Raw genomic sequence first — 72089 nt, 5'->3', positions numbered from 1 at the left:
CATGTGGCAATAGGGGAGCTATTCGTTACTCACTAAAGCGAAACTGCGGGGAAGCCGCCAGGACCGCGCGGCGCGGTCTCCGGGGCTACCTAACCTGTAGAGTACTCGTAGTGTTTAGGTAGTATCACTAGACCACATACTGTCATAGATGACATCTACACCAACGCTGCACACTGGCACTGGTCCGACGGTCCCTGACCAGGAAAAATTACTGTTGGACACTGACCAGTAACTTTTTCAGGAATGGACCAGTAAAAATTGGGGGGAAAATGGGTGGACTCTACCTACTATTACCACTAGTCTAGATGTAGATCTAGAGCTAGACTATGATAGACTATGTGTTATTTTGACTTGGTCTTACTCTTAGACTTTAGCTGATCTTAGTTTTAGTAACTGGTATTACAAGTAAAGTCTTAACTTAGACTTAATAGTTAGACTTGAAAGTTAAAGTCTAACATGTCTACCTGTATTCTTTACTCTTCCTTTGAGTTTTACTTTAAGACTTTTTTACTTTTTTTTTAGTTTAGTAGGCCTACTTTGTCAATCTCATGATTTCATTTTCAACTCAAGTCAAGGCTTAGCCATGAGTGTCTTCGAGACTTTGACATCTTGCATGTCTTGCACACAGACGTTACGACTAGGCCTACAGTACTCAACAGTCTCAGAACTAACGACATAAGTTGAAAAGAAACTATAAATAATATGATTTGGGATCTAATTTGAATTGGATGGCGTTTACAGACTAGGCTTCATAAGCATCACGCGATTGAATACATGGGACTACACTCTACCGCAATTAATGGTTATGGTAGTCCAACTAAAACCGTTATTTTGAGCATGATTTTAATAGGATTATAGCTTACCATTCACTTCACTTGTGGACAGTGGGCTGGCTTAGGCCGTCATTCATCTTTCAGAAGGTTTGGTTCTCACTCTGAGATCTGGATTAGGGCCAAAACCTAATTCTAGGCCAGTAAGTTGAACAAAGCTCAAAATAATGCAACCGCGACGGTTCGTAAAACCCGCATTGCTCTTCACCCTAGCAATTCGGGTTTCACGAACCGGCGTATCTTTCCTGCGTCGGTTCGTGAAACCCCCTTTTCTCAATTTCTCGATATTTCGGGTACCGTCTTTTTTTCTTTCTTTGATAAAATTAATAATAATCAACTTTGTGATCTAAAATTTGGGGATTTGATAGGGTTTTGAAAGCACTTTCATTTGGTACCAGAATCTCGATTTTGAAAATTTTGACCAAAATCGAAATAGCGTCGGTTCGTGAAAACACCGACGAAGTGGCAGATTTACAAATTAATTTGATTGTTATTGAAGTGGAATACTAAAATATGTAAGTTCATTTCAGGTTAAACAACTGGAATAATCTTGGCTAAGAAACGTACTATGACAAATTAATAGGCGTATACATACAACATGATTTTTAATTCTTGTGTGTGCTGTACCTGTCACAGTCTTTCACATTTATTTCATTGTACTTTGCAACTGTTGTTGATTTTGTTATATTAAAAGACTTGGGTCTAAAAAGTTATTTAGATTATGTTTAGATGTAACAAGTGCAATTATATGTTTAATGTCGTGGACGTATATTTTTTTTTTTTTACTGAGTGTTAACCCGTTGACTACGGGAACTGGGTGCCCCCTGTTTTGAAGCAATGGGAATTCGAGTTTTCTCGGAAGCAATGGGTGAAGTTATTTCTGTGTTTTATTTACATATGAATTAATGACATGCGTGTTGTTATCTGCTGTGTTTATTTTGAGTTGTGTGCTCTACGTATGTGCATTTATGCGTGCCGCTTGAATCACAAGGACTTTCCAATTTATGGATTATAAAATGAATGAAATGAAATAAAATGAATAAAATGAGTTTGTGCATGTATGTGTGTGTGTGTGTGTGTGTGTGTGCCTGTGTGTGTGTGTGTGTGTGTGTATGTGTGCCGGAATAAAGAGTCATTTTTTTTGTGTGTGTGTGTTTAGTTTGACCGTAATTTCTGTTGGTTTTGATATCGAATATGCATTTTTATTAAAAGCCCATGCAGCCTACAAATAACAAAATGTGATTCCAGTTGGAGATTGATTGTTGTCGTTTTTTATATCAATCATGAATTTTTCTTTAGAGAGTATATGTGCAAATAAATTTACAAATCGAATATCAAAGACTAATCATTTCTTTTCAACTTTCATGTTTCCATATGACATGCATTCTGCCTTTTTAGATACGTGTGTTTTGGTTGTAAAGACGTCTTTAAAACGTCATAAAGTCGTCAAAAGTCGACATACGTTTTGCTTCTATATCGATCGCAAATATTTATGAGAGATGATCAGATATGCAAAAGCTAGTTGCAATAAGAAAAAAACATTAATCTATAAGGTATTCATATTATGACTTCAATCTTAAAATATGTAAAAAAAATGGTATACTTATTGTGCTATTCATTATTCAAACTTCAACTTGTGTTTCAGGAAATAGTATATTAAGATCAATTGTGACTCTATGTCTATCGAAAATGATAAAGAAATGACATTACGTTATGAAGTTATGATAGATCATGTGAAGTCATGTGATGTCAAGTCACAGGTAATCAACCTGTGCTATGCTAATTAACCAGGTCATCATTACAGCCCTGATGAAAGTCTTATACCCCTGTCATACTTTGCCGGATAAAGCAAACGCATGGGAACCGAAGATCGATTTTTGGCATCCGTTAATATCCGTTAAAATGCGTTTCATGAATTATTTTTTTCCTTTGTATGGACGTTTGCCTTCCGGACCTCCTTTAAAACGGAAACTTAGCAATTTGGCCACTGGATTGACGGTTTGCACAACGGATGAGCAAATTATCGCCGGTTTTTGTACGATGGACCTTTCCGGCAGTGTTTATAATTATATTATAACAAGACCGAAGTTCGGGTAATAAACACATATAAAACTATAAACTTTTGAAATGGCTGCAGAATAAGAAATATATGAGTCTGGGGGAAAAGGTGTATATGTATGGGTAGCTTATGGGCTTAACTTTCATATGACACCAACAAGTTTACAAATAATTCATGCTTGAATGAGCACTGCTCACTTTTGTAAAGGTTATGGAAATTAGGCTGCGCAGGAATTAGCCTTATAAATTTGCCACAGGTAAGTCCGCTCAGCTTACAAAACTGAAGTTGATATGATAAAGTTATGATCGATTGCGATTAGTTTGGGTTTGCTGAGTGAATTTTATGGTTTCTTAAAAACGTCTATACATAAGTAAATCGCAGTTGCATTTATTTTATCTTAGCGTTGCAAATTTCCCTGGTAGACTCAGTGGTGTGTGCATGTGAGTAAGGTTGAGGTGATGGTACATGTTGCAATTACCATATTACACACTCTTATGTTTTACATCTGTGACTTAAATAAAAACCTTCGCCCCACATTGCAGCTGTTTTCAAATTAGTAGAATATCTCATTGATTTACTTCATAACAAGATGGGGATTATGTAAATTCGTTATTCAAGTACATTGTGTTGAAAAAGGAATGTCACAGCTACATGGCTACTTATCATTCAAGTTACCCATTGACCTGAAAAATAAATAGCCGACATGATCTTTGACATACTCTTTTTTTTTTTTTGATAATCCATGATTGAATATTCAATGTTACATAATCCCTACCTGGGTATTTAGTAAATCAATGAGATGTTCAATATTGGGTGGAGGTTTTGTACCATCACCTCATCCTGACTCACATGAACTGAGTCTACCAGGGAAATTTGCAATGCTACATTCAAATAAATGCTACTGCGGTTTACTCATGCATAACAATTTGGTTGAATCATAAAATTTACTTAACAAACCCAAACTGATCGCAAATGATCATAAATTTATCATATCATCTTCAGTTTTGTAGGCTCGAACGAACTCACCTGTCGCAAATTTAAAGGGCTAATTCCTGCGCAGCCTAATTGTCATACTCTTTACAAAAGTGAGCAGTGCTCATTAAAGCTGCAAGAAACAAGAGCACAGGCAAAGGTTGCAGTGATTTACTGCATTAAGAACTCCATGTGTGCAATTGACAGCTTGTCAGGACTGATAACTTTCATAAAACCGTGCCCGGATCCTATCAGAAACTATGGCTTTATATCGAAGGGTCCCTCGCTAATGTTAAGGGAATATGAATTGCGGTGAAATCAACTCCTTTTCTTATGTTTATCGTCTAATGTGTTATAATGGTAGAAAATGACAAGCCAAAAGAGTAGATGATGACAGTGTAAGAGAAAGGTGCATTAATGTAGGGCCTACATGAGCTTAGTCTTCTGATATGGTGTTATGAACTTATGGAAAAATTACAACGGGTGTATGGTAACTTTCGGTGGGGGGGGGGGGAAGGGTTGTCCAGTGGGTAAGTATCAGGACGGGGCGGGGGTATCTCGGGATGGTAATCCGGGTGGTAGTTATCCTGGGGGTAGTTATCCGGGGGGTAGTTATCCGAGGGGTAGTTATCCGGGTGGTAGTTATCCTGAAGGTAGTTATCCGGGGGGTAGTTACCGGGGGGGGGGGGGTAGTTCTCCGGGGGGTAGTTAGAACTCCATGATATCCGTCCCCGCAACAGTTCTGACCCCATCGTTACCTCTTTCAAACAGGGGACATGACCAGAAACTCCAAGTACCATTCGCAAGAACACAAGTCCTACAAAGAAGCTTCTTCCCAGATGCAACCAGGCTTTGGAACTCATTACCCCAGGCCACCATCTCCTGTACCTCTCTGTCAAGCTTTAAGAGAGAGGTACTCAAGACCCAGTTCCGTTAAGACACGGATGCCTGTTTTTTAGCCGCCCATAGTACGTTCCATGTAGATTTTTCTTAATCCAGACACTGTACATAATATTATGCCTGCACAGCACAACAGTACGAAAATACACCCGACGGTGGCCTGTACTTATAGAGAAGAAGAAGAAGAAGAAGAAGAAAGCTGGAATTATTTGTTGTTTTTTAGTGTCTTATAAAAGTTGAGTCCACAAGCTATCCATACATATATGCCTTTCCCCCCAGAATCATATATTTCTATTTTAAAAGTGTATAGTTTTATTTGAGACACCCTGTATATTTACGTCAAGCTCCAAAAATTATTTAATTTCTTTGATAATTACCTTCCTAACTATCAACAGGGGAACAGGGACAGTGCCCGTTCGTTCGTTCGTACTTATTTTGCTTCTCAAATCAAATCAAAATGAAAAATGATTTACATCAATGTGACAAATCTTAACAAAACATAACCAAATGACAAATGACCAACATAAATGTGCAGTTTGTACTACATGCAAAGCATAGTTACATTTACGTAACATAGGTAAGGCAGTACATTTTCAATTCAATTCAATTCAATTCGTTTATTCATCTCAATCATCATAAAAACAAATACATTGTGAGATCAAAATAGCAAAAAGAAAAAAAAATATTGATGAGGAGAACGGGGACTACAAAAAGCGATAGCCTGAAAAGACGTAAAGCCCCCAGATTGCAATGGTAAATAGAATGCATGTACATGTACATGACGAAGTGAACAGAATTTTTAAATGAAGTAAAATAATGAACTGCTTGAAACTTTACATAAAACACAAGAAATAATATACATTGAAATGAAAAAAAAAAATAAATAAGGAGGTCTTAGCCCAGTGAAGTACGACGCCTCCTCCCCCTCCTATAAATACAGTCACATACATGATGCATATAACATTAATCTTGGTTTAAAAAAAATCATGAGTAATATTATAACTTTTGTCAGTTCTTTTGGTGTTCAAATCAAATACATTATTGAACTTGGTTTTTTTCTTTATAAATATGAATCAAAAGATTATTCAATTTAAGTTTGAAAGAAGTTATGGTTGAACAAGAAGCGACGTCATTTGAAAGGTTGTTCCAGATACGGGGACCGGTATGCTTAACAGATTTTAGTACGGAGTGACTATTGGTTACAGGATAATTGAATTTAAAACGTGAGCGAGTATTATATTGGTGAACATCTATTTTGTGGCGAAATAGATTAGAAATATTGACTGGTGCTAAATCGTTATTAACATAAAACATTAAGTTAGCGATTTTAAATCTGTAAATGTCATATATTGTTAAGGTTTTTAAACGAAAGAATAGAGGCTGAGAAGGGACAAAATAAGCAGAATTAGAGCATATACGTAAAGCTTTCTTTTGCAATTTGTGTATGGGATCTACACTTAGTAACACCAACATTTGCCCATGTAATGGTGCAATACTGTAAATATGGGAGGACAAGAGAATTATACAACATAAATAGCTGCTTTTCAGGGAGCGTATTACGTAACTTACATAATATACCAATATTCTTAGAAACTTTGTTACAAATCAAAGAATGGTGTTCGTTGAATTTTAATTTTTCGTCAAATATAAAACCTAGAAATTTAATTGATGTTGATACATGTAATTGAACATTATCCATCTTAATATCAACTTCATCTAAGATATGAGATACTGTGGGTTACGAAAATACATAACACTTGTCTTTACATAACTAACTCTTTATGTGGCATGGTGGAAACCCCCTGTGTGCCACGTTATTCTGAGACACGAAGATAGTCATGCTTAGAGAAAGAATTCTGTTTTTCCAATCTGTGTATCTTCTACGAATTTCTGTTAAGCTGGACATAATAGTGAGCAAAGTTAAAGAGGAATGCCAAACGTTGCTTCCATATACAATGTATAATAATTCTATTTTCAATTTTTCTTTTGAATTACTGGTTGCTACATTACTGTAAAGGAATGACTTTTGCACATAAAATAGTGACATAAACTTAAAGTGTACATGCAAAATCTAGTTTGGAACACCGCTTGATAGTCATTCACCACATAGAATGCAAGCCGTATGTGAGAGGAACAAAAGCGCGAGAAACGCTTTGATATTACCGCGGGATTAGCGATTAATCGATCGGTTTGGGCGCCTTTGTTTGTTGAGCAGAATATGCGAAGTTGGCACGCCGTCGACTGAGTCGGACGTGCGAACGTGGAACATAAAGAGTTAATTATTGACCAGACTCTAACTAAATTATTCTTATTCATGTGAAGTAAATCACCAAAATATTGTTTTCGAGCGGCTTGCAAAGTTGCAATTAGTTTATTACGGTATTTTTTTTTTTTATTTCAATTCTGACAACTTGTCGCGTTTGGAGCAAAATACTTTATAAAGTCTGTCCTTTTTATTAATGCATTTAAGTAGAGATCTGGTGATCGATGGTTTCTGGGGAATATTCTTTTTCTTTTTATTAATGGATACTTCAACTTTACAGATGTTATCAAAGGATTGCTTAAACTTCGTGAGAAATATGTCATATGTAAATTCAACGTCGTTGGATGAAAAAATAATATTCCAGTCATTATTTTTACTAGTTCCTTATTCAAGGAAGCAATGTTTTGGGGATTGAGATGTTTTCCATTGGGTACAAACTTTTTTTTTCACCATGTTCATTCATAAAAATATTATGAGTTATTGATCACTATAAAATATACCTGGGGTAATATATGCATACATTTGTCAAAATATTATCAATTAAAGTTGAAGAAGATTTAGTGATTCTTGAAGGCTTATCAATTAAAGGACGAAAACAATTATTATACACAGTGTTCACAAATTCATTTACATGGTCTAAGGACGAACAATTCAATAAACTTAAATTGAAATCCCCCATGACATAAACTTCTTTGTTTCCTTTGGTCAATCTCTCGGGACATTCATTAAACTGTGAATTAAATTAATAATTATTAGATTTCGGATCACGATAGATAACGGCTACAATAATGTCTTTTTGACCTGTGACGCTAATTTCAATAAAAAGTGAATCACACAATTCTTGGCCTAAAGTTGAGATCAAATCTAACAGTAGAATTTAACGAACTGGGAATAAGCATAGCAACTAACCCTCCCCTACTCTTTATTCTGTCGTTATGAAAAAAATGTATAATTATCAAGGTGACACAAAGTAATCTGTGTTCTATCATGAATCCAAGTCTCACGAAAACGGTAACCTGAAAACCTTGTGTCTAATTGACCAATGAAATCACGAATAGCATTTTAATTTTTGAAGAGACTACGTGAGTTGAAATGGAGTAAACTTAAAGCACATGGTCGAAGTTGATATTTTGGTTAAATTCATTTGGGAGCCAGCATTTGTTCAACTTGTTAAAACTAAAGAAGTTGTCATCAGGATCAAGGTTTTCATTATGGTCGTCTGAAAAAGAATCTTCATTTAATCTACTTTGCAATATGTTGTCATTAACTCCAGTGGTTTTATTAAACGCATTTAGGGTACCTGCAAATAAATTGCCAAGTTCAATATTTGTTACATCTGAAAATGGAAATTGAAATTCACTCTGTATCATACGAGCAAATAGAAGAAAAAAAAAATACTTTACCAAATTGTATTAATTGTTAAGCTAAAGTATTAGCTAACTAAGAACAAATGGGCCATAGAATAAAAAAGGAGCCCTCAAATGTACAGAGGAACTGTAAAAAATAACACAAACTACAGAACAGTAAGACGTTTCCAACTAGAATTTTGATCCAAAAAAAATAGTCGAAATTGTGAAAAAAAAATAGTCGAAATTGTGAAAAAAAAATCCAATTTGAATTCATGAATGCAATAAAGACAATAAAAAAATCAAATTTATTTGATTTGATTTGATGGAATAAGGAAACAGGAGATCGTCAGCATAACTTGATTTGGCTGATGACCTCATTGGGAAACATAACTCGGGTTGGCGTCTCAGTACATTTTCTTGGGGGGGGGGGGGAGGTTACATTACAACAATAATGATTTGAGGGAAACGAAGATGTGAGTGAGTGTTGTTCGAGTGCAATAGGTGATTGAATGTTTGTGTTGGACCATTTTTTGTACGTGACCCTGCACGTCAAAACCAACAAAAAGTCGCCAAGCGTGAATTTTTAGTTAACCCGTTCCTTCCGCAATTCTCTGAGTGCCGTTAATGCCCCCAAACGAGATTCTTTTCGCCCGTCGACAGAGAGGCACACAGGTTGGTAATCCAGCTGTGTGAAGGCAGTCAAGCGGTTCATTGTGTCCCCCTTTCTACGATCAACTACATGTGCCCGTGAACAGTGGAAATATCGATCGGGTGTGAGGTATGAATAGAGCGTGCGCTGATGAGCTCTCAGAATATTTTGTTCTACACAAAACCAGGTACCTAATGAGGTGACGCTGGTCAGCGAACCCACATTTCTAACAGATCTCAGCCTTGATCATTATGTACATGTTCGTACGAGTTTACAGCAGAACAAGCAAAAAACTAAATCAGGAAAAGGTACATAATACTGTAATACCCCCTTTTTTTAGACAGCAGGAGAACAAATCCTGATAGAATAAACTCTGATCGTTTTATCAAACCCACTTTTCTGAGCATTTTAACACAAAGAAACATGAATTTAGGCCACTGAAGCAGGCACCCTTGTCTTCATTTTGGGAACCAGTGGAGAGGTAGAACCGCAGTGCGAAGTTATGCTATCCCACAACTAATAATGGTCATTTTAGGTGGTACCCATATACACATGACATGGGTTGACCCTTGCTGATGAACTCTTTTTTTTCTTGAAGTTTTTGAGTGCATTTTTTTTTTCGAAAAAGGCATTTTTTCGGGGGGGGGGGAGGGGATGGGGTGACAGTATTTTAATCACTTTTCTGGACGGGGAAGGTGTTGGACAGCGATAAACTATATAAAATATGAACAAATTTAACATTTCTTTATAGTCTTACCCCCTTTACGCCCCATGAAATGTGTATTTCATTATTTTGTTGTTATATTGTACTTTGGTGTGGGAGGGGTGTTTGTAAGTCCTAACGTCTTTTCTTTCTTGAAATTTGATAAGCATTGATTTATTATGAATATCTCCTTAACATAACCCAGTAAGACATGAATATCACTGCACAATTAGAGCGTAACCACAGTTTGTCTATTCCATGACTGTAAGTGATATTTACTTACTCTAACGTTTAACTTATCGATGTATATTGTATTTGTGACCGTGTATCACAAAACGAACAAAACCTCGCACACACTGATTTTGTGTGAGGACTGAAAATAAGTGAAATGGGTCAACCTAGCCGATCTTGACTTTTCTTATTTTTCTGAAAGAGCAGGCTTTCTTTTACATTATGCTAAAATTTGGAGTCATGAAGCGGGCGAGAAAGTGTGTGTGTGTTTGTTTTAGCAGTTTATCTCGAACATTTTTGGTGTAATAGTGTGATTAGGTGTGTCTTTAGCGTCCCTTTTTCATTTCTGAAAAACCTTGTACACACTATTCACTTTCAACTCTAATAACGTTTGAAAGGATGATGCTACTGCTTTGAAAGATAGCATTGATTATGGACAGAATGTGTTAATGGGGCATGCCTAATTTCAGTTTAATCTGATAATCCCTTCAGTGTTGTTACTCGGGAAACTTCCTGTGTTTTGCCACATTCATCGCACAGCCAGCACGGTTTGGCAAAGATCAAGCGCTTGAATAGACACTGTACTTCAGAGCCTCTTTTCTCAATTCACACTTTTCCTGAGTTTGTTCTTTCTTTCCAATATTAAGATAGGATAGGAGAGTCCATATATTTCACTTATACATCATTTTAAAGCTTAAAGTCTGCTCTTTCAGAATATAGTCTTCACTAAAAATTCATTTCTGGCGACTTTTTTTTTTGTTTTGTGGTGCAGGGTCACGTTTTATCTGTAGTATAATTATGTTAGGTATTCTTTACATTTATGATGTTTATTCATATTTAAGTTGCAAAAATAACATCCCAACTTCAAGTTCAGAATTTTACATTTTATTATTGTAAAGCAAATTAAGGAATATGAAGGAACCCTAACAAAAAAGTCCTGTGGTACTCCCTGTGGTACTTGTCGGTACCACACAATGTACCACACACTTGTAATGTTACCACAGGAACTGTGTGGTACTGTACCACATGCTTGTAGGGTACTCCCTGTAGTACTTGTCAGTACCACACAATGTACCACATAAATAAATGTTACCACAGGAACTGTGTGGTACTGTTTTACAGGCTCATGTGGTACTGCCTGTGGTGCTGGTTGGTACCACACAATGTACCACACAAATATATGTTAACACAGGAACTGTGTGGTACTGTGTCACAGGCTCGTGTGGTACTCTGGGATGTACCACAGGGCAGTACCACAGGACATTACCACAGGAAAGTACCACAGGACAGTACCGCATGACAATACAACAAGACAGTATACACACAAATTGTCCTGTGGTATTTTGGGACGTATACCACACAACTGTACCACATGAATTGTCATGTGGTATTTTGGGACATACCACAGGAGAGAACAACAGGAAAGTACCACAGGATAGTACCACAGGACAGTACCACACGACTTGTTCTGTGGTATTTTAGGACGTACCACAGGGCAGTTCCACAGGACAGTACCGCAGGAAAGTACCACAGGATAGTACCATAGGACAGTACCACAGGAATTGTCCTGTGGTATTTTGAGACATACCACAGGGCAGTACCACAGGATAGTACCACAGGACAGTACCTCACGACTTGTCCTGTGATATTTTGGGACGTACCACAGGACAGTACCACAAGGCAGTACCACAGGACAGTACCACAGGAAAGTAGCACAGGATAGTGCCACAGGACAGTACCACACGACTTGTCCTGTGGTATTTTGGGACGTACCACAGGGTAGTACCACAGGACAGTACCACAGGAAAGTACCACAGGATAGTATCACAGGACAGTACCACACGACTTGTCCTGTGGTATTTTGGGACGTACCACAGGACAGTACCACAGGACAATACCACAGGGCAGTACCACAGGACAGTACCACAGGAAAGTACCACATTGTAGTACCACAGGACAGTACCACACGACTTGTCCTGTGGTATTTTGAGACGTACCACAGGACAGTACCACAGGGCAGTACCACAGGACAGTACCACAGGACAGTACCACAGGAAAGTACCACAGGATAGTACCACAGGACAGTACCACACGACTTGTCCTGTGGTATTTTGGGACGTACCACAGGGCAGTACCACAGGACAGTACCACAGGAAAGTACCACAGGATAGTACCACAGGACAGTACCACACGACTTGTCCTGTGGTATATTGGAACGTACCACAGGACAGTACCACAGGGCAGTATCACAGGACAGTACCACAGGAAAGTACCACAGGATAATACCACAGGACAGTACCACATGACTTGTCCTGTGGTATTTTGGGACGTACCACAGGACAGTACCACACGACTTGTCCTGTGGAATTTTGGAATGTACCACAGGACAGTACGACAGGAATTCCTGTGGTAATTTTCGATGTTTACCACAGGAGAGTACCACAGGAACTGTCCAAAATCGCACAGGAAAATCATAATATGGTGCTATTCCACACAGAAGTACCACACAGCAAATTAAATTTGTAAGTACCACACAAAAATGCTACAGGATATTCTTTTTTTTTTTTCTTAATATTTTATACCAGAGGACTATCACATCAGGAGAATATCAAACAACAGTACCACACAGGAGTACCACACAGGAAAATTGTTAGGCAGAATCAACTGAAATCTATAACACAAATAAAAACAAAAAAAGCACATATTAATATTCCTCAATTAATTGATAGATGACTTATGCTGTGAATTATAACAATTGATTTGCCATTACTTGTCCTGTCCTATACTCATACAGTATTACCTATTTAGTGAAAGTGCTGATGTAAAGCATGAGAAATTTCATAAGGACTTCTGTGGTACTCCTGTGGTACTCCTGTGGTACTTCTGTGGTACAAATTTTTACATAGCTCATGAATATTCATAAAAAGCACTCTAGATTTTAGAAAATACATATATGACTTAAAAAGTCAAAGTGAAGGGTTTGTTTGCAAAAACCGATAAGTCCATTTTTGAAGATTTTGAAGTACGATCTCTGTCGTAAAGTACAAAATAAAACCTTTTTAATGATATATTGGTCACTACATATAAGGCGCCTTGGCAGATTACATTGTGCAGGAAAACAGCGGCGCCGCCGTTCAGCGGTCCTTTGAGCGGCGCTTTGAAAAGCCCGTTAATACGCCGGGGTACTCAAGCGTATTCCCGCAGTGGCCCGCTCTCCGGCTTTTCCTTTCAAAATGCCGCTAGGGTTTTGCAAACCCTTTTATGAACAACAAACTCCTTGTTGTGACGAACAACTTTTTTAGAACAACGCCCTCTCGTGGCAGCGTCTAACAGTGTCTTTGAACAGTATGCTGGAGCACAGAACTCTACACACAGTGTTAGTAGTGAAGTTTAGAGTTCTGAACCCTGTAGGTAGCACAAAACAGAAAATGATAAAACGCTGTCACCTCATGGGTTCGTCTCACCTCTGCAATTTGCATACTGAATGCAGGTTCAAATGGCCCATATCAGGAAGATGACACTTAAAGCATGTGATTTAACAATATGCTTTCAATGTTTGTACAGTGTATCTTATCTTATAAATAATAACGATGTATATTTTCGATCTTTATTTCCACAAACATGGAATATATTTCAATCAGGGCTTTTTATGATGGTTTGACAGTCGAAATTTAATCAATTTGTCGTAACATGTGTGTATTTGTGTGCGTGCACGCACGCGTGTGTTTGTGTGTTGGTTTGTTACTTTATTTTTATTTTTATTCCTTTTGTTGTTATCAGTGATTTATGTATGACAACACATGCAACCAGTTAGTGACAGTATAAATGACGCATAGAAGTCAGGGAGTTTGGGCCTGCACGGGAAGAGTGTTTGTTTGTTTGTTTTTTTTTCTGTTGTTTTTTTTTTGTCTGTTTTTGTTTTTGTTTTTGTTTTTTTGCTATTAGGCACATTCATGGTGTACAATAACACGTCAATTAATGAAACTGAAGTTTCCAAACTACACGAATATCTATTTTCCATGTTTATTAAATCTGTTTAAAATGTATTAAATACAGATTTCGATTTGTGTCAAAATAATTATAATTTTGTTACTGGACCCCATCGATATAAGCCCTGCTTTACACGTGTCCATGACCTTTCATTGCTATACTTTTTTCGATATAATTGCGTGCATATTTTTGTTTGCATGTCTATACGGACGTTTCTTTTTTGATGAACGGATGCATACAATTGAATTGAATGTGCATTGCAACTGCATGCAGGCCTGTGGATATGTTGTGTGTGTATTGTGTTCACTTGTCTGTCATTTTTTTTTGCTATTAAAGACAAATCAGTTGAACGTCCTTCTATTATTGTTCTCCAGCATAGCGATGCAGTGAGGAGGCTCGGCAGTTGATGTGCATACTGCTATCTTGATGACATCTAGCTGTTTTTCTGTAATATTATATATATATATATATATATATATATATATATATATACATATATATATATATATATATGTGTGTGTGTGTGTGTGTATTTACTCGCGGTTTGTCTCTCATTAGGTATGCCGGCATTGTTGCCCTGTGTATAGTTTTTGTATGATCTTAGATTCCACGATTTATTTTTTTTTCCTCCATGATCGCGCTATGCTTTTTTATAATCAGTATCTCTCGAAATCCTCCCAATCTGTCTAACTCCTTTTTTCACCATCGTAATTCTATTATCATAAACTCTCAAGACTCCAAACTACAAGTATCATATCGCGGAAATTATTTCAATCAATATTTCCTGTCAACAATAAAAACGTCAATTTTGTGCTGTTAAAACACCCAATGTCAGAAGATAATTTCAAATCCATACCAGCTGTCGAACTATCATTCGACTTTGAATGTCAACACGGCAGTTTAATATTAAACATCCATAGATCCTCGTCACGCACGTGTGTATGGATACACACTATAGAATGGCGTTACCAGTCGTTTTCTTTTTATCGTTTTTATGGCAAAGCGGTTGTATTTTGTGTACGAAATGTATGTATTAAATTACTACAAGAGGATAAAAGTATACTGCGGATGTAGAAAATGAACAACATCAAACATACCTGCATTGGACGTGACGGATGCAGGCACTAATTTCGCCCTGCAAACATTTACACATTTAAACCAGCATGTCTCAGCGAAGTCATAATACCGGTATACAGTTTGTACATTTTATGCTGCATGCTTAGCATCTACCGACATTTGAATCCGACTCTCTCGGTCAGCTAACGAACAGATGTATATAGCGTGACTATTATAGAATGTTAAAATGTACATGTCAAGTATCTATCAATTCATGAATCTATGTGCTTATTTATTTATTCATCTATTTATTTATTTGTTTGTTTATCTATTTGTTCATCTATTTATTTATCTATTTATCTATTTATTTAGTTATTCATTCAAACGCTAATCCAGGAAGAAAGAAAATATTAGCAGTTGCTTTCATCGAAGTCCTATGTGAACATGATATTTCGGGCAGTCAGAGGCTGCAGCCAAAAGATAGTGATAGAGAAGGCTGCAACTAAACGATTGGGAAAGCGTGATCTAAAGAGTGCAAAGGGCTGCTGCAAAATGATCAAAAGGGCTGCGAGATTATGACTGAAAAGGCCGCAGCCAAACCCACCAAAGGGCCGCGGGAAGAGCGTAATAGGGTATAGAATGTAATGCCAACCAAATGCCTATAGAATTCGGCATATACAAAATAGGTGGTACAGGTACAATAGATTTCAGACACCCCGACCTGTCCATAGTGAGATCTCCGATCCCATTGTTATGTCCGGAGAAGATGGACACTTCCGCGATGGGCACCGTGAGTCGATCATTGCTCATTGTCTTTCCAAAAACAAACCTTTGCTGTGATAGCAACGGAGGCTGAAACTGCGTGATTGATGGTCAGCTCCGTGTTGCATTTCCAGGAACACGCAGATTAGTTCACAACCTCTATAGAGAAGTAAGTTCAATAAATGAGTTAAAGTTTCATACCCTGATATTGTATTTTGATTGATTCCCTGTCTTTTATCGTTGCGGAAGGTGACGTTGTATTTTTTGTTTGGGGGGGGGGGGGGGCTACGGTTTGTAATCTATTTTTGATACTGCCGCCATCCAAACGACTGAAAGAATTAACGCTGGATGAGCTTTAATAGGTTGCCTTTAAATAGTATCATACTGTACTTGTTATTAACATAACATAACATAAGATGTTTTTCATTATAACTTGTTACAATGCGTGTGTGGGTGTGTGTGTGTGTTTGGGGCACATGGGGCAATATCCCTGAAAACCTCACACAAAATAATGAAACAAAAAAGATTTATCAATTTGCAGTTACCCAAGCGCGCGGGCACACACACACACACACAAACATACACACATACACATCTAAAGTAATAAAGTATCTTGTTGTAAAGTATCTAGAGTGCAAAAGTCTAACCGGATACCTTATCAGTCGACACAATCGCAATTCCTTCAGTCTTCAATAGATTACCACGCCCTCTACACAAGAGTGTCTTTAACTATTATTAAACTAATACAACACTAACGTTCCTCCGGTGAAAACGCAGAGTCATCTCACTGATGACTTTATCCCCCTTCCAAGCCGGCCACACATCCCACAAAAGGCCGAAGCAATTCATTGCTCTCCTCTACACCCTCTCCAGCTCCTCCAGAACAAAGGCAAAAACGCAATTATTTTCGTATCCCAATAGCCGATTCTAATTTGTTGTCCTAGATCTCGAGAGATTTGTAGCTTTCTTTGTAACTGTCCTGAATAACTCAACGAAATAGAAATGTGACCACCTCAAACTGGTAGAAAAGCAGACAAGTAATAACTTTAATTCTTATACTCTAAACAGAAAATGACGTTCTGTAAATTCATGTTGCTGCCTTCAATCCAGTCATAAATATCCAACTTCATCCATTCTGCAGCTGTTGATTTGGTGACCTGCTAAATTGCACTAAATTTTTGTTTTTTATATGGTCCCATGGAATGTCAATCCGTCAATTCATTCATTCTAGCCGTTCCTCCAAAATTTGTACTCCAGCTATTACAGACACCATGGTTACCTATGACTGCAGTGACTGTAGAAAAGCAGACCATTTTTAAACCTTGAGAAAAAGCAAACAATTCGTTCAAAAGTTATCCATTTTCAACATAAAATAATGGTTTACCTAAAGATAAATGTGCTGATCAAGAATATTGTTTTGACTCAATTGGGGAAAGATGTCACGAACACGAAAAGGCAGAGGATTGAGGGAACGTCACTATTTGTTACTCTGCTAACAAAACGAAAAAGAGCACATGCACTCACACACACACGCACACACGCACAAACAAACACACACACACACACACACACACACACACAAACAAACATAAGCAAACAAGAAACAGAATCACCTCTTCCTGAAAAGAGGTCGACATAACGTAAGTCAGTTACAAAGGAATGGATGAATGAATATTTTGAAGAAAAACATTGGAATCTTATGAATTACACTTTTATCATAATTCCGTTCCCCAGGCCAAATACAACCTCGTCTGCCCTTGTCAGATTGTGTGATTATGTGGGGTGTATTTAAGTGACCAGATAATCGTTATGACGTGTTTATTGCTTGTGATTCTTTGATATATCGTTACACTCTCGAAGTATAATTTGTTACATGTTTACTTGCATTCGTTAAAGTTTCTGTATTGTCCTGACATTCCTTCATTTCATTCTTTTATCCTGTGAATACTTAGGATAAATTTTGCAACAAATCCACATTTTCGTCTTGACTTGTACATTGTACTTTCTTGGTGACATATTTCTCAACGGTTAAAAAGTGATGACGCATTAGAAGATACTGCCCATGGTATGCATATTATTTTTCATTTGTTTTGAACTCAACTGAAAACCAACCATTATTGACATCCAGCTTTCGCAATTTCTCTTGTTTGGCGAAGTTGTGTAGTTCATTATGGGCACGTCGTTGATCTCAGAGAAACATGTCCACAATACAGACAATTTTTTTCTTGAAGCCCTTTCTCCTGGCTTTGAAAAAGGCGTACCCTTCTATTCATTATCCGCTACTGATTTCTAACTATGCTATTACACTTTGCAAAGATACGTGCCGCCTATTCAGTAGGGAGTTTTCGCAAGCACGACGCGGCCGGGATTTGAGCATACCATGTGCAAATTTGCATCTGCGCATGATCAAATCCGAGAAACGTCCCGTGGGGAACACTGGTGCGCGGGATTCAGCCAAAATAGCGTTCGGTCCCGACGCTGGGCATGAGTGAGCCAGTCAGCCAGCAAGCCAATCAGCGATCTTGTCCCCACGCCTCGTCCTGTACAGGATAGCGAAACTGCTATGGTGACGGGAGTCCGAGTACGGGTACTTTCACAGTTGATTGCTTCCGCGTACTCTCGGTCTGTCCTTCGTGTCGCGAAAACTTCCTTACAGCTGATCAACGCCTTTCAAATCAGCAACAACACGTGATCTTCCATCAATACCTTTTGTCTCGATACGGAACAATACGCCATGGCAAGCGATTGGGTACAAAAGTGTCAATGTATTGAAAGCACCAAGTTTACCACTCACGCAACCTTTTGGTAGAACTCGTCATTACATCATTACAGTGACGAGAGGGAGAGAGAAAAAAAAAATCGATTTTGGTAGAACTGAATATATCACATCTCGTCATTTAGATCCATGGAGGTGGAAATTAGCGTAACAATTAAGGTGATAAAATGCTACTTTCAATCTGTTTTCAATATAAAACAGCAGAGAAGGCGTTCGCGCATGATGACGTGAAAAAAACGGCTTAGGAACAGCATGTCACACTGCACGGCTTCTAATACAATCTTTATATACTAATTTTAATAGCTGTACGTCGTGCCAATCATGACTTCGTGAAAATGAATTAGGGCTATTACAAATGAAGACAGTATGTAATCATACGGTGCTTCAGCAATTCAGGAGAAATAACAATTAAGCTGAAAGATTGTAATACATGTACCTTTATAATTATGTAATACATATTACCACTCGAAGGCCTACTTCAATTTGTAGCATCATTTACAAGTGCTACCTTTACATGCATGTTTTAGTACTTATCGTCTTTCAGTGTACAGAACAAGGCAGATTTTTCTTTTGTTTTCAATTACAGGCAGGATTTTGTCGCTTTGTGTGTTGTCGTCAGTGTATGTTTGTTTGTTTGTTTGTTTGGACGAGGTTAGAGTGGACATCATTAGCTTATTCGACCCCTGTTGAGTCTCGCATAAACTATAGTTAGCTATTCTTTCTCAATTAAAATTCATGCGCATTGGTGGGAACTATAACTGTATGCATGTAATTCTTACTTTCAAAGAAAATCAATGGAAAGGAACCGCGTAAAAGATATTCCTCATAGCTGCGATTCACCTTTCTCTATGTCATTTACACCTACAAATTGCAATACATGTTCTCATCCCTTCTTCACGACTACTTTGTACTTTTAAGTTTCCTGGTGTATCCTGTCGCTGCTACGCAGATGACACACATATGTATTTGTCGTTCACACCTGACGCACATGCTCAGCAGCAAAGCGTCACTCACATGGAAATATGTGTCAATTATGTACGTGAATGGATGCTGCTAAACAAACTCATGCTAAATGACAGTAAGACTGAACTGTCATTGATTGGCACATCAAAGCAAATATCCAAACTTTCTTTTGATGGGATATGGGTTAGAAGTTCAGTCATAAAGTCATCTTCCATTGTTAGGAATCTTGGAGTGTGTTTTGACACGCATCTGAACAGGGAAGCACACATCACAAATGTGTGTAAATCATCACACCATATGATTTATAACCTTAGACGTATCAGGAAATATTTTGATGAGAACAGTATGAAAATGATCGTCCAAGCATGTATTGTTAGTAAAATAGATTATTGTAATGGATTATTATATGGACTCCCTGATTCTCAAGTTGGGAGCCTGCAGCGAGTCCAAAACTCCTGTGCAAGGCTTATTTGTAACAAACCTAGGTTTTCAAGGATTACTCCTCTTCTGAAAGATTTACACTGGCTTCCGATTCGTAAACGAATATTGTTTAAGATCTTGTTGATTGTGTATAAGCCACTTATCGGTCAAGCCCCCAGTTACATATCCGAATTATTAGTGTTTAAATCTCATCGACATACTCATGATTTGCTCAGTTCTAAGGACCTCTCCTTTTACAGATTCCAACATGTAAAACAAAAGTAGCATTGGGAGACAGAGCATTTGCCTGTGCAGCTCCCAAACTCTGGAATGATCTACCATTGGAAGTCCGGAAATCCCCAACAGTAGCAGTCTTTAAATCACGACTCAAAACACATCTTTTCATTTAACTGCTCGTTATTATCATGCACATCAGAAGCTTTTGCAGCGCAGAAGAATATATGTCTATAGGTTTTGCGCTTTCTAAATTGATATATTATTATTATTATTATTATTATTATTATTATTATTATTATTATGCAACACATACTGCTTAGGCCTATACTGTTACAACAACTACTACCACTATCTATCACTATTTTTTTTTATTACTATCTTTTCCATACCGTAATTGCTATGTATGAAACAACAAATAACAAACGTCTCGTGAATGAGTAAACAAAGTAAGACCGATTGATAAATTGATATATTATAGTTATATAGAAAGTAGAGACATAGCTAGACAGCTTGATATATATACATGATAACCACAGTTTTTAGAGATGAGATCGCTGAAAGGGATTAATGTTGATCATCGAAGTGGATCTTAAGAGCCTTTGATACCAACAAAGTGATATGAGTATTCGTAGTCAGAATTTTTAATGAATATACATTGAACTCAGATGCAGAATACATACAGTGCACCCTTATACACCATTTCTCACTCTCTCTCTCACTATTAAGACTCTGTTACCTTTTTCATGTGATGTGCTGTTTGTTTTAGTATGTGCTGTTTTTTTAGTTGCGTGTTGCATGATTACATATATATACTATGTACTATATACACATACATATGGAATCAATATATGTTTTTGCGTGGGGGTGCGTCTCTATATACATAACATGTGTGAGAGCGTTCTACGTGCATTCTATATGCACTTGTTACATATAGGACTATTATTCTTTCTTGATCATATGATGGCTCTGAAAAGAGCCGTTTGGGTTCGATAGAGAAGGGCGAATTCACGCTGTTGAAATCCTCCTCTTTCGACGGATTTTACGACATTTGCCGTTCACCGCGTCTCGCAAAATGCGGATTTCGCGAGGACTGTCATATCTGGGATATGACTTTGCCACTTGGCTGCTGATAGCCTTGAAACGCTGGTCATCGATGAGGGCAGAAAGCGGTGGGTCAACAGTGCGATCACCGTTGAAGCTGAAACCGGCCAACTCATCGCCTTCGTAGACCAAGCTCATTGTCTTCAACAGAAGAGATTGACCGCACTTTGCTCTTGCAAGCACATGCAGGAATCTCTTTCTGTTGACCACAATGCCGTGCTCATCATCACCGATCCTCACGCTCGTGTTGTTGCCCTGCAATTCTTCTACGACGTTTCTCTGCGCCGTTCGGGACTTTGCGATGACTACAGCGTGAAGTTCTTTGAGGAGTCGTTGCTGTGAGTCCACTTGTTGACGGAGTGCTTTGATTTCAGCAGCCAGGGAAGACACCGTCGCTCGATGACCATCTTCTTCGTCTTCAACTTGATTTCGGCTTCGATCTTCTGTAAAACTGTCAGCATCACTGGAAAGGTCTTCTTCTGCACAGAATCCAGAGTCATGCCGTTCCCGACCTTGAACGAGTCCCGACTGCTCGTCATCCGAAGATGCTTCAGAATCGCTGAGATGCAGATGAAAACTATCGCTGTCGCTTGAAGTGTTGCTATCCATGATGATATGTTAAACTACAGAGGAGAAGAAACTTTTTCGGGTATTTATTGAGCTTTAATACTTCTAAATAGAGGTTGTGAACTAATCTGCATGTTGCTGGAAATGCACCACGGAGCTGACCAATCACGCAGTGCTTCAGCCTCCGTTGCTATCACAACAAAGGTTTGATTTGAGAAAGACAATGGCTAATGATCGATTCACGGTGCCCATCGCGGAATTGTCCATCTTCTCCGGACATCACAATGGGATCGGAGATTTCACTATGGACAGGTCGGGGTGTCTGAAATCTATTGTACCTGTACCACCTATTTTGCATATGCCGAATTCTATAGGCATTTGGTTGGCATTACATTCTATACCCCATTGCGCTCTTCCCGCGGCCCTTTGGTGGATTTGGCTGCGGCCTTTTCAGTCATAATCTCGCAGCCCTTTTGGTCATTTCGCAGCAGCCCTTTCCACTCTTTGATCGAGCTTTCCCAATCGTTTGGCTCTAGCCTTCTCGATCACTATCTTTTGGCTGCAGTCTCTGGTTGCCCAAACTTCATACAGGACTTCGATGAAAACAGCTGCTAATATATTCGTTCTTCCTGGATTTAAAGAAAACACAGATTGAAATCATTTCTGCGACATTACACATGTAGTTTGGAAACTTGGGAGTTTATCACATCGAAGCATGACGGGGAATAAAAAAGTTAGACAGTGGGAAAGATTTCGAGAGATACTAATTATAAAAAGTCACACACACACACATATGATATATATATATATATATATATATACATAAACAGCTTGATGTCATTGAGATTGCAGTATGCATATCAATATCAATACATATGGACGTTCACCTAATTACTTTTTAATAGTATAAATGACAAACAAGTCAACTCTTACACAAACACACACACAACACGCACACACACATGCAACATATCCACAGACCTGTCCCTCAAGAAGAAAGATGTTTTGGAAAGTTTGTATTCTATTCCCATCATTCTTTCCGCGACCATTTTGGTGTTTGTGTTCTTCACATGCAATGCATACGTGTTTATTCTGTCTTTGTTCTTTTTAATATATCAGAAACGTAATATCTTCCGGCGTTTCGTAGGCCTGTGATTATCAAATATACCTGCGAAGAATTTGATCTTCGGGACTACCTAGAGTTTATACCTGTCATTCGGAGGTTTAATTTCTATGTATCCTCTATATAATTGTTCATAGTAATTAATCCCATACTGATACATCAAACGAGATTAAAAAAAAAAAAAATACGAGCAACAAAGGGAGTCAGTGGCGAAATACAAACGGATGCGTGTGATGATTTTACAAGTCCAGTGCTCTTGCACGAAATCGAGACGTGTTTTTGTTTTAATACATGAGGAGTACGTGATGTAGTGCTACCCCCTCCCCGTAGGGTTATGTTCGTATAATACGGGATTGTTTTATAGGGGATAAAAGATTTAAAGACAGGAAGGGGGACGTAGGGAGAGACAGACAGAAATACACAGACAGACAGAAAGAGGAATGTAGTATCTGGTTTATCGTAAATACAATGTGGATCAAAACTACATTTACCGTTGAAATGGAGATAATTTCTTTAAAACTTTTTTTTTCAAAGTCTAATGATATCACAGATCGAGAAAGATATGAATGATCGCCGTATCAATGAATTAAATTTTCTTAAAGGAGAAAGTTTTGTTCTGTCGAAAAAAAGAAACAAAAATGAATTTGTTATGCGTATAATCGAAGAAAAAAAAAGTATGTTATTGTGCTTTTCTTTTCGTCTAAAAGCACTGAAAGAATTTCAAGATCAAATATTGATTTGGAATGACAATTTTATGTTTAGATAATGTTTCATGCTTGTTATTTTACATACCGTTATCATCATGTGTCATTCTTAACTTTCTTTGCTATAAAAGCGGATTGGAAAGACAGCTGCCCGTATGGAGGTGAACCACTAAAAAAATAAATGATAAAACAGGTAATGATAATGTTACTGCAAGGGTAAAGTAGATATTAAAAACCTATAGCTACACCTCTACCGACAGCAAGGTCATGCGCTTTTCCCTGTGTGTCTAACGTGAATGTTGACAAGCAGACCAGTTTATGGAGCTTGCGAAAAAGCGAACAATTCATTGAAAAGTTATCCATTTTTAATAGAAAATGATGGTTGTTAAAAATCAACATCCTGATCAAGACCATTGTTTTGACTATTAAAATTGGGGAAAGATGTCACGAACACGAAAATGCAGAGGACTGAGGAAACTTCACTTAAAAAAAAAATTGTTACTCAGCTAGCAAAACTACAAAGAGCACACGCACTCACACACACACACACACACACACACACACACACACATACACACATACACACACAAGAAGTAGAATCGCCTCTTCCTGGAAAGAGGTCGATACAATGTCAGTTATTAAGGAATGAACGAATGAATACCTTGAAGAAAAACGTTGGAATCTTGTGGAATACACTTCTATCATATACACCCTTCCCGATTCAGGGCAACTTCGTACAACTTCGTATGCCCTTGTCAGGTTGTGTGATAATGTGGGGTGTATAAAACTGACAAGATAATCGTTAAGACATGTTCAATGCTTGTGATTTTTTGATATATTATTACACTCTCGAAGTATAATTTGTTTCATGTTTACTTGCCTTCGATAAAGTTTCTGTATTTTCCTGACATTCCTTCATTTCATTATGATTTTCTTTAACCTTTCCATCGCTGCAAATACTTTGGATAAATTTTGCTACAAATTCACATTTTCGTCTTGACTTCGCGGTATATTGTACTTTCTTTGTGACATAGTTCTCAAAGACTAAAAAGTGATGACGCATATTTCACACATAAGAAGTTACTGCCCAAGTAATGCATATCATCTTTCATTTGTTTGGAATTCAGCTGAAAACCAAGCATAATTATAATTGACACCCAGCTTTTGTAATTTTTCCTTTCTTGACGAAGTTGTGTAGTTCATTATGGGCACGTCGTTGATCCCAGAGAAACAGTTCCCTATACAGGCATTTTTTCCTTGAAGCCTTTCCTCCTATCTTTGCGAAAGGCGTAGCCTCAGTTTATTATCTGCCACTGATTTCTAAGTATGCTATTAAACTTTGCAAAATACGCGTGCAGCCTATTCAATAGCTGATTCATGCCTTGCAAATCAGCAACAGCACCTGATCATCCATCATTACCTTTTGTCTCGATACGGAACAATACGGGATGGCAAGCAATTGGGTACAAACGTGTCAATGTATTGAAAGCACCGAGATTACCACTCACCCAACTTTTTGGTAGAACTCGTCATTACATCATTACAGTGACGAGAGAGAGAGAGGGAGGGGGGGGGGGGAGAAATTGATTTTTGGTAGACCTGAATATATTACATGTTGTCATTTTAGATCCAAGGTGGTGGATAGCGTATTAAGTTGATAAAATGCAACTTTCAATCTATTTTCAATAGAAACAGCAGAGAAGGCGTTCACGCGTGATGGCGTGAACAAGTATTCAAAACGGCCTTTACAGCATGTCACACGACACGTCGACTTAACACATACAATCTTTTCCTACTGTAGCTACATTGTGCAATTCATGACTTCGTGAAAATGAATTATGGGCTATTACAAATGAAGACGGTATGTAATTATACGGCGCTTCAGCACTTCAGGAGAAATACCAATTAAGCTGAAAGATTGTAATAGTTTTACATGCAATACATAATACAGTACAGATGTACCACTCGAAGGCCTACTTCAATTTTGTACCATGATTTACAAGTGGTAACTCTACATGCATGTTTTATTATCGTTCGTCTTTCAATGTACAGAACAAGGCAGATTTTTTTTTTTTTCAATTACAGGCAGAATTTTGTCTGTGTGTGTGTTCTCGTCAGTGTATATGTCTGTTTGTTATTTGTTTGTTTGGACGAGGTTAGAGTGGATATCATTAGCTTATTCGACCCCTGTTGAATCTCGCATAACTATAGTTAGCTTTTCTTTCTCAATTAAAATTCATGCGCGACGGTGCGAACTATAATTGTATACATGTTCTTACTTTCAACCATTCACCTTTCTCTGTGTCATTTACACCCACACACACACACACACACACATATATATATATATATATATATATATATATATATATATATTATATGTATATATATTTAGTGTGATGATGCTGATATTCCTACCGCACGCCTCTGACATCTTAAGTGAAATTATAGTTGAGACAATGTAGATAACAGAAGATGTCGCATGAAACCGGCAGAGTTGTGAAGCTTTCGACCGTGGTCTTCCTCAGCTTTAATGTCTGCTAAGCAGACGTTTGCGTTGCCTGGATGTCCAGGACAGCCACAAGACATCCAGGCAACGCAAACGTCTGCTTAGCAGACATTAAAGCTGAGGAAGACCACGGTCGAAAGCTTCACAACTCTGCCGGTTTCATGCGACATCTTCTGTTATCTACATTGTCTCAACTATATATATATTTATATATAGAAGTATTGGAACAAGTTCACTCGGTTGACAACAGGTTCATCCGTATAAGTATGTCTAAAGCTCTTCCTTTCAGGATATCGAGCACTCTTCATAGAAGGAAAGAATCACCAAATATATATATATATATATATATATATATATATATAAATGATTATATATATACACATGTGACATAGACAACTTTTAGCATACTCAATTGGAAACGAAAACCAGTGGTCTTAATTACTGTATTCATTGAGAGATCACAACCATTCATTGCGCCATTCATTGACGTCACTGTATTATTACAGGTAATGTATTACCTCATCAAGCGTTAATTCATTCAGTCGTTTGCAAAAACATGCTGTCTCAATGCATACAGGCAAGTACGAACAATGACACGAAAAGAAATAAAGTACTTCGGCTTATATGTCTCACTGTGAAGTGCGAAGGAAGCGATGGACAGTGACAAACGGTTCTAATGTAAATATTATTAATATTCACATTTGTAAGACAAATTGAACTTGCACTTTCAATCGTCTGACAATCAGTCCGTGGATTACATGTGGCTTGTACTGATAATGCGATTATCGGTGGGAAACATGAATTAAGGTGTCATTCCTTTTAAACGTTTAATTCTTGCATTAAGCCTGAATGAGCACAGAAAAAGTAATAGAAAGGGTAATCGGGTAAGATATTCTAATATAGCACATGCACCTTGTTATCGCATATAAACTTATGCTTGAATATGTGTGCATGTGTATGATCTCCATTTATGCATCGGTGCAGAGAGGTGACTCCTCCCTGATTTGTGCGAGTTCTCTGTCCGTGTCTGTGCAATGCGTAGTTTGTTTGTTTGTGTTTTTTTTTTTTTTTGCATTCCACTGGAGCAGCTTCTTGTATGGCATGGTGTATGCACGTCTCATTACGCCATGTCATCGCCAATCTCAGAGTTACAGGCTGCTGTGCTACCACTTGGTACAGCCTGCCTTTTTCGTGGACTTTCAAATCCATGCCGTTGTTAAATACAAAGCTAAAATCTCACGAGACTGGACGACTTGCTTCTAATTATTTCCAAAAGCGTGCGTAGGACCCTCGTCGGCACTGCACCACTCATTCACTCATTCACTCATAGGGAGATATGGATGCGTACAGTTCTTTTTTTTACCATCCCCGTACAATACAATACACATAATCATGAGAAATAAATCGAAGCGGAGAAATGCTCGCAATCACATGAAGACGAACTTATTCCAAGCAAATTCAGCAAATACGCACACTGTGCAGCACTTGCATTTTCGCTTATTACAGCAAAACAGACAAAACTGGACCAATGAGACTCATACATGTACATTGATTATTGATTATAGCCATTATAAAATCTACCATGAACACTTCTCAACTGTTGTTCTCTCCCCCCCCCCCCCACCCATGTTGTCTGCCGATGAAACCTATCAATTGATAGAGAGCAATTCGGCATTTGCTTATAAATGGACAAGGCTGTAGCTCGATATGGAAGTGGTATTGAATACGTTGAGTCATGCGAAAAAAATAAACAAAATAGAGCAACCTTCGGCGCTCTGCTGTCAGAGTCTAGGAAGTCTTCATGGTATGATAAGGGTGGTTTTTCCCTGAACTGTTATGATACTATCAGACGATGGTCAGATACCCTCGAGAATAGCCATTAAAATATCATCTTACTTGAGATAAACAAAGTTTGACCGTATGTCTCCCCCCAGAAAAAGAAATACAATCGGACCTTCCGCAATAATTGTGTAAAAGTAGTGAATCAATCCAAAATCAATTTTAAGGAAGAAAACTATAACTATTACCCCCATCTTTATACACGATAAAGGAAATATCATCCAATTTGACTTTGTGGTAATGAAGAGAAAGTGGATCTTTGTATGAGAGCATGTCAGGAATACCTTCCTTCCAAGTTGTATGCAATGACTGTGTTCATAATTCCAAGATCAGCCATCTTCTCCGGACATAACAATGGGATAGGAGATCTCACTATGGACAGGTTTGGGTGACTGAAATCTATTGTACCTGTACCATCCACTTTGTATTATGCCGAATTCTATAGGCGTTTGGTTGGGATTACATTCTATACCCCATGGCGCTCTTCCCGTGGCCTTTTGGTGGGTTTGGCTGCTGCCTTTTCAGTCATAATCTCGCAGCCCTTTTGATCATTTTGTAGCAGCCCTTTCCACTCTTGGATCGAGCTTTCCCAATCGTTTGGCTCTAGCCTTCTCGATCACTATCTATTGGCTGCAGTCTCTGACTGTCCAAACTTCATACAGGACTTCAATGAAAACAGCTGCTAATATTCTTTCTTCCTGGATTTAAAGAAAACACTGATTGAAATCATTTCCGCGACATTACACCTGTCGTTTGGAAACTTGGGAGTTTATCACATCGAAGCATGACGGGGAATAAAAAAGTTAGACAGTGGGAAAGATTTCGAGAGATACTAATTATAAAAAGTCATAGAGCGATCATGGAGGAGAAAAAAAAATAATCATGGAATCTTAAATCATACAAAACTATACACAGGGCTACAATGCATACCTAATGAGAGACAAACCGCCAGTAAATACACACACACACACACACACACACACACACATGGTACATATATGTATATTATATATATATATATGTATATATTTAACAAAAACAGCTTGATGTCATTGAGATTGCAGTATGCATATCAATATCAATGCATATGGACGTTCAACTAATTACTTTTTAATAGTATAAATGACAAACAAGTCAGCTCTTACACAAACAAACACACACAAACACATACACGCAACATATCCACACACCTGTCCCTCAGGAAGAAAGATGTTTTGGAAAGTTTGTATTCTATTGCCGTCATTCTTTCCGCGACCATTTTGGTGTATGTGTTCTTCACATGCAATGCATGCGTGTTTATTTGTTTGTTTGTTTGTTTGTTTGTTTGTTTGTTTTTTTACATTTTAATACATCAGCGACGTAATATTTTCCGGCCTTTCGCAGGCCTGGGATTATCAAATATACCTGCAACGAATTTGATCTTCGGGACTATCTAGAGTTTATACCTGCCATTCGTCATTCCGAGGAGAAGAAACTTTTTTCGGGTATTTATTGAGCTTACAACTATAATAAATAGAGGTTGTGCACTAATATGCATGTTGCTGGAAATGCACCACGGAGCTGACCAATCACGCAGTTTCAGCCTCCGTTGCTATCACAACAAAGGTTTGTTTTGGGAAAGATAATGGGTGATGATTGATTCACGGTGCCCGTCAAGGAAGTGTCCATCTTCTCCGGACATAACAATGGGATCGGGGATCTCACTACGGACAAGTCGGGGTGTCTGAAATCTATTCCCTGTACCACCAACTCTGTATACGCCGAATTCTATAGGCGTTTTGTTGGCATTACATTCTCTTCCCCTTGGCGCTCTTCCCGCGGCCCTTTGGTGGGTTTGGCTGCGGCCTTTTCAGTCATAATCTCACAGCCCTTTTGATCATTTTGCAGCAGCCCTTTGCACTCTTGGATCGAGCTTTCCCAATCGTTTGGCGGCAGACTTCTCTATCACTATCTTTTGGCTGTAGTCTCTGACTGCCCAAAATATGTTCACATAGGACTTCGATGAAAACAGCTGCTAATATATTCTTTCTTCCTAGATAAACGTTTGAATGACTAACTAACTAAAAATAGTTTAATAAATAAATAGATAAATGAATGAATAAATGAATAAATATATAAGTACATTGAATAAATGAATGAATAAATAAAGAGATTAATACATTATTTAATACCTGACATGTCCAATTTAACAGTCTTTAATAGTCACACAATATACATCAGTTCGCTAGCTGACCGAAAGAGTCGGATTCAAATTTTAGGAGATACCATGCATGCAGCAGCAAAAACAAGCAAACAAAAAAAAAAAAAAAACAATATATATATATATATATTGTAGCGAACAACGGGGCCTTGGCACTTATGCAGACCGAGCCGACCGTCCGTTTGATCGAAATATACGATCACTCTATGAAGAGGATAAAACCTTAAGTTTCCCACCACTTGTACGTCACCAGTCTACACCTTGCACTTCACACTATCTGATTCAAAGACACATTCTCACTTCTCACATCTAATTCACCCAACACACTGACCAGTGAATTTTCACTCTCACTCCCGACGTCGTTTCTAGAGTACGTCGTTCTCTGACGTTCGCCTTGGAAGTACGTCGTTTGTACTTTTCATTTCCAAAGTACTGTACTTCGTTCTCCGACGTCAGTTCTGGAAGTACGTCGGACGTACTTGTTTCTTCCAAAGTACTGAACTTCGTTCTCCGACGTCTGTTCTGAAAGTACGTGGGACGTACTTGTTCCTTCCAAAGTACTGAACTTCGTTCTCCGACGTCTGTTCTGGAAGTACGTCGGACGTACTTGTTCCTTCTAAAGTTCTGAACTTCGTTCTCCGACGTCTGTTCTGGATACTCAGTTATCCCACGGTGCAGCAAAGCCCGCTCGAGAATGCTCGCAAAGGCTGCTGGATGAGTTGTCTTCTGCTGCAGAACCACCGGATGCCATCCTAGTCTCACCAGCATTCATTCCAACCAGTACTTATGTTATACTGAACACGAATGCATCACAATTTCAGAGGCGATGTACCGGAACACCAACTTGTTTATTTACAGGTAGTGTGTACATACTCACGTTCACAACTCGTACCGAGTACCAGACAGAAAGACAATGCTATCCCGAGGATCAGCCTCTCTTCTTCACTGCCGAGCACTGAGAATATGAGCAGAGTAGCGTGCAAGTGTGATACAAGCACATATCTTTTTGAACGAAAAATGAGGTAGCTAATAGTACCTGTGCTGAATTATTATAGGCATGGTTATCAATTTCTCCTAAAATTTCCTTTATTCTTTCTTTAGTTTTACACAGAGTTAAGCTATCCCTTTAAACTCTTCACAGTTTGATTGAAATCATTTAAATCAAACATCAACACCATATTCAGTCCCATAACTGATCAGGTTTACTAATTAATCAACATTAATTGTCTAAAATGTGTCATATGGCCAACCTGTATACACACGTATACACACACAATGCTAAATGTGTGTGTCAAACCTCTGTAACACAACTTTGAACTTACTGTAGGAATTATCGCTGCACTTATCATCCATACTTTTTATCACTATCTGAATCTCCACAAAAACCACTAATTGACAAATAATCATCAATACAGAAGGCTGACTTAAAGGAACAATTCAAACACTCTTTTAGAATGCATAGCTTGTTACATGTATAAATCAGCACAAAGTAACCACGACTACATTGTGTTACTGAATATCTATGAACAAATTTCGCTCTAACAGTAGTTTCGCACAAATTCCAAAGGAAATGCACTACACTCTACACAAAATAAATATCATTTTGTTACAATATATATATATATATATATATACTATATACCGGTAGTATAACCTGGTTTCCATGTGTAAATGTTTAAAAGGTGAAATTAGTGTCTTCATCCATCACGTCCCATGCATGTATGTTGTTGTTGTTGTTCATTTTCTACACTAGTAGTATATCTTTATACTTTTGTAATGATTTCGTACATAATTTTACACAAAGTACAGCCGCTTTGCCATATAACAGTATAAAAGAGCGATACAAAGAAAACGACAGGTAACCGCGTTCTATGGTGTGTATCAATACATGCGTGCGTGATGTGGCTGTGGATGTTTAAACTGCCGTGTTGATATTCAAGGTCGAATGATAGTTCGACAGCTGGTATGGACTTGAAATTGCTTTTTGACATTGGGTGTTTTAAAACGCGTATGATTGACTTTGGTGTTGTTCAAAGGAAATACTGACTGAAATAATTTCAGCGTCATGATACTGTAGCTTGGAGTCTTGAGAATTATTGATGTAGAAGCATGACGGTGGGAAAAAATACGATGTGGATCAAGACGACATTTATTTCACTATTCATAGTCTACATAGATTCACTGCAAGGCTGCAGGAGAAGAGGAGAGATTTTTGTTTTTGGAATGACTCACTCCAAAAAAAAAAAAAAAAAAAAAAGGCACACACACACACACACAAAACACACACAAAAAACTTGCAACTCCATAGATCAAGATGATGGGGAAGAATGTACAAACCTGTATATGACACAACACAGTAACTAAAAGTCACGAAAATGTTGGATAGAATGCGTATGTTTTGTGTATATTTTGCTTTTATAAAGTTGTTGAGTTTCCCGGTTGTCAGAGTGGACTGAAGTCGTAGAATAGGCGGACACCATGAGATTATTAAACATGTTTTCTGTTCCGAGGTGTTATTCATATCCTAACGGAGAGGGCGCTATATTGCTAAAACGAAACATACGCACTCTGACGCCCAAATTTTGTGAATGGTCGGCTCCTTGAAGAAAGCGCCGCACGGGCCAAGTGCTAAAAGCGCCGCGAAGCGGGCTTTTGAATGGGAGGATTTAAAAGAACGCGGCGAAACAATAGAAGACCGCTGAGCGGGAGCGCCGCTGTTTTCCTGGAGCGTGTAATCTGCCAAGGCGCCTAAAGGCATATTTTTGAAGTTATGGTCAAAAGAAGCAAACATTTTCTTATTATTCTCTTTATTTTTCTTGACCTCTAATCGCAAATATCTCCATTCGGCAAATATGGACTTATCGGTTTTTGCAAACAAACTCTTCAAGTATTAATGATGAAACTTACTTAGAACTTTATGAAAGATTGTCTAATTATGTTATGTTATTCCCAATATCATAGATATCGTTATGAAAGTGTAATTTCATATCTTGATAAAGTATAATCGAGTTAGTAACCATGCCTTAATGCTTTACGGATAGACGGCCATTATGTGTACTGATACAGTCGATGGCTACCTAGGAATAGAATATGACTATATAGATCTATTATAGGACTAGATTAGCACTTGGCCATTAGACTCTCGTTTGAGGTTATATGTTAGGAGTAGGACAGGTTATTAAGTAGGGCCATGTTTGTCCTGAAATCCATCACTCACCTATCACGAATATTCCTTGATATGTGGCTAAAATTCTCCCAGATTTTTTTTTTTCGATCTATCCTGTGTGGTACTCTCCTGTGGTACCATGGAAATGTTGTGTGGTACTGCCCTGTGGTAATGCTGTGTGGCAATGATCGACCTGTGGTAGTGTCCTGTGGTACTGTCCCAAAATACCACAGGACAGTTCCTGTGGTATTGCCCTGTGGTACGTCCCAAAATACCACAGGAATTCCTGTGGTACTGTCCTGTGGTACTGTTCTGTGGTACCGGTCCTGTGGTACTTTCCTGTGGTACTGCCATGTGGTACGTCCCAAAATACCACAGGAAATCCTGTGGTACTGTCCTGTGGTATGTCCCAAAATACCGCAGGACAATTCCTGTGGTACTGTCCTGTCGTACTTTCCTGTGGTACTGTCCTGTGGTACTGTCCTGTGGTACCGTCCTGTGGTAATTACCACAGGAGTACCACAGGACTTTTTCGTAAGGGAAAATTCACAGCCTGTGCGTAATTCAATCTCAATTTTCCCTGGTGTACATAATGACAGTCTAATATGTGATAAACCTGCTGTCATAATAAACTGACTTGGCAAGGATCGTCCAAGAAAGCCATATTGTTCATGATTATTTATAACAATCTGTAACTATCCATAGCTATCCGAAAATATCCGAAACCCTCCGTAAATAATCGCAATTTTCCGCAAGTGTTCAGAACTATTCGAAAGTTTATGCAAGTTGAAAGAACAAATTGCCAGTTCGTAAGAATATTCGCAAGTGGACGCAAGTATTCGCATCTGGTCGTATCTGTCCGAATTGCCCGCATTTTTTTTTCCCGTATGATTTTTAAAAATTCTCTGGTGATGGCAAGGGATCAGCGGGAGTCCGCAGAAAAAAGAAATGACTTCTTTGGACGTAACGCCAGACACAGAACAATATGTGACTGGGGCCTCAGTCCGACACCGCAGTCTTTCCGCGGATATTTCGCGGACATTCTTAGGAATGTCCCAGAACAAGCCGATTCGTACACTTTGTCCGAGTCTGACGCGGACAGGGTGCCCAAAATTACAGGATATGCTTCAGCAACCCTTTCTAGGCTCGTCCACGTCATAGTGGACGTTTGTCCTAATAAAACCATCGATATCTCTGCAACTGAGTATTTTTTTTTTTTTAAGTTGCGTTTTGAATAAAAGTCAACGTGGATGAGCAGTTGAATGATGCCATGTCATTTTCAGGAAATTTTCCTTCAACGACTTCTGCATCCTTTTGTTGTTGCGGATCAAATTTTCATGGTTAATGCGAATGTGAGGTGCAGAAAGTAACCATTTTCCGTGGTATTTTATTACAGGATGGCTGCAGAACAGACGGATAATGTAGATGCGCTTTTTAGAGACACTGCCAGAACGATCCATGCACACCCCGACCACAATCGAGTTATCGATGTCCTTGGGAAAAGGTTGGGATACCATGAGGGAGACATCGAGAACTTCAAACGAACTAACTGCAAATACCACGAAAACACATCTGATGGAACTATCAGCATGCTTCGTAAGTGGAGCGAGACGGTGAGCCGATCGTCAGTTCAATCGCTCCTGACTGAAGCCCTGAGGAGAACTGTGGAGGAATGTCGAACTTCTGGGACACATAAACAATCAGGTAAGTAATCACATTGTAACATATATGTAAGTGATGAAAAGAGTTGAAAACGTATTAAATTTACTGTATAGAATGAGTCAGAAATCAGACATTATGCCATTAAATGAGTACTCCTGATTACCATTGGCTTTATCTCGTGTGAAGGCAGTTGCCAAACTTTTTTCATATGATCACTTTATCCCATTAAGGACGAGTCCCGAGTATACTCGGGCAAGCGTCTTAGGTAATGCGTGTTGAAGCAAAATGAGACATAAGTTTTATGTTTTGGGGGCAGTGAAATTTGAATTAACGACATCTGCTTGTGCACGCTACTTTTTTACCCTATCGTGTTTTCGCCTTAATGATCAAATAAGCGTGGGGAAAAAAATGTCATTGTTTCATTATTGGAGATGCGCAATAGCAATCAGATAGCCACTTGAGGAATGGTTCAATTCCATGATGAAGCATACAAAGAAAGAAAAAAAAATAATGGATTGTCAGATCGAAACAATTTGACAAAGAAAATGTGAAATGATTGCAGACGACTCAAACATATTCTTATCACACAAGAATCCTCAGGTCCTTTTACAAACAGTTAATATTGAGCTAAGTAATATTACTATTACAACTTGGATTCATGCAAACAAACTGTCATTGAATTTTCAGAAGACCAATTATATGCTTTTAGGTAATTTTGGTGTTATGTCGACGGTACGTATTTTTCCCAAGTTGCCAGAAATGGCATAGCGACATCAGTTGTTACAAGGCCGCATTTCCGTCCAGCAATGCAATACATGCTCACACGGCCACGTTTGCTGAGTGGGTATTGACTTTTCCCCCTGTTGTATCTACACATTGCTTTTTTTTTGTCTTACCATTTCCGTGGATGTTCCGTGGCCGAGTGGTTAGAGAAACGGTTTCGCATGCACGCTCAATATAACTTCAAGGTGCTATATCACATTCTTTTCCTTGTCGATCACAGATGACCGACATCTGATGACCCAAAGCGTATCACCTAACGAGTTTCATATCTCGTTATTCTTCTTTCTTTCTGCCATATTTTTCGTCGTGTATATCTCAACAATAACATTACGGAATAACATGAAATTTTTAGTCAACATATCTCATGACAATATCTAGCCACAATAAAATTTTCAAGACGATAACATCTTGACATCATCTAGGTGCCATTTGGTGATTTTCGGACAATGTCACCTGATCGAACATAACTTTCCAACTAAATGCCATTTCCTTATCATTTTCGGTGGACATAAATTTCACGTCACGCTTGATCTTACATTTTGATGCTAATTACCCAGTTCATCATTACGCGCGCGTACGCGCGCGTCAAAATTTTAAAAGGCTCGAAACGAATTCCCAATGGGAAATCTTGAAGTTTCAGACAATTTCAAGCGTTTCAAACAATTTTGCGCGTACGCGTCCGTCCGCGCCTTTTCGCGCGCACAGCGACGAGAAAAATTCTGCCATAGAAAATAAATAAAAAAACAACAATTATATAATAACTACTTATACAAAACAAAGCAAAAAAGTTCTATGCAGAAATGAAAATTAAAAAAAATGTCTACAATAATATTTACAGTTATAAACAACTACTCAATACTACCCAAACAATAATTCTACTTGCTCAAAACAATAACACAAATGTAAACTATACACCTTTAAACGACACTGTCATCAAAATACGTATCCCACAATTGCGTAAACCATATATATATAAAAAAAAAAAAAATCTACAGTATGCTTGGGTGACCCGCACCTCGTCATAGTTAATTTTTGTTCATATTTGAATCACATTTCGTTACTGAAATTCTGTGAAACCACCTTCACATACAGGAAAAATGCTGAAAATTCCAATGGAATCACACGTTCACTGATCGATATCGAAAATTTGCAGCTGTCGTCGCGAAACGCGAACGATGCGGATTAGTTGCGCGCTAAGGAAGGGGCCCCTCAACTCGTCACCAGCGTTCCCATAGACTTAGCACGTAAAAGACGTGTGCGGGTGACCTTGATATTCCCATAGACATACACGTAAAAGATTCGTGCGGAGACAGTGGTGATAGCATTCTAACACGTATTCCGATTAAAATTTCAGATTTTCGCGAAAAACTGTTCGGTTTTCACCACAATTTGCGTGGTTGTGGTGGCCCTGCCAAGTTTCAAGCGTACTGAACACAATCCCGGTCATAATTTTTTGTTTAGTGTGCTTAGAACAATTTTAAGAGGGGTGACGTTATTCGGGCCCCTGACGAGGTGCGGGCACCTCACTATACTTGACAAGGGACGCCGAGGCAGCTAGTAGTATAATAAATTATAGATTTAAGTTTCGTACACGATCTTCGGGAGAGCCGTGTGGCATAATCGCTCATCGCCCTTCGTGTTCACAATGCCCTACCGGAAGACGAGAAGTTAATCGAGTCCCGCAGGACTTTTTTTTTTTCTTTTTTTTTTCTGCAGTTCAGCTTCACTCCGATGTCATTTATCGTTTTATTTCATCAACCCCCTGAACACAGCTACTCTATTTTCCTAGTTTTGCATTGCAGTTTGGAGGTTCTGTTTGCTTCGTTAATCTTGTCACACGTTATGTTGTAAATTACCCCTTGAAACATTGTCCCGCAATTGCCGCCTTTTGTTTTCTCTTTCATTTTCTCTTTATTTGTTATTGTATGCTGTAACAGGATAGGTAGGAACCTGTACGTTTACACAACTAGAAGGATTGTCAACTGAATTAATTAAATCTAATCCAGGTGTATGACGTCTCCCTCATCTCTTAGAAATTGCAGGTTGTTATTGTTTGATCCAACAACGGAGTGAAAGACAGGAAGGGAAGGAATGGGCTTCATATTGCTTTATATTGTATGAGGTATTTCATGCCACTGATAGTTTAGGAAAAGGAAAGTTTATGCACGATGCAATCACATGTGCATGAGTGCTACCATTGACTTCAAAGATGTCATTGTGGTGTGGCTCTGCAGGTGGTAAAGGAATCATTACTTTTAAATTTAGTTCATGAGAAAATCATTTGTATCAAGACCGTATTCTTATCTAGGATGTAATGCATGTTCATGCGGGCGCTTTTGTTATCCTGACGTGGATATTTTGTTGTTGTTTTTTCTTCCTTTTGATTCAACAATGCTATACTTATAGTTGTTTTTTTCACCTAACATTTCCTTTTTCTGTGTGTGTGTGTGTGTGGATATTCGTGGCCGAGTAGGAAAACAGTGATTTAATTTGCGGTTTTAATGCATCTTGTTTAGCATTTTGTTAGTCATTAAGCTGATGGTTTTTAAATTCGACATTGTCCTCTATTTGTCTGTTTATGCTATAAAAAAAAAAAAAAACACTGCTATAACATCTGATGCCTATATTTTACCTGTCACACGCAAGGTTATAAATTGCAGTTGTTCAGTTTAACTTGTGTCACCTCTCGTTTACTCTTCCCATTTCGCTACGTTTGTTTTTGTTATACTGCAGGTGGGGATTTGTGCATTTGCATAACACCAACTTGAGTGGGAATAAGGACTAAATTAATTACACTTGTAACTCTATCATGAGCCAGGTGTATACCATCTAGCTCGTCTATTTGATATTTCAGGTTGTTATTGTTTGGCCCTACAGTGGAGTAAAGTTGTAGATAGGTTTTATGTTTCTAGAGAGGTATCTTGTGCCACATGAGTGGAAGGCATCACTGTTTAATATTAGTAATAAACTTTTTAATGTCCCTCCCTGCCAATTATAGTGTGTTTGAAGGGGTTGTGTGTCGATCTGAAAAAAAGGCAAAACTTATTGTCGTCATGGCTGTTTCTCTTTACGTAGCCGTGAGTGATGAGTGTTGTTGGCATCTGGGCCTTGAAGAACAAAGTATCAGGCTATAATCCCCCTGAGTTATGCTAAGCGTTCAATTTGATTTATCTTTGTTTATGTAGTAGTCACTGATAATGGATTCACAGAATTATGTTATGACACGTGTGACTGAAAGTTTGTAAAGCAAAGTTTATGGACTATGCAAACAATGGTGCATGATTAATACCATTGATTTCAGAGCGAAATTATGGTAGGCCCTATGCCTAAATGTGGTGTAAGGTGTCATTGCTTTTTACATTGCTGAGACAATATGTTTGGCACTCCTTCCACTTCTAACTGTTCCCTTTGAAGATGTGTCGGTCATGGGTGATCTTCGTGATTCATCTTGACACGTACGGGACTTTCCATGTGGTTTCCCATTGTTATGAACAATTGAATCTGAATAATGAAGGTGCAAAAACAAAATGAAGTGGCTATATTTCATTGTTTTCGTTGTCGATCACTGGTGACCGATATCTGATGACCCGAAGCGTATCACCTAACACGACTTTACAGTGACGAGTTTTATGTCTCATCATTGTTCATTTTTTTTGTACAGGCTAAGATGGAAAGCTAATTAGATGATATGATTTGTTATTTACTTTTTATAATAATTGGTTTTATTCTGTTATAAATGCAAGATACTTATTTTACTGAGTACTAATTCAATTTCCTCTCGCTAAAATTGTAGAAGCAAATTATATATCGTTTACGTATTTGTAACGCCGCTGTCTGTAGTTCTCAACGTTTGAAACTTAATAGTTAATCCGTTGAGGACGGACACGCATTTGAACGAGTATTTGTCGCATAATTTGCTATACACACAGCGATATATAGTCTTCACTTAGCCTATCCAAATCAACCCCAACGAGTTTCAAAAAGTAGTCATGACATCATTTAGGAGAATGAACTTCCAGTTCAGTTGACATGACTTACACTCATTCCATTCTTTCAGAGTCTGCATTATCAGGGGGAGAACCGAAGGACCTTACAGATGATGAAGTTCTCCAACTGAAAGAAGAGCTTCGGATATTTTATCGAGGCATGTACAGCAACGTGCGTGTTTCTCCACTTTACCGCGAATCAGCGATACAGCTGGAAGACGTTTATACAAATCTAGCGATGTTCTCTGAAGGTATGAATGGAAAAAAGACGAACATGAATTACGATGAGTTCATCGAACACTTGGAAAACATTTCCGCTCAAAGAAATCTGGAAAATCGAATTGCATTGTTCGGAGAAGCCGGTGTTGGCAAGACAACTTTTCTCGCCAAACTTACGATGGATTGGGCTATGGGTAGATGTCTGGAAAAAACTGATCTCGTCTTTCTAATTCATCTTAGAGATATCGAGACAAAGACATGCTTTGGTGATATCATCATGGGAAAGATTTCAGATGAATTGGAATTGGATACGTCTAGAGTAGAAGAACACATTCGAAAAAAACAAAGACAAGTGCTAATTCTGTTTGATGGTCTTGACGAGTACGGAAAAGATATCAGCGAGAAAAGTTCAAGTGATGATATCATTGCTGTGATCAGAGGCGAAAAGTTCAAGTCCTCCCCAGTTGTTGTCACCGCTAGACCGTGGAAAGCTAAAGAAATAAAATCCGATAACAAAATTGAAAAGAGGTATAGATTTATTGAAGTTCAGGGGTTCAGTGAAGATAATGTGATTTCCTACATTTCCAAATTCTTCCCCAACAATAAGGAGGCCAGAGACGGTCTCATTGAGTTAATGACAGACCCTGTAAGTCTTGTAGCACAGAATATGAAACCTTACCCCATTTACTGCAGCATGTTCTGTTACATTTGGCACGATGAAAGAAGCCGCACAGTGATTCAGGGACTGACAACATTCGCTCAACTCTTCCGAGAATTAATCAATCAACTCATAGTCCATTATGCTGGAAAGGAGGAAAACCAGAGAACCCAAGGGAAAAAGCTGAATAAAGGCGAGGACTGTTTAACCATGTTTGCCAAAGATGCGCTGAATTGTCTCCTTGAGAACATGATTGTGTTCGAGGCAAAGGACTTGGAGACAAGTGAAGAAAAACTGAAAACCGTCTGTGAAATTGGGATACTCACAAAAGACACTCGGTTTGTTTGTTGCCGAGAAAAGAACAGGAGAATAACAAAAAGTGTGATCGAATACCGAATTCCACACAAGTTATTTCAGGAGTATCTGGCGGGTATGCATTTGGCATCGTTGTATGAGAGCAACCGGGAAGAGTTTGACTTCCTGATGAGCAAGCTGCTGGACAAATATAGGTTGTTTGAATACGTATTTTACTTTACCGTGGGGCAGAATAAAGATGTTGGAAGGGCTGTCCTTGTTTCAATATGCGAGAGCGATGATGTTGCTCGTACTCTTTCCACTGACCAGTTTGAGTATTCCAGTTTGCAGAAGGTCATTGATTTCATCGTTGATGTCGCATTTGAATGCAATGAAACGGATGCTATTGAGCCTGTAATTCCAGTCCTCAACGAAATGACGAAATTAGCGATATCAGGTGTTACTCACACAGCTCGTGCATGGACCTTTGTGTGGAAGGCTTGTGGTTACATGGTAAGTTCTCCTCACAACGCGTACATTATGTTTTTAATGTAATCCTCAATTGCAAAAAACAAAAACATTTCCCACGTTTGATCGTTAATAGTTCGAAACTATACATCAGATGTGTTGATGTTGTTGCGACACGGATTGTCGCCCCTACATGGATTGTCGCCCCCGTCTCGGATTGTCGTCTGGCGACAATCCGTGACGCTTGTGCAGTTCCCAGGTTTTGACCTCGAAGGCGACAATCCATGATGGCAAAAAAAAAAAAAAAAAAAAATTGTTGCGATACAGATTGTCGCCCCGGGCTCGGGGTGGTTCCTCCGGTGTTAAGCTTTGGTTGGATGGGTATGACTGGTAAGTTATGTGTGTGTGTGTGTGTGTGTGTGTGTGTGTGTGTGTGTATGTGTCTTTGTTGTGAGCTGCATGATATGTGATGTGTATGATTTGCAGGTGCATGCAATAAGTGACTTGTGTATGGGTTTCCGTATTGTTGTGTGTGTAAGTGTGTGAGTGTGCGTGTGTGTGTGTATGTGTGTTTGGAGTATAATAATACAATATGTAGAAACTATGCATGTGTGGTGGTTGTATAGTAGTAGCGGTTTGTTTGTCTGTGTGTATTCGTGTGCCTGTATGCTTACGTGTGTATGTGGTATATTAATAAAATTATGGATGGCGTTTGTGTATATCAAAGGGTATGTGATGGTGCGTGTTTGTGGGCGCAGTTTTGTGCCTGCATGAGTATCTGAGGGGTTTGGTGTTCGTGGGCTACGCAGGCCCTATCAGGGCCCTGTTTTATCAAAAGATAAATTTAACGTTAAGTCAAAATAATCTACGAATAACCTCTCATATCAACTCTAAGTCCACTTAATCTATGATTAACTTCCAAGTTAACTTGAAGTCCGTTTTATCAAGACACCCACAGTTGGAAAAAAAAAATAACTTCCTCCAAAATGAACATATAAGTTTTCTCAACCACTCCAAATCCATGATTAACTTAACAGTTGATAAATATCAACTTTAAGCAGAAACAGTCTAGGTAGACTTAATTGTAAGGCAATTTAGAGAAGAAAGATGACTGTCACGCTTTCCTAGTCTAGCTGGGGTCTTGTCATAAATGTTTGTCTGTTAACTGCTCACCTTTCTCTAACATTTTGTTGCGTTTCTTTCATGTAATTATGGTCTTTTTCTTGCATGAAATTCACGATCGGCACGCATTGCTTACGCGACTGTAGCTGCCCCGGAGACCGCGCTGGTCGCAGTTAACGCGACTGCTGCACGCAAACACCCTAGCCAGCAGTCTCAATCGGTTCTAGGAACAGTACCCCCTGGGCAACCACCCTCCGGATAACTACCACCCGGATAATTACCCCCAGGAAAATTCCCCCCTAGGGCAACTACCCCCCGGACAGCTACCCTCCAAGGGCAATTACCCTCCAGGGTAATTACCCCCTAGGACAACTACCCCCCGGACAACTACCCTCCTAGGGCAATCACCCCCCAGGGCTATTTCCCCTTAGGAAAACTACCCCCTGGATAACAACCCCTCGGATAACTACCCCTGGATAACTACCCCCTCGGATAACTACCCCCTGGATAACTACCCCCCCCCCCCCCGGAGAACTACCCCCTGGGTAACTACCCCTCGGAGAACTACCCTCTGGATAACTACCCCCCGGAGTACTACCCCCTGGGTAACTACCCCCCGGAGAACTACCCCCTGGATAACTACCCCCCGGATAACTACCCCCGGATAACTACCCCCCGGATAACTACCCCCCGGATAATTACCCCCCGGATAATTACCCTCCGGATAACTACCCCCCCCCCCCCCACATGATTACCACCAGTATAATTATCCCCAGGTTAACTACCCCTTCCTCCGATAACTAGACCCCATATAACTTCCACCCGATAACTACCCCCTCCGATAACTTCCCGTGGATGATTGCCCCGGATAAGTAGGCCTATAACTCCCCCTCCCCTATATAACTATCAAAAGGAAAATTACCCCCAGGACAGTGCACCAATCAATTACCTCCTGGATAACTACCTCCCGGGTCATTGCCCCCCCCCCCAACTTTTACTTTTAATAAAAAGAATATTGTTACTACAGGAAACGAAGTTCTTTGTATCATTTGCCAGGAATCACGGAGATGCCATACTGATACTTCATCTTATGAAAACAACATCTTAAGGATTTACGATATGTATCGTTTGCATTTAGGACGATTTATGTACAAGCTTGATTCCTCCCTTCTGTATTTTGACTCTATGTTCATCAAAAACGAAACTGTCCCTGCATATCCTACCCGGTAATCCAGTAAATGTCAATGCCTTTAACCAAAACTATTTTCGCTAAATCTGTATTTTCTTTTATTGTTCCGAAATTTCGGATTTCTCTTGATAGTAGTATAAAAGAAGTTTTAAGTTTGAATGCCTTTACCATTGAACTAAAGACATTTTGAAGAAATGTTACACTTCACTTTTAGCATTTTTTTAAAACCACAATCGTCTATCGTTTACCACAACTCCATGTAGCACTTCTTTATTTTGAGGAGCTTATATCTCATACCTCACGTGCCCTGGTTTTGACCCATCATCTTCCTCTTCCCTCTCGCTTTTCTCTGTCCATGTACCGTGAAGGTAGTCTATTCCTGTCATTCATTACTCACCTTTCCTCTTTCCCTCATTACAAGGGATTTATCTCGTGTGTGTTCATGTGCAGTGCACTCCCGTTAGGACGAAATGCCCAGGACCGACAGTTGTTTGTTTGTTTGTTTGTTTTGTTTTGTTTTTTTTTTTTTTCGTTTTAGCGAAATATCGTTATAATAATATGCAATGTATAACGAAAAGAAGGAAACCACGCATAAAAATAAATTTCTGTTTGTTGAATCCTCATCATACGCTGGAAAGCTATGTGAAATGGGAGAGTACCTTTTTAATTTCGTTTAAATATTACATTTTAAAAAGAGCATAAAGTTGTTTGTGTTGTCACACATGTGTAGAAAATGACGGTGTAGGATTTGGTTACAGTTCGATATTCCAAAGGTTATTTATTATTTATTTATTTTTTTTTTTACTTAACTACGTTACTCCGAAGGCTCCTTATTCCGAAGTTTTGCCATTCCCGGGATTCCGATGGTTTGTTTATCTGAAGGTTCGCATTTCCGAAGAATCATTATTCCGAAAGTTCATAATTTAAGTTAAAATTATATATTGTTCATTTTCCGAAGGTTCGTTGATCTGAAAATGAAATGAGGTTCGTCATTCTGAAGGTTAACTATAAATTAAAAAAAAAATGAGAAAGGTTCACTATTCAGAAAGTTCGTTGTTCCGAAGGCTTTTTCATCCGAAATGAAATAAGGTTCGTTATTCCGAAGAAAGTTTGTTAATGAAAAAAAAAAATAGACAGGTTAGTTATTTCGAAGATTTATTTATCTTAAGACGATTATAAGGATTGCAATTCTTAAGTTTTGTTAGTGTACTCACCTTTTTCCACCATGGATTAACGATTCTTTTTGTAATGTTCCGATTAACGAACGTTTAGAATTCCTATCATTTTCGGACTAACGAACCGTATAAGAATAAGAATAAGAACCATATTTTATCATGGGATTAACGAACCTTTGGAATAACGCCAAAATGTGCTTAATATTTCATTTCCGAACTATTACGGACATTTAGTTGTATCAAAATCTGTGTGTTTTGTATCAAAGGACTTCGGAACAATGAAACAAACCTTATCTGAATTCAGATTATTGTATTACAATAACGCAAGTTCCCCTCGGAAACTGTGCGTGATACACGGAGTGAACATACAATGATGTGAAGCGTTCGCTCACGCATGCAGAGACGCTATAAAAATGCTTGTTCCGCTACGCATTTTCGAATGCGATCCGCATTTCGTTGTAAAGGAGCACATTTCTTTTGTTTTTCTTTGTCAGTGGCGCTCAGAAAAGACTGCGTGGTAACGAAAATTTGGTTATAACCGTCTTCGTTATAAGCGAATTTTGTACCCTAGACTTTAATGGCGATAATTTTGGGACCAGAAGTTTTGCTTCGTTATAACGAAATTTCGTTATAACCGTGTTCGTTGTAACGGAAGTTCACTGTATCTTTATTTGTGTACTTCGTCTCTGTCTTAATTTGCTTTCTTTGCATTGTTTCATCAATTTTGTAACTATTTTACTGTTATACCGTTAACGCTCATTTCAGAATTGCCCTACTGCATCATTGGGCATTAACAACTAGTACTTATCAAGGATGTGGGAAGAGATTGTCACCTCCTTGGTATGATCACCGCGGAGCATTACCTCCCTTGACAATTACTCCTTATTAAAATTAGGCTCCAACCAATCACCCCTCTTACAGTAACTCTCCCCCAGAAAATTACGTCTCTCATTTTTATTTTCGAACAACGTTTGCTATTTGAATTGGAAAAAAAAAACCAACATTTTTTCATATCGTCTGGTTTTAGTCGAGACCTAACTTCAGGTTTTAAACATCTTTTGGGTGAGATAATTAGAAACCCCTTACAAAATATTAAAGAGCATGTTATTCCAAGAAGGTTTCATATTTTTGTGAAAAAAAAAAAACCCTCTTGAAATGGCCGGGATAAAACAGAGCAGCCCTATAATGCAAAAAGGATTCTGTCAACTACAACTCTCTATAGATCTATTCAAAAAGAGGGTGCAGGACAAAAGACTTCGTTAACAACTAGGGGTGTTTTGTAAAAAAAAAAAAAAAACAAACAAACAAACAAACAAACAAAAAATACCGTTAAACTCGTAATATTTTACTCTTTCTAATCAGACTAACTTATATTTGAACTTGATTTCAGTGTCGAGAACATTTAATTTGAAAACTAGCACAATTCTACTTGTATGTAAAACAAGCTGTAATTTTACTCTTATGACAGATTAGGGCACCGTTTGATAAAAGTTGCCAGTTATGACATCTTGTTAGTCTCTAATAATTTCAATAAAACCATGGGTTCTGCTTGATTGATAAGCTCAAGTCACTGACTTGTTACCATGGACCTGCTTTGATCGACCTACAACGAGTGGTAATTGTGTGGAACTGACAGCTTATCAGGACTGATAACTTTTATAAAACCGTGCCCGGATCCTATCAGAAATTATGGCTTTAATCGAAGGGTCCCTCGCTAATGTTAAGGGAATATGAATTGCAGTGCAATCAACTCTCCTTTTCGTATGTTTATCGTCTAATGTGTTATAACGGTAGAAAATGACAAGCCAAAAGAGTAAATGATGACAGTGTAAGAGAAAGGTGCATCTTCTGATATGGTGTTATGAACTTATGGAAAAATTACAACGGGTGGTAACTTTCGGGGGCGGGGTTCGGGGTATGGTTAAGGGGGGGGGGGGTAGTAATCTGGGTGGTATTTATCCTGGGGGTAGTTATCCGGGGAGTAATTATCCGGGTGGTAGTTATCCGGGGGGTAATTATCCGGGGGTAGTTATCCGGGGGTAGTTATCCGGGTGGTAGTTATCCAGGGGGTAGTTATCCGGGGGGTAGTTACCCAGGGGGTAGTTATCCGGGGGGTAGTTATCCAGGGGGTAGTTATCCGGGGGGGTAGTTATCCAGGGGGTATACATCCGGGTGGTAGTTATCTGGGGGGTAGTTATCCGGGGGGTAGTCATCCAGGGGGTAGTTACCAAGGGGGTAATTATCTGGGGGGTAGATGTCCTAGGGGTAATTGCCATTGGGGGTAGTTGCCCTAGGAGGGTAGATGACCGGGTGGTAGTTGTCCTAGGGGGTAATGGCCCTAGAGGGTGATTGTCCTAGGAGGGTAGTTGTCCGGGGGGTAGTTGCCCTAAGGGGGAATAGACCTGGTGGGTAATTATCCGGGTGGTAGTTATCCGGAGGGTGGTTGCCCAGGGGGTAAGTGCCCGGATACGGTCTCAATCACAGCCTGCGCGCCCGGCGCGCGATTATTATTATTTTTCTTTTCGTACGTGGAAACGCTACAGGACATGAATTATTCATAAGTTTAGCTGAAATTTTGATGTGGGCAAGCGCGTGGACGTTCTATGGCCTGGCCAATTTGTACAGGATGAACGGACTCACATACTGAGTACTCCACATACTGTACATTATTTACATACATGATCACGTGTGATCATTGCGTTGTACGTACGTGCTCGCTATTCAGTTTACAGTACTGTATTCGATTCGCAGTTCATTTATGAGCGCTCTACGTAACCGCTGGAAATATGCGGGGAGCTAACATAGCCGAGAGCTAGCTAGAGCATCGTGATTGTCAGCCAGGGCAGCCAACGTTGATAGGAGAGCAGGTACAAGTACATGCGTAGCTCACGTGAAATGTACACAAGTCACAACTAGAATACAACCATAGGCTTTTGGAATTTATGCCACATTACCTCTATTCCTACATGCATAAATGACCAAATAAGAGCTCTTTCGAAATCTTTTGCACGACCTTTTTTTTTTTTTTTTTTGTGGATCGGGTACTAGTATTCGTAAATACACCGCTACCACCGTTGGCCTACGCCGTTCTGTACTTGGCTATGATTTATGAAGCGGACGTGTATTCACAATCGACTTCTCAGTGCAGCTGCCAGTGAACATGGTGACTCGAGATCGAGCATCTCGAGTGCACTTTCGAATTACAACGATAATTAGATCATTACAAAGCCACATGTAAACTAATAATAGTAGACCGAACTTCAGTAGAGTCTAGTTCTGTGTTTTCAAACTGATCAGTTAATTAGAAGTACGTGATATGTCAGCGTGATTGTATCAGACGAACAAGGTGATGTGTGCACTGTGATGTGTGTTGTAGAGCTATCGCAAGCGACAATTATTTTCCTGCATGTTGTTCATTGAGATCGGACGAACCTCGTCGTGAGTGCAGTGACATGTTTACGCTAGAACGTATGTACATGCACAACACAGCACACACGCACACACACACACACACACACACACACACACATACACAGGTACTACTACTACTGCTATTACTACTATAGGTAGATCGCTGCATGTGTACACAGAGTGTAGGGCTGTGCGAGTCTACGTCTCGCTAGTTGAGTCCATTCATTGTGTACAAGTTGGCCAAGCTGGAACTCAATGCGCTTGCGCACTTTAGTTTTTCAGCTCAACTTCTGAATAATTCATGTCCTGTAGCGTTTTCATGTACGAAAAAAAAAAATATTCGCAGCCCGGCAGTGTAAACGGACATAATTGCGGGGCCCGGCCTCGAATATTTTTTTTTTCGTACATGGAAACGCTACAGGACATAAATTATTCAAAAGTTGAGCTGAAAGACTGAAGTGCGCAAGCGCATTGAGTTCCATCTTGGCCAACTTGTACACAATGAATGGACTCGACTAGTGAGACGTAGACTCGCACAGCCCTACTCTCTGTGTACACATGCAGCGATCTACCTATAGTAGTAGTAGCAGCAGTAGTAGTACCTGTGTATGTGTGTGTGTGTGTGTGTGTGTGTGCGTGTGTGTTTGTGTGTGTGTGCTGTGTTGTGCATGTACATACGTTCTAGCGTAAACATGTCACTGCACTCACGACGAGGTTCGTCCGATCTCAATGAACAACATGCAGGAAAATAATTGTCGCTTGCGATAGCTCTACAACACACATCACATTGCACACATCACCTTGTACGTCTGATACAATCACGCTGACATATCACGTACTTCTAATTAACTGATCAGTTTGAAAACACAGAACTAGACTCTACTGAAGTTCGGTCTACTATTATTAGTTTTCATGTGGATTTGTAATGATCTAATTATCGTTGTAATTCGAAAGTGCACTCGAGATGCTCGATCTCGAGTCACCATGTTCACTGGCAGCTGCACTGAGAAGTCGATTGTGAATACACGTCCGCTTCGTAAATCATAGCCAAGTACAGAACGGCGTAGGCCAACGGTGGTAGCGGTGTATTTACGAATACTAGTACCCGATCCACAAAAAAAAAAAAAGGTCGTGCAAAAGATTTCGAAAGAGCTCTTATTTGGTCATTTATGCATGTACGAATAGTGGTAATGTGGCATAAATTCCACAAACCTATGGTTGAAAGAAAGACATTATTCAGAGGGGTCAAGGTTCAGATGCAAGTTTCTTCACTTTGTCTCCCTCTACAAATTAAATTTGTTAAGATCGCAACTGCTGATCTGTAAATTAACAAACATGTCGGGAAAAAAGGAACCAGCGGGACTCGAACCTGTCATCTACTGCTTTCCGGGCACCGACACTACCATCAGGCTGTCCCTGGTTGCCGGCAGTGACACGATGAACATGGAACAAATACCAAAGCTCCGTAATTCCGACATTGTTATGTTAAGTAGTCCAAGGCGGACAAGGCATATTAAATGAAAGAAAGACATTATTCAGAGGGGTGAATGTTCAGATGCAAGTTTCTTCACTTTGCCTCCCTTTACAAATTAAATTTGTTAAGATCGCAACTGCTGATCTGTAAATTAACAAACATGTCGGGAAAAAAGGAACCAGCGGGACTCGAACCTGTCATCTACTGCTTTCCGGGCAGCGACACTACCACCAGGCTGTCCCTGGCTGCCGGCAGTGGCACGATGAACATGGAACAAATACCCAAGCTCCGAAATTCCGACATTGTTATGTTAAGTAGTCCAAGGCGGTCAAGGCATATCAAATGAAAGAAAGACATTATTCAGAGGGGTGAAGGTTCAGATGCAAGTTTCTTCACTTTGTCTCCCTCTACAAATTAAATTTGTTAAGATCGCAACTGCTGATCTGTAAATGAACATAACAATGTCGGAATTTCGGAGCTTGGGTATTTGTTTCATGCTCATCGTGTCACTGCCGGCAAGACTTGAAACAATGCATAGATATAGGCCTTACTGTACGTTTAGATCCATGTCCATGAATACTTGGGTGTTTTATAATCCTACGTAGTGTGCGGAATCTTTACGGTACGCGCGTACGCAGATTTTCGTTGAGTTTGAGATGTGCTAGATCTACCGACCTACTTTCTTCAGTACTTACGCAAAACGGCGTATTTAGCGGTTCTGTTGCAAACTTAAAATGCTTCTAATTCAGCGGCTGTAGCGCTAATAATACTGCGTCGCACTAGCAGACTACGCTTTCGTGGCCATGGCAAACAATCATGTTTTTGTTGTTTGTTTTGCTTAAAGTATTGTATTGTTTTTAAGCAGACAGCATCGGAAACCAGCCTCGTCCTGTGTTTTTTTGTTTTGACTAAATCAATAATTAAGTCATGGTGATCACCTATAACTATAATCGACTGTTAAGTCTCTTCGTAAAACGGAAACTTGCGGTTGATTTAAAGTTATAGCGGACTTCAAGTTGGATAAAGTTAGCGTTGATTTCATAATCAACGCTAACTTTATCTTGATAAAACAGGGCCCAGAGCGGGTTGATAGATATCAATCAACCCGCTCTGGGCCCTACGTATGTGTGTTGTGTGTGAGCTTTCTTGTGTTTACGTATTTAAGGCCCCAGTCTCATAATGCTCTGGGTCCGGCGTTACGTCCAAATACAATGTATAAAACGTCTTTTTTTTTTTTTTCCTGCGGACACCCGGCACATACGGGAAAAAATATGAGGTCGATACGGAGAGATACGAACAAATGCGGATACTTGTGTCCACTTGCGGATATTCTTACAAATTGGTACGTAATTTTGGTCTTTCAAATTGCATAAAGTTCCGAATAGTTCGGAATACTTGCGGAGAGTTGCGACTATTTACGGAGAGTTGCGGATATTTTCGGATAGTTACAGATTGTTAAAAATAATTATGTACAATATGACGATCCCTGCCAAGTCAATGTATTTTGACAGAAAATTTATCACATATTGGACTGTCTTACATTGTACACTGGCGAAAACTGAAATTGAATTTACGTACAAGTTGTAAAAAGTTTTCTCATTTCTTTCATTTGCTTTACAGTAATGAAAGATATATGAAATTTTGAACTTGAAGTTCGAATTTTATTTGTGCAGCTCAAATATTGATAAACATTATAAATGTAAAGACTAAATAACATAATTATACCACAAATAGAATACTATCTAGATCGATAAGTTAAACAGAGTAAGAAAATATTACCTACAGTCATGGAATAGACAAACTGTGGCTATGCTGTCAATGTGCAGCGATATTCATGACTTTCTGGGTAATGTTAATGAGATTGTTATAATAAAGCAAAAACCTATTACATTTCCAGAAAAAAAAAATCATTAGGACATTCGGACACCCCTCCCACACCCAGATACAATATTAAAAAAAAAAAATAAAATGCTATATCCACGGAACGTAAAGTGGGTAAGACTATAGGGAAATACTAAATTCGTTCTCATTTTATATCATTTATCGCTGTCCCACACCTTCCCGGCCAGAAAAGTGAAAAAAATGCTGTCACCTCATCCCCAACCCAAAAATTGCTTTCCAAGTGTCGAAAAATATACATTCAAATAGTACAAGGAAAAAAAAAAAATGTTCAGCACCAATGGTCAAGCGAGGTCATGCGTATATGGGTTCCACCTAAAATGACCATATGTGACCGGCGACAACGGTTTCAGGCAAAAGTCGGGAATTTTGAAAATTCATTTTTTCACTGAATCACATTGCCCATTTCCTAAGCTTTGCATTGATATAAAACACTTGTATTCTGCGGCACCATAAGTGGGCATAGAAAGAGAAATAAAATGCACTTTTTAAGTTCTTAGCCTGACAAAATTGCGAGAAAACAGGCTTTGAAGATTCACCTCTTTCTCAAAGACTATGTCCGAGCGGCGATTCGAGGGGAGAATCACCCATCCGTACGATGGTGCCAATCGATGTTAAGCTCCGCCTCTAGCAACCACATCGCCTTCTGATTGGCTCACTGAGAGAGTCAAATTTCCCGGGCACCTTCCTCGGAGCTCAGCATATGGAGCCGAAAAACAATGCGTTTCCCTCAGGTTTGTTTACAGTACGTCTTTCAAGATGGCGAATACGATAATTGCACGTACAGCTGTATGGTGCACATGTACATGTGTATTTGGTGCACGCATTACGCAATGGCATCCACACGCCATGACCGTGTGCATGTAACAGGAGCGGTGGCGAATCCACACATTTACAAATCGCGTTTTCATTGTGGTTGATTTGTCTATATCATTGGCGACCCTTTTGAAGGCAGAAAATTGCTTGTGCTGGCAAGGGTCACGCTTCCTGTTTGTTTTGCTTTTACAAGACATGCATATGTTGCTTTGTTCGGTGATGTTAATTAAACTAAAACAAACAAACAAACTCGACTCGTTAGTTTGGCGCGATCTTGACGTGTAGTATTTGAATATAATTAGTCACATGTGACCGCTCCTTTCCTCTCATGTACCTTCCATTGAGTCAGTCTGCTGTCATAATTTTTACTACATGTACAAGTAGACAAGTTTGAGAATATCTAGTGTTCTTTTCACACGGTTATGTCATGCTACATGATTTTTGTTTCACTTCCGTTGTCGAACATTGCGGTAGAATAGTTTGGATAGAAAGCCAAACGAAGAGCACGCACTACAGAGCGAGCGTACATAAACCACTATAGCAATAACAACGGAGCATGTAATCGTGCACGCGTGGACAAAGCATTGCCAAAACGCTGTGCATGGCCCGTGTCTCCGAAAGCCGAATTATGTAAATGTATGCGACGCACCAGCCAATCACATGCGAGACCCCGCGCCGTAGCAACGCTGGGGATGTTGGCGCAGAGTTCGAAAGAAGCTCGAAACTGACGAGTGCGATCCAACATAGGGTGCTTAAAATTCGATTTTCGATAGGAAAAACTTAGTCTTATGCTATGAAATTTAGTGTAGATGTAGAAAACATATCAAAGATTTGATTTCTGCAAAAAACCTAAATCGACAAAAATAATGGTCAAAATCTTTGTACCCCGCCTAGGAGGGAATTTTCTCCTGCGACTTTTGCCTGAAACCGTTGTCGCGGGTCACATATGTGGGAGAAATTTAGTAACTTGACATTGCGGTTCTGCCTCTCCACCGCTCCGAGTGTGTTGTAGCATTCCTTCAGGTGAATGCGCTGCAGCTTCGCAACGCGAGTTGTGTGGCTTCCCACGCGTCTCTGTGCTCCCATGCGAGTGGAAAACAGAAAACGTCGAAGGACGTCATCGTGTACAGCATCCGTAACTCTCCGCAAATATCCGTAAGCGGAAGAAAGTGTTGTGATAAGTTAACTTGAGGTTAATTTCGAATACTTACGGTGGACCTAAACGAACGCAAACGGAAGGGAGGTAAATGTTTTGCGGATAGTCTGCGTTCAAGCTGTGGAGAGTTACGTTCAGTTACGGGTAGTCACGTTTGGTTACGGTTACCTTACATAAGTCTGCGTCCGTGGAGTCCCTCTGCGAAATTTGAACATTTTAAAATTTCGCAGGTTTTCCGCCTTCATTTTACGTTTCTTTACAGACGAGTTACGGACAGTTACGTCTACATACGTCCCTGTGAATGCCTGCGTCCACGAAACATTCAAGCAACACAATTCCCACAACACACGCAGCGCTCCATCACACACACACACACACACAAACACACACACGCACAGACGGGCACTAAATTATCATGTGCACGCGCACATACACACTTCCTTGAAACCTCACCATGACTTTTTACATGGCATGTTTGCATGGATGTAGCCATGTAAGTTATGTGCAAGTATTTCCATGACTATGTCCAGAACGATATTATCCAGCAAAATGTGCTTCGAGGGCGGGCGACAATCCGTGCCGCCAGCCCTCGTCACGGATTGTCGCCAGACGACAATCCGTGACGGGGGCGACAATCCGTGCCGCCAACGCCCGTCACGGATTGTCGCCCCGAGCAGGAGGCGACAATCCGTGTAGGGGCGACAATCCATGTCGCAACAGATGTGATTAATACCTAAATCGTGTACAGGTAAGTTGGAGGTGAGTTGAATATGAAAGCATAAATTAGTTTTCTTAAATCTGTAATTGATGTGAAAGGTGAGTTGAAAATTTGGGTAAATTTGGGCCCCCTGAACAAGATTGAAGTTTGAACAGGAACCAGTTATGATTATGTGAGTGTGTGCTTACAATGACTCTGATATTATGTACATAAATACCACGAATACCACCTTTTTTAGAGCTCTGCTGACGAGGCTTCTGAACTCTCGCTCCAAAGGCTGCGTTTATCAACTTTCCTCTGTTTAAACGGCTTTCAAAAGCCGTTTCCAAAGCCCTTTAGAAACGGCTTCCGAAAAGGTTGCGTTTATCAACTCTTCGCGAACACGATAACTGGCCTGTCACTGCACAGCTGCATTGCGCAATTCAACCCGAGGAGAAGAGGTCATATAGGGCGTGCATTGTCCGTAACTGCAGTACAATACTGCCAAAGCTGTTTGCAAAATAGCTTTGCGTTTATCAGATTCAAAAGGCTTTGGCTGCGTTTATCAACTTCCCCCTGTTTAAACGGCTTTCGAAAACCCTTTCCAAAGCACTGTACTATTAATGTGCCGCTTGTTTTCTAAGAAGGGACGGCGAAAAGCAGTTACCATCATAAAGACATATCTTCCTTTGGGAGTGACAAGCCATGATGCAATGCCACATGAATCAATTGTCTTCCTATCTGTGAGGCAGCTCCAGTTTCGCACATACTTCAAAATAATTTCTGAGTGGCGGCATGAGACTTTGGCTGCGTTTATCAACTTTCCTCTGTTTAAACGGCTTTCAAAAGCCGTTTTCAAAGCCCTTTCGAAAGCCGTTTCCAAAGCCCTTTAGAAACGGCTTCCAAAATAGTTGCGTTATCAACTCTTCGCGAACACGATAACTGGCCTGTCACTGCACAGCTGCATTGCGCAATTCGACCCGAGGAGAAGAAGTAAAGCGAAGGCGGGCATTATTCGTAACTGCAGTACAATACTGTCAAAGCCGTTTCAAAATAGCTTTGCGTTTATCAGCTTCAAATGGCTTTGGCTGCGTTTATCAACTTCCCCCTGTTTAAACGGCTTTCGAAAGCCCTTTCCAAAGCACTGTACTATTAATGTCCCGCTTGTTTTCTAAGAGGGACGGCGAAAAGCAATTGAATATATGAATATAAGAACGACCCAAGTCCATGGAAGACCATTTCGAGTAAACTAAAAAAAACTTCATATCTTTTTTATTTGTCCAATAATATTCTATTTCACTGTGATGGGAAGGCAACATTGTATATACAAATTAGAACATATATTATTATGACAACATTTACATTAATTGTGGAGAGACTATTTTGTGTGGTGGACTTGGGTCGTTCTTTGATTCATATGGACTTGGGTCATTTTTTTGATTCATATACATGATATTGTGCTATAGAAATGAGAGAAGGATGAGAGAGTGCGCTATTATATGAATGCAAGAATGACCAAAGTCCTTCATTCTTACATTGATATAAGATTTAACTCATTCATTTCAGGCACTTCCGGGGGTGATTAGGATTTATCATTATAAACAAGATGAGTCCTTGCATAAGCTACAATTTCCCATGTCAAACTGAATTTGGCCAAAAATTGGACTTGGGTCGTTCTTATATCCAGGTCTTCAATTACCATCATAAAGACATATTATCTTCCTTTGGGAGTGACGAGCCATGATGCAATGCCACATGAATCAATTGTCTTCATATCTGTGAGGCACTTCCAGTTTCGCAAATACTTCAAATATTACTGAGTGGCGGCATGAGACTTTGGCTGCGTTTATCAACTTTCCCCTGTTTAAACGGCTTTCAAAAGCCGTTTCCAAAGTCCTTTAGAAACGGCTTCCAAAATAGTTGCGTTATCAACTCTTCGCGAACACGATAACTGGCCTGTCACTGCACAGCTGCATTGCGCAATTCGACTCGAGGAGAAGAAGTAAAACGAAGGCGTGCATTATTCGTAACTGCAGTACAATAAGACAAAGCCGTTTCAAAACAGCTTTGGCTTTATCAACTTCAAAAGGATTTTACAAACAGGTTTATGAAAACCTGTTTAGGGTAACCTGTTTGGAAAGGCACAAATTTGCAGCTTTCGAAAAGGCTTTCCGAAAGGGCTTTCAAAACAGCTTGGCCTTTATCAACTCGAAAACAAAAATCCTTGAAAGCTGTTTGGAAAACCTGTTTCTGCCGAGAAGAAAGAGTCACCAGAGACGCATGAGTGCTTTATTCTAACTAATTCATGATGGTTTGCCCTGGGCACTTCTAGTCTGAGTTCATGGTAAAAGGTAAAATGAAAGAACATGCATACACTCATTTCAGGATAAAAATGGTTAAAAAGGACCAGCTGTGATAATGGAATTTCTCATGAATCTGTAATAGAGCATTCCAATCCTGGCCTTTTTTCAGGACCAGTGTCAAGGTGTTAACCGAAAAACGGACCTGTCACCATAGAAGCAGAAATTGCACACCTCTAAGCTATTGAAGGAGGATTTAACATTGTCTGAGTATGTTGGTATTATGGTTTGTTGTCAGGTGTTGCCAAGATGATTTCATTATTGGTCGCAACATATCCATTCAGATGGAATCGACTGTCATTAGACATGAGAAAATAAGGCAGATAACCAGGAGTAAGAGAGTGACGCCAAAAGCTGACGGCATAATGCAACCCTTCTGGGCAAATCATCTGGTGTTAGATGATGGAGGACCGGAAGATGATAGGGTCTTGCATGAATACCCTGCTTAAGGATTCTCCTAACTGAGCTATATAAAATATCATCCAATTGAGATGCCATTTACATAAGAGAGAATACTCTGCCTTCATCCAAAATCGCCTGAATTTATCTATGTGTATCATTGTTCTGTGCTGTCCTGGTGCGACCCGAATATTTTTTTTCCACCTGTCCAAAATTGTCCGATGTTGTGTAAATTTGCTGATGATGTTCCGGATGCTCCTTTGTGAGGAGTATTGGCCAAACGCCAGCTAGTGCTGTTGTTGAGTGGCGACAGTGCTCTCCCTACAAAAAAGAAAAAAAAAACAAAAGCAAAAACGAAATTAGAATGAAAACATTTTGTTTTGTCTTATACATGGTGACAGGAAGCAAAGAAAATCAATGAGAGTATACACTTGTGTGTATGGAGCCTTAAATAAATCTACAGTGAAACAAATCGTCCAAATGAAAAAATGATGCTGAACTCTTTACCAATAAAGAAAAAATGGTAAAGAGTTAATTTCATAATCTCTTCTTATCAAAAAGACAGTTAGACAGGTTTAACAAAATGAAGAACTTTATATCATATATAAATGCTTGTTTATATCCTAAATTTAGTGATATGTGAAGCAAAATGAAAAAAAAAATGACTTCCAGCTGGAATAAAATTGAGTATCTGAATATAAGAACGACCCAAGTCCATGGAAGGCCAGTTCGAGTAAACTTGAAAAAAAAATCTTCATATCTTTTTTATTTGTCCAATGATATTTTATTTAAATGTGATGGGAAGGCCACATTGTATCTACAAATTAAAACATTTATCATTATGACGATTTAATTGTGGAGAGGCCATTTTCTATGATGGACTTGGATCGTTCTTTGAATCATATACAGGATAGGCTGCTATATGAGATGAGAGAAGAAATGAGAGAGGGCACTATGATAGGGAAGACATCAATAATTATAGACCAATATCTTTGTTATCCATTATCTCTAAATTATTAGAAAAAGTTGTACATTTTAGACTCTTGGATTTTCTGAATAAGCATACGATTATTTCAAATAATCTATTTGGTTTCCGGCAACAACACAACACATCCCATGTAGTTCTTACTTTCCTAGACAAAGTCTCCAAAGCCATTGATAATTATTATCATACTAAAGGTGTGTTCCTGGACTTCTCCAAGGCCTTCGATACCATTGAGTACAAAATACTCCTTTACAAATTATCTCATTATGGTATTGGTGGCATGGCCTTGGAGTGCTTCAGGAGTTACCTTACCAATCGCAAACAATTTGTTTATATTGATGGTCACAAATCTGCTATGCATGATATCACTTGTGGTGTACCGCAAGGAAGTTTACTTGGTCCACTTTTATTTGTTCTCCACATCAATGATATCATAAATTCATCAAGTATTCTTTCCTTTTTATTATTTGCTGATGATACAAATGTGTTCGTTTCTAGCTCTGATCCAGTGTATTTGATCGATACTATGGGCATCGAGATAAAAAAGTTACTTCATTGGACTAGAGCTAACACATTGTCAATTGATCTTCAAAAAAATAAATGTATGCTTTTCAGTAATTCTTTAGAAAAGTTATCTCAGAATATTTATTTGGACAATATAGCCATAGAAGAAGTTTCTTCAATTAGATTTGTAGGTTAGATTCTTGATAATTAGCTCACCTGGAATTTGCATATCGATTCAATTTGCCGCACAATTTCTAGAAATGTGGTTGTTATCAATAAAGTTAAATTCTATTTTCCGAAAAATGTTTTGTTAATGTTATATTCATCTTTGATCTTACCCTATCTGAACTATGGCATTCTCGCCTGGGGCAACACTTACTCCTCATATTTAGAAAGAATATTATTATTGCAGAAAAAAGCTCTTCGTATCATTTGTACAGAATCGTGGAGATGTCATAATAATGACTTGTTTCATCAAAATAATATTTAAAAAATGAAGGATTTATATTGTTTGAATTTAGGTCAGTTTATGTACAAATTAATAAATCACTCCCTTCCTTTGATGTTTGACTCTATGTTGATCCAAAATAAAACTGTACATTCATACCCCACTAGACAAACCAATGAATTCCATTTACCACTGTTTAGGACAATTTTTGGAAAGTCTATATTCTCCTTCGCTGGACCTAAACTCTGGAATTCCCTTGACAGCAGTATGAAAGAATCTCTAAGTTTCAACACTTTTACTTCGAAATTAAAGAAAATGCTTATTAATTCTTATATTACTGGGGATTTGCATTTTGAAAGGTCCTAACTGATTTCTCTTGCTGCTAACGCCTTTATTTTGTTTACTTTATTTCATAACCATTATGTTACAGGCCCGTAGCCAGGATTTTTCAAGGGGGGGGGGGGGTGCGGTCACTAAAAAAACGGACCTTCGGTACCAATACCAATGATGACACACACACACACACACACACACACACAATTATATATATATATATATATATATATATATTCTTTGGACGACCGAATTACAAAAGTTGTATAAGAATTTGCGCGCGAAGCGCGCCGCAAATTGTGAATTTTGACTGTTTTAATGACGTTTTAAAGTCTCGAGGAAATTTGTATTTTTGTCTGTTGCATGCAATCGCGTTACGGTATTTCATCTAGGAAATAGTAAAAACTCATTTTGCCAGGAAGTTGCAAAGTTTAATTGTGTTCGAGACTCTGCGCGCGTAGCGCGCCGCAAAATTGAGAATAGTGATTTTCCTGGTGTTGCTTTAACTTTTATTTTTTCTATTGTATACCCGCGTTAGCAGGCCTGAAGCCTGGTATGCGAGTTTGTCAAAAACGAAAACAAATAAGAAAATTTTTAAAATAAAATGAATTGTAAATGTGAACCATTTATATTTTGCCTCTTTGTGGTAGGATATTTCCAGCATTTCCGAACTTTCAAATAATCATTTTAGATTTAATAATATTAAAGGCAGTAGATCCGATTCGCAAACATCTCCAATATCAGTCAAATTTCATATTAACCATCATGCTAAGAAGGTTTTCTTTGTGAAATTTGGAGGTCAGTGAAATTCAAAAATTAAACATCCGTTAGCCATTGGAAGAAGTTGAGTGCAAATTCAGACCTCAGGCTTGATGCTCAGATGTTTTCCTATTTGATTTGATCTGTCTTACTGTGCACACTAAGATACATACTGGAATGGTTATTTCTTATTTATTAAATTATAGTAGCATATTTTGTTACTAGCTGTCTCTAGGCATTTTCGAACTTTGGCTGCAAAGAGATCCACTACCTTTAAGTTAGAAGAGAGATAAGTAAATAATTATAAAATAAATAAACAAAAAAGAATGAGTTTCTTTTGTAATACTGTCTGACAAACTTTTTACTTTACCGTTTTACTTCATAGCTCAGCACTTTCCATTCTCTCTCATACCCTCTTACCCATTACATTTAAATGAAATACAACTAAAATGAGTTTGCGTGCCTGCATAATACTCTTTGGAAATTATAAGTGAAAATGTTCTTAGGTTTTGGCTCACTTTAAAATGAGAACCAATAGAACTGTCACAACATGAGAAAATGTATAAGTAATAATCAACGCTACATTTCCGAATTTGGCCTGCAAAGAAATCCGCTACCTGTAAGTTTGAAAAGAGCTTAGTAAATAATGATAAAATAAACAACAAAAAAGAATGAGTTTCTACCGCCGTATACAGAACAGAGCCTGAAACGGTGCAGGCTCAAGAAATCGTTTGTACTATAATACGTACGTCTTGAAGTACTGTGTGATACTGTAGACTCAGACTTCTACAAAGCTGTACGTGAGAATTGTAATCCAATCCGACTCATTACCTGAGATATTTATGAAAATATATCAATAAAGAATGTAAATTAAATAACGATGCGTCACAATGCAGTCTAAGACCCCGTTAAAGTGCGGGGCCGAGCCTCGCAATTTTGTCCGTTTACACTGCTGGGCTCGGCCGCGCTTTTAATTCAAACCTTTCAATATTTTGTCGTAGTGGCGCTCTGCTTGTAAACAAACGCAATTTGGTATAGCCTGGTTTTCAGACCCTTTGCCAACTGGATTCCGTGGCGACGAAGTCGCCGTTCGGGCAAAGGCCTTTGCCGAAGGAAAAATCCTTTGCAGGATAAAAACCACCTTAAATTATACTAGTTTTTCACGTTGAGGGGGTTGATATCGTGAATAGCGAAATTGTACGGGCAGAGGGTCTGGAAGCCAGACTAAAATTGGCCGCGCATTTGGCCCAGTTTGCGTTTACACCAAGAAGAGGCCGGGCTCGGCCGCGGCTCGGCCGCGGCCGAGACCACCTCCAGAGCGAGGCCAAATGCGAGGCCAATTTTGGCATCGCATTTGGCCTTTTGCGCGTTTACACTGAAGCGGGGCTGGGCTCGGCCGCGGCCGAGCCGCGGCCGAGCCTCGCACTGTAAACGGGGTCTAACGCTCTCACAATGCTATCATACATAGGGTTTTTCACTGACTGTTTTTACTCCGGAGCTCTTGCAATATTCAGGCTTTTGTAACACTATCTGACAAACCTTTTACTTTACAATTTTACTTCATAGCTCAGCACTTTCCATTCTCTCTCATACCCTCTTACCCATTACATTTAAATGAAATACAACTAAAATGAGTTTGCGTGCCTGCATAATACTCTTTGGAAATTATAAGTGAGAATGTTCTTAGGTTTTGGCTCACTTTAGAATGAGAACCAATAGAACTGTCACAACATGAGAAAATGTATAAGTAATAATCAACACTACATTTCCGAATTTGGCCTGCAAAGAAATCCGCTACCTGTAAGTTAGAAAAGAGATTAGTAAATAATGATAAAATAAACAACAAAAAAGAATGAGTTTCTACCGCCGTATTCAGAACAGAGCCTGAAACGGTGCAGGCTCAAGAAATCGTTTATATACTATAATACGTCTTGAAGTACTGTGTGATACTGTTGACTCAGACTTCTACAAAGCTGTAAGTGAGAATTTTAACCCAATCCGGCTCATTACCTGTGTTTTTTCATGAAAAAATATGAATAAAGAATGTAAATTGAATAACGACGCGTCAGAATGCAGTCTAACGCTCTCACAATGTTATCATACATAGGGTTTTCCCTAACTATTTTTACTCCGGAGCTCTTGCAATATTCAGGCTTTTGTAATACTATCTGACAAACTTTTTACTTTATCATTTTACTTCATAGCTCAGCATTCTCTCTCATACCCTCTTACCCATTACATTTTAATGAAATACAACTAAATCTAGTTTGCGTGCCTGCATAATACTCTTTGGAAATTATGAGTGAGAATGTTCTTAGGTTTTGGCTCACTTCAAAATGAGAACCAATCGAACTGTCACAACATGAGAAAATGTATAACTAATGATTTGTTGGAACCGTAAGCAAATGCCAGCTGAAGGCGAGTAGGCAAGTGTGTTTAAAAGCATTAGATTATGCACGGAGATCGTACAGTTACTTGATAGATGATCTTTTCTCGAATATTGGTACTAGCAAAAGGGCTAGAAAAAGCAGCTATTATAATTCGTTAGGCATGGATAATGGCCCAATGAGTGTTACAAGAGAACTGGAGTAAGACAGGTTTTTCATTTTGTTTTGTCTCTCCTGATCGTTCGTAAGAAATGCTAATTCATGACCACCTTTTCACAATTTGATAGGAGCATGCATTCATAATGGAAAATAGTTTACATGATAATCTATTCCCAGGCATTATCATGCCAACATGTACTTATATATACATGTACTATATCTTTGTGAGACGTAGATATAAAATGTCTCAGGTTTTCGATTATAGTAATTTCGAGGAAATTTCTTTAATTTTTATCATATATGTAAACTTGAGGCTATTAGATTTTCATCCACTTACCTCTGTTCCTGTGAAAAAATGCAAGTGTCAACCTCAATGTCATCCACGAATCGCACGTACTCGGGCGGCCAGCGGAAAAAAAAAAAAAAAAAAAAAAAAAAAAAAAAAAAAAAAAAAAAAAAAGAAGAAAAAAAAAAAAAAAACACCGGTCACACGCGCCAAGGGCCATGGCATGCAGTGCCAATATTATAATAGCTCGCACAAATTGATACATAACATTTGTGTTTGTGTGCATGGGGACGATCCGATGGTTCATACAACAAAAGGGTTTCGTACAATTATTTCGTACAATTAAGACCGATGTGTTGGCTCCGTGAGTAGAGCGGCTGCCCTCACAATCGGGAGGTCGTGGGTTCAAACCCCGGCCGCGTCATACCAAAAGACGTTAAAAGATGGGAGTTGCTGCTACCTTGTTTGCCGTTCAACAGTTGAAAAGGTTAGAGCAACGTCGATCTGGCGCTGCTCAGTGGCTGCCGGGCCCACGATCAATTGGGCAAAAAGAATTTCCTTTCTTGGACAATAAAATTTGGAGTTTATATCCAAAACAATTATTATTATTATTATTATTATTATTATTATTTCTAACATTGTTAAACGTACTCTTCCACATCTACGTAGCATATAATGTGTCTTTATATTTATTTGGATTGTTATCTTGAGAATTGCTAAAAACAGTTATTATGAAAAAGTGGACCTTTCAGAATTGGGGGTGGGGGTGCGTACGCACCCGACGCACCCCCACCCCCCCCCCCCCCTGGCTACGGGCCTGTGTTATATCATTCACATGAAGACAACTTCCCGGTAAGACCAAGGTCTCATGTGTCCTGGCTTGTAAGAGAGCTGCTTTGTTACTGTAGGCTATGTGTGTGCGTTTGAGTGCGTACTCGTTTTGTGTTCTGGTTCCCGTGGATTATGTTAAAATGTCTCGTGTATTACTATTATATTGCGACTACGAGGGGACTGCATTCTACAAGCTTGGCTTTTTAGCAGTCCCCTCCATTTCCGACCTTTATCTTTCTTATGATTCAGTCACATTTTGTCCTTGTACTTCTTCTACCAAAATATGTTTTTTTTTTTTGTTTCATGTAAACAAATGACGTGTATTTAAATTTCATTTGGACATGTAAAAGTTACTTTGTACTGACTTTGTGTATATGCAATGTCATATTATATGCTTTGGCCGGAAATGAAAATTAATAAAAAATGAATGCATGAAATGAATCAATGTAAGAATGACCCTAGTCCTGGACTTGGGTCATTCTTACATTCATATACGTTTTCAATCATTCATTTCAGGTACTTCTGGGGGTAATAAGGATTTATCATTTATATACAGGATGAGTCCATGCATAAGCTACAATTTCCCATGTCAAACTGAATTTGGCCAAGAATTGGACTTGGCTCGTTCCTATATATTCAGGTCTTCGATAATGTTATGGTGTTTGCAAGCACATGGAATCACGTGCTTACTTTTTTATGTGAATGCTTTTTCCCTCTACCGTGCATGAATTCAGACTAGCAGTGCCCCGAGCAATCCATCTGAATTATTGATTAAGCATTCGTGTGCCCGAGAGCGCGAGACTGACGCCTAGTCGTCAGGTGGTTAAGACATGCCCATTGTTCGGGGCCATTGCCATCAAACACTCACATACACATCGTTGGTTCATGTGCAAAGTTTATTTTCGTACAGAGGGTTAAATTTTGACCAAAATCTGAAACCTTACTTCAAAATCAATCTTAGATTTAATGAAACTGATTTATGTTTTCGCATTCAATCACTTCCAACAAAATTGTGCACTATTTAGCTCTTACTAATATCAATGATAGTTTTATCTAGATGAATAGTTTTTTGAACTATTACTAATCAAAAGTGGAAAATATTTTTTGAAACACCTAGTAGTTTTTGAGCAAGGATCAGAAGTGGGAAATGTGTATTGTAACACCTAGTATTAAGTTGATATCCTTAGATTCACACCATGAATTTTGTTATTACACAAATAGTAGAAGTTGTTAGTGCAAACATTTCCATTTTTATGGTGTTGACTGTGTATTACGTTCTCAGATTTAAGATAACAAGGATATTGACAGGAGATCCATAATTGCGACATTCAAATGACCATGTAGTAGCATTGTTTATGTGGGCTGTACCTCCATAAAATACAGTGGTGCTGCCTTTTTTTCTGTGTTAATGGAGCATAATGGACTTCTCTTGGGGTCTTGTTTGTATGAATAAGTAGTTAACGCTACATACAGGTTCACGAATACTATCTGAAAATATCTTATGATCTCTTGTTGCTTTCAGCAAAAGACGGTTGGCAGAGGTGTAAACTTTTTCTCAAAGCTCAAATCACTGGAATTGAGTTACGGCGAGTTTGATGACTTCTTAACAGCTATGGCTTTCCTGTCCTCACAATTAAAGGTAAAGCGTTTATAATACTAGCGTATTATATATGTATATATATATACATACATATGTACATATGAAGGGTTTGTTTGCAAAAACCGATAAGTCCATTTTTGAAGATTTTGAAGTACGATTTCTGTCATAAAGTACAAAATAATACCTTTTAAATGATATATTGGTCACTACATAAAAAGGTATATTTTTGAAGTTATGGTCAAAAGAAGCAAACATTTTCTTATTATTCTCTTTATTTTTCTTGACCTTTAATCGCAAATATCGCCATTTGGCAAATATGGACTTATCGGTTTTTGCAAACAAACTCTTCATATATATATATATATATATATGGGTCAGAATTTTGAACGATGTACAATTGAGCCAAAACAAGGCAAAATTTAAAAAGTAAGAAATTCTCCAAATTATTCATCTTAACTGAAAGAGTATCACTCAAGCTTTAATATGAACCCAATTATACTAGGATTTTCCCAGAGGAACAAGTTTTTATTCACCGTTGAAGTTTACCATGTCCAGAGCAGTGAACGTCCGTGAGGAATAGTACTGCACATACACTTGAATACCATTTAACATAGTTTGCAAAGATCTGATTCAGTTCAAAATCCTAACGAAATATCTTAAGGGACATGTGTACGTGCATGCAGAATATTAAGCTTGTACTCTTAACCTGTACGTAATGGTAGACAACTGATGATCTAACTAAATTCGTCGTTTCTGTTGAAATATTGCTCTTCCGCTAAACACTTTCTCCACTTTACGCGCAATTTACAGAAACTCAATATTTTGACCTCTTATTTCACTATCCCATACTTTAATCCTCACTCCCAAATAATAACACACCTTTTTAAGATGTATCTGATCTAGGCAGTCTCTATAACCCAACAAACATAGCATAGTTGTCATCACGGAGGTTCGCATGTAGCTCACGGACGTTCGGAACAAACAAGATGCAGCTCTCTTGAGTTGGAAACGCATTCTACTCACAACAAACAACAATTTCATGTCGAGAACAAACTCCTCTACAAAATCCTGAATAGATATTACCAATTCTCAATCATATAACACCTTGTTTATCTTCTCATACTGAGGAATCAAAGAAAACAATTTTTCCATCTCTCGTAAATGAATGTACAAACGTACGTGTAATCTCAGTGACGTAGTCCATCCTCGAGAACGAATATATTTATCAAAATTTCGTTATAATGAAGTAAAGATTCAGGTCCTAAATTTGTTATTTAAAGTCTACAATGCAAAATTTGCTTATAACGAACATGGTCACAACTAAAATTATGACAAAGAATTAACATAGAAAGACAACAGAAATGTGCTCCGTTATAGAAATACGAAGTTTAGCTGAGGAGGGCAAACGAATACGTTGGGAAGAAATCCGTCTATGTTTGCTCTTTGTGTTACAAACTGTTACCGAGGAGAATGTGCATTATTATTTTAGTCAGAAATGATAAAAGGTTCCATACTGCGAAGTTTCGTCATAGCAAGACAAAATAATTCCATGTAACTTGGATGGATGTTTGTGACTTCGATATTATACAATATGGTTTGTTATAATAAACATTTTGTGGCGCGTCATTTCGGAGGCTCGTTATTCATACAGTTTGTCAATACGAAAATTGATAGAGTTCCTATGATTATGAAGCTTTTTTTATTCGGTAAATAATAGGAATCTCCGAAGGTTAATCGAAAGGTTTATTAATTGGAACATGAAAAATCATGTTCGCTTATCCAAATTTGGAGAAACAAGTTAACAACTAAAATCCTCCAAATTTCAAAACCTCATAATAACCGTTTTCACCTAAACGAATATCAGGCCCTTTCCACTTTTAGAAGAACGGACCTAAAAATAATGATCCTTAACATTTATTTTTCGGACTAACAAACTTTCGGAATAAGGACATTTTTAATAACAAACCTCCTTAATTAACTACAAACTTTTTTTTTTTCATTTTCGGAATAATAAACCTTTGGACATCGGAGTAACGAATCTTAGGAAGAGCGAACATATCAAAGTGCAACCTTAAACCTATTCTTAATCATTACTTTTTTAACATGTGATTTCAAACTAAGCACAAAAGCACAAACAAATTGACGATCTCTCTGTCTCTTAAATGTAAAATGAAAAAAAAATCTTGGAAAGAATTAAAAATGAACATTGCTTTTCATTCATTGATGAGTATAAAACAACACCATGTGATGACAAGCGGAGGATTTGTTTGTTTTCATCAGACAATAATTGTATACTGCATTATTTTTGTTCGCTTGTGACGGCATTTCGATGAATAAAAACATAAACAAACAAACAAAAACTTCTCCAGAGGAATTTGGTACAACGGGAGTGCACTGGCAATTCTTTTCTCTGTGTGTTGGAGCTCGATCCCTTCTCTGTTTCTCAGTCATTTTCATTCAACTGCTTCCGAGTCCTTTCGAAACTTTTCCATTTTTTAATTCAACACATGCCCATTACAGACTTCTTCCGTCATTATCCTGCATGTGATTATATAGTACTTTTCGGATTTGTTTTTGTTTGTTTTGTTTTGTTTCTGTTTTCTGTTCGGTCGCAGCATGTCCAGGCTATTGAGGAAATGAGAGAAAAATCGTCATGAAGAGAAAAATAAGAATGAATTAAGGCATTTAATATCATGACAATTACAGCGAACGTCCGTTATGGAGACCAAAACTGGATGTGTTCTGTTTGAGACGGCAGCTACCATACTCAAAAGATAAACACTTGGAGCACCTGTCACTAAAAAGTGGCACTGATCCTCTTTCTCCCACTATGTAATCCATTGATTTATTCTACCAACGAACATCCGTGACCAAAACGTTTTCCTTTTGTTATTACAAGTAAATTGAGTACTGAACATTATTCACTTTTGGGTATGAGAGGCTCGGTGATTTGGTAATATTTTCAACTAACATTAACTTTATGTGCAGTGATATATTTGTAATTATCAGAAATTTCCTTTCTCGGACAGAACATCCGTGAGCGAAACTTTCAGAACCTGTAACAGTACAAATTGTCTCCAGAACCTCATTAGAAAGACATTTAAATGCACAGAAATTACAGATTACACAAAATTCCATTTTCCTGTAACTTTGTTTTCAGTGTTTAGCTGTTTTTTGTATAATTAGAGGGAAAACAAGCGTAAAATTGTGAGTAAATTTTCAACTGTTTGTTCATCATGATCACATAACGCCTTAAAAATTCTGAAACTACTGCTCTAAACTCATTGTTTACTTTGTAAAACTTTATTTGTGGCTATTGGACCTAAAAGTTTTAAAGAATACAGGACACTTTCGGGACAAGTTATCCCTATCGGAGGGATTGCATACGTCACGGACGTTCGCTGGAATTGTCACGGACGTTCGTTCTACTGACAGGGTCATGTTCTAGGACGGATAACTAATCGGCACAGAGTACCTAGCCTTCCTAACTCTTTCAAAAATGTGAAAAGGTATTGTCAATGCAAATTATAAGAAATTTGACATCCTTACAACATATGTATTGCTCAGAGGGGGATCAGGAGGTTGTTTTTCAGAGAAAATATTAATTATTTGCTTGGTTTTCGGTGAATTGCATGGTCCAAAAACTGCGGACAAGCCTCAGTCGGCTCCAAAAATAAAATGCAGCTCCTCGGCTAGAGAGCCAAAGGTAAAATGCACCTTCGTCATCAAAACAAGATGGTGTCCCACTCGAAAACGTTTTAATCATCACGGACGTTCTTTTTTTCTCGGAGGTTCGTCTAAAAATATAATTTCGGTTCCCATTTGACAAAGGATGGACAGAAACTCAAAACAAACATATTATCGTGTGGCTAGATCTTAGTTGATTACGACTCAGAACAATATAGCCAATAACGTTTAATGGGATACGATCTTTATTAGAAAATAGCGGAAGCACGTCCGTGACGAAAACTGAGTATAATTTTGCATAAAATAATATTACGTCCCATGTACAGCCAGCAGACGTACAATTTTTGCAGGATATGTTCATTAGGTGGAACACCAAATTTTCGTATACATTACAGTTGGGACAACAAAGTAGAATTTGCAGCAGCGACAGAAATAAAAGCATCACGGACGTTCGTCTGTTTAGGACTTTGATATTTCAATTGTTCTCTGTGATTTTATACGTGCTCGTAAAGTTCTTATAATTTTGTGGTTCATACCCATGATATGTCAGATCCAGAACATGGTCAGATATTAGATGCCACATACGCTTAAAAATGCACATCATTAGTTTGAAAAACAAAAAATATTGTGAAAATAGCGTTTTTACCGTATTTTTACGCTTTAAGTCCTTGTCAAATGAAAAATATCAGGCAAAAGTCAACCAAACTATATATTTCCTGAAAGGAAATTTACCAATCTTTGAGATGACATGAAAAAATCTGGTTTCTTAGGTCATCCTGGCGTGTTCTAAGGGAAAGAAGGTCATAAGGTGCGAAAATTGGCAATTGTACATCGTTCAAAATTCTCACCCATATATATATGTGACCCGCGACAACGGTTTCAGGCAAAAGTCGCAAGAGCAAATTTCCTCCTAGGCGGGGTACAAAGATTTTGACCATTATTTTGTAGATTTTGGGTTTTTGCAGAATTTGAATCTTTGATATGTTTTCTACATCTGCACTAAATGTCACAGCATAACATTAAGTTTTTCCTACCAAAAATGGAATTTTAAACACCCTATGTTGGATCGCACTCTTCAGTTTCGATCTTCTTTCGAACGCCGCGCCACTATGCCCAGTGTTACTACGGAGCGGCATCTCGCGTGCGATTGGCTGATGCGTCGCACACATTTACATAGTTCGGCTTTCGGAGATACGCCACGCAGCGTGTCGGAAATATTTTGTCCACACATGCATGCTCGATTGTTTTTGCTACAATAGATACCAGTACGCTCGGTCTTTCGTGTAAGCTCTTCGTTTGGCTTCCTATCCGAACTTTTCTACCGCAATGTTCGACAACGGAAGTGAAACAAAAGGTGAACAGCAACACTAGGCAGCACTAACTTAACGTGAAAATAGATACAATAGGGAACATGATTGAAGCATATCAGAGTGGCAAATTGCCACACAAATCGTGCAACATACGATCTGAAACTGACTTGTTAATTGTGCCTGCAGTAAATATGACAGCAGGTTGACTCAAAAAGACAGCAGAAGAGAGAAAAGGAGTGGTCATAAATGACCAGTATTCAAATAATACACTGTTGTAAACGTCAAAATTGCACTAAACTTAGTAAAGTCGTGTTTGTTTGTTTGTTTGCTTGCTTGTTTACCGCACAATGCAACACATGTACACCGTAAAAAAAATACAGGAAGCATGACCTTTTTCATCTTTCTGCCTTATAATATGATATAAGAAAATAAATCAAAAAGAGGAAAACGAAACCAAACCCTTAAATTTGGAAATACAGTACTGTATATATGCGCTACTCACCGAAAGGACAATATCGTATTCCTACGGAAACAACTAGTATTACTAAGGGGACTCGAATATTTCGCCTAAAGGACGGATTCCCCTCAGGATACCTGGTTTTCACATGGACATTCCCCCTATTCCCCAAATTACAAATATGTAATATATACACCAGCAGCACCCAAAAAATTCGCCCACTATTGTCATAACAAGTCGACGAGAAATGTCAAAACAACCACTAATGTCATAACGCATCGAAAACAAATGTCATAACAACCACTAATGTCATAACACGTCGACGACAAATGTCAAAATCGGATCAACCAATAATGTCATAACGCGTCGACGACAAATCGTCGGCGTTTTCACGAACTGACGCTATTTCGATTTTGGTCAAAAATTTTCAAAATCGAGATATTGGTACCAAATGAAAGTGCTTTCAAAACTCTACCAAATCCCAAAATTTTAGATCACAAAGTTAATTATTCTTAATTTTATCAAAGAAAGAAAAAACGACGGTACTCGAAATATCGAGAAATTGAGAAAAAGGAGTTTCACGAACCGACGCACGAAAGATACGCCGGTTCGTAAAACCCGAATTGCTACGGTGAAGAGCAATGCGGGTTTCACGAACCGTCGCAGTTGCATTACTTTGAGCTTTGTTCAACTTACTGGCCTAGAATTAGGTTTTGGCCCTAATCCAGATCTCAGAGTGAGAACCAAACCTTCTGAAAGATGAATGACGGCCTAAGCCAGCCCACTGTCCACGAGTGAAGTGAATGGTAAGCTATAATCCTATTAAAATCATGCTCAAAATAACAGTTTCAGTTGGACTACCATAACCATTAATTGCGGTAGTGTGTAGTCCCATGTGAGGGAAATCGCGTGATGCTTATGAAGCCTAGTCTGTAAACGCCATACAATTTCAAATTAGATCCCAAATCATATTATTTATTGTTTCTTTTCAACTTATGTCGTTACTTCTGAGACTACTGAGTACTGTAGTCGTAACGTCTGTGTGCAAGACATGCAGATTGCAAGATTTCAAAGTCTCGAAGACACTAAAAGCCTTGACTTTTGAGTTGAAAATGAAATCATGAGATTGACAAAGTAGGCCTAGGCGTACTAAACTAAAAAATAAAAAATAAAAAGTCTAACAGTAAAACTCAAAGGAAGAGTAAA

General features: G+C 38.6%; 1 protein-coding gene across 1 annotated transcript; it reads left to right on the top strand.

The window, feature by feature from the left end:
• Window positions 1–34766: 34766 nt before the first annotated feature.
• Window positions 34767–64641, top strand: LOC140226689 (NLR family CARD domain-containing protein 4-like). Its single transcript, XM_072307128.1, has 3 exons — window positions 34767–35073; window positions 39872–41484; window positions 64564–64641. The coding sequence occupies exons 1-3, from the start codon at window positions 34767–34769 to the stop codon at window positions 64639–64641; spliced, it is 1998 nt and encodes a 665-aa protein (XP_072163229.1).
• Window positions 64642–72089: the final 7448 nt, after the last annotated feature.

The sequence above is a fragment of the Diadema setosum genome, chromosome 3, assembly GCF_964275005.1.
Source record: "Diadema setosum chromosome 3, eeDiaSeto1, whole genome shotgun sequence".
NCBI lineage: Eukaryota > Metazoa > Echinodermata > Echinoidea > Diadematoida > Diadematidae > Diadema > Diadema setosum.
Note: the sequence above shows the minus strand (reverse complement) of the source record. Positions and strands in the feature narration are given on the sequence as shown.

Bases quoted from the DNA above. Each gene is read 5' to 3' on its own strand.
- LOC140226689 (XM_072307128.1), top strand. From the start codon at position 34,767: ATGGCTGCAGAACAGACGGATAATGTAGATGCGCTTTTTAGAGACACT. The intron at 35,074-39,871 runs GTAAGTAATCAC...CCATTCTTTCAG, and splicing joins TGGGACACATAAACAATCAG to AGTCTGCATTATCAGGGGGA. The intron at 41,485-64,563 runs GTAAGTTCTCCT...GCATGAATTCAG, and splicing joins GGAAGGCTTGTGGTTACATG to ACTAGCAGTGCCCCGAGCAA.